This window comes from Schistosoma haematobium, chromosome 2 (genome assembly GCF_000699445.3).
Source record: "Schistosoma haematobium chromosome 2, whole genome shotgun sequence".
Classification (NCBI taxonomy): Eukaryota; Metazoa; Platyhelminthes; class Trematoda; order Strigeidida; family Schistosomatidae; genus Schistosoma; species Schistosoma haematobium.
Window position 1 is genome coordinate 19233119 of NC_067197.1, and position 72089 is coordinate 19305207.

Here is a 72089-nt window from a genome sequence, read left to right on the forward strand (position 1 = left end):
TCTAGCTTCAACTGACTCATGAATTCAACTATTAAATTACACAATTTAATTCATATGAACGAATTTCCACTATTTAATCACTGAGATTATGGAATACATAATAGATATTCTGTTTTAACTTGAAATAGTTCAGTTACACCAATTGAAAACACTACATAGTATCAAATATAGTAGAAATTTCAAGTTTAATGACTCACAACAGTTGTAATAGATCATTGAGTTTGAAGTCATCAAGAAGTGAGCAAATTATTATAATTAAACTCAATTAAACATATCATAGTTAATTATTCACACTTTATTAGCATTTCTATGTATTATTATGTGTTTGACAGTATTTGGTATCAAAAATACAGTAAAATTGTTTAAAACTCGCTAAACTATTTAACATTGAATTTAATTACGAAGTTTATTTGTTAATTGTACATCGAATGTTTATACAATTTGTCGGTCCTCTATTTACAGTTATTTTATTGTGGATTTATATTTGAATTCTACTTTGACTCTCTAATTACCATGATGTTTAATGTCATAAAAGATTTAATTGATTTGTTAATTCTGTTTGTTATAGTATTTTTATACTGATGATCATAGTTTACACTAGAGGGGATGTGAGGATGTGAAATTAAAGTATTCTTTGTTGATAAATATAATTGTTCAGATTGTATGAATTGAAGTAGTCTAGTAAAAGTAGTTTTTGAACAGTGTTTATTTGATAAATAAAAATTGAACGATAATATGAGAAATTTCCTGTAGTGTTTCTGTCAAATATAATGAATTGACTGGCATAGTTACAATGATACTATGAATATCTATTTTATGCATAAAAACAAGGTTTAATGTGTAAAAGTTCAAAGGCTATGTTTAATTCAGTAACTTGGCATGATAGTTGAAATTTGTCAGTTATATTAGCCTGATAAATTCATATATGGTAATCATAGTTAACATGAAAGATAATTATAATATTCATGAATTCGATTTATGATTTGTTTATCAAACTATTTGACCAAATTTCTTTTGGTTCACTTATCATGAAGCAATACTAGAAACTTTATATTGCGAGTATATACTTGAACCGAATAATTTGTTTTCATAAATCATAGATACTGAATAAGTCTGAATAATTTATTAAAATAACATCGCTACTTTACAAGCATTCTTTTAAATATCATTTTTAAATTTAAGTTAAACAGTTTGCCAGAAATATTTCTAGCTGCAATTTATCAAGTTTATTACTTAGTAAGTTTTATGTCAGTTCTGATTTTATTGCGTTAGATTGAGTCAGCATGCAACCTATTTATACGTCGGATTTGCTTTACTTTGATCTGTAAGTTAAGAAAAACAAATATTTTACCCTTGTATTTATTAGTGGGTTTTTTCAACGATTATTCATAATTTCTTGATCAATAATTCCGTTTACTGATTTGTTATTCGGAGAAAATTTCATGTTATTTGGACCTTCGTATGTAATTGTAGAACAGTAACAGAAACGAGATTCACTCATTCTTCCGTTGTCTGTCTCCTATTTCTGGTTTCGGTGTGCTCCTTGGTCTTCCTCTTCTCTTTCTGTCTTCGACATTGCAAACTTCGACTTATTTCGTAATGAGGTCTAGCGATTTCCATAATGCATGTCCTATCAACCTCCATCGTCTTTCCCTAATTTCTGCTTCAGCTGGAAGTTTGTTCGTGTTCTGTCATGGCGGATTGTTGCTGATGGTATCTAGTCAACAAACATTGAGTATCTTGTGTAAACAGTTGTTTATAAATACTTGTACATTTTCGATGGTGATTGTATTTGTTGCACAAGTTTGAACTTAGTATACGAGAACTGTCTTGACATTCATATTGAAGATTCTGACTGCCTACCAACATCAAAGTTAGAATCTTCAATACGAACGTAAAGACAATTCTATTATCCAGAGCTCAAACTTGCAGATCTACTCCAATCGTCGAAAATTTACAAGTATTTATAGACAGGATACTCAGTATCATAAAAATGAATAATAAGTTATTTTGTTAGAATCTAAAAGCTCACAATTTAAGCGTTATTTATGAACATTTTTCCACATTATCAATGTAACATTATTATCATGAAAAGAAGATATTAAAAATAAAGTGAGTTAAAACTCAGTGAGAAACAGAAACAAATGAATGAGTATGCATCATAGAGTAACGATTAAAAAACACGTTTATTATTTCATGCATATAAAACATTATTATATCCACAAACGGGGATTATTTTCGTAACGCTTCGCATCACATAACTATTTTTTTTCGTTCATCAGGCTTATTGTTTGTCACAATAATCCAACATTCTTTCAACAGTCGTCATTGACCATGCTTTTGATTCAAATTGAAAAGAAACTTAATATTGCTTATTCGATGCATAAATCCATGTTTAAAAAAAGAAATGTCGAACGAAAAGGCTTGAACAATCTCTTTGTTTTTTCATTCCGGAAGTTTCTATTAACTGTAGGTCTAACTCGATAAGCAACATCAATTCTTGTAATTATTCAACAGCAGTTTGGTTTTTTTCGACTTTTAGATTGCGTTCATCCAAGATTAAATAAAGCTGAAGGCGTAATGAAGGACACAGGTAAGGACAACCAAATTATATTTAGCACAAAATTACAGAGCGACTTGGTAAAATAGAAAAAACCATACTATAATACACAATTTGCAAAATGTTCAATAAATGTCTCAGAGTTCATTGTTCTTGCATTTTTATACTGATTGCTTTCTATTCCCATTCTTCCTTTGTTGATCTTCCCAATCTTCTGCCGCTAGACATTACATTCCTGTCGCGTTATATACTACTTATATCAATATAAGTAGCACGCACCACAGAAGCAATTTTAAATCATAAAACACTGGATAATTGTTCGGTCCTTATTTTAAAACCCCTTTGAAAGTAACAAATATAATTTTATGCATGAACCCTAGTTCCCAATGGATTTACATTACTACTAAACCACTGAATTGAGAAATATCCAAAAAGGCTGACCCTAATATTGTATTAAGTCGTAAAGGAAGATGAACAAAATAACCGAAATATGTTTATTGTAATAAGGTTTAATTTAAACTAGCAAAAAGAAATCCAGCTATAACAAGTGAATGAATTTAAAACGATCATTATTACGGATTTTAAAATTAATTTTTGATGAATATACTCGAAGCAAAGTAGAGAATGGATGTAAAAGAACATTAAGTTAAGAATAACTAAGGAATTCTAATAACTTGAAGGATAACTATCTGAAAAAAATATGATAATTGTAAAGTGTTGGAAAAACATAAGATTACATTATGGCATTGTATAGTTGGGAACTGAACAGATCAATCATCATGGACGTAAAAATATTAACATTATCCACATCTTTCCGAATAGTTAGTTACTGTTTTGTTTATGCTACAGATATCACTTAAAAAGCAATATTCGAATACTATATAGCTACTATAAGAAGTTGTCTACAGCACTTAAATTATGAGTGCTGAACACGTGGTTGAATCCATTCATATCAATTTACTGGATGTTTTTATCAAAATATCTGTGTAACAAAACTAGCTATCATATTTGTCGTATTTCTGATAATCATCTATCTAATGACAAATATTTTAAGATATATACACATTAAAAGTAAATTCCAGCGGCTGAACATTATGATACCGATTTGGACTTAACTATTCAAACTAAAGAGTATTATAAAATAAAAGGATTCCAATTAATGCAAAGCTAAGGATTTTGAAAGTATTGATAGTATTGGCTTACGGTATTAAAAAACAAGTCAGTATAAAAAGTTAATAGTTTTCAGTGTTAAGATATTCTAACAATTTAAATGATCATTTTTTCGAGAAATGAAGAATCTGAAAGTTATTATTTCTGTCCTTAATAAATAAAATTCATTGATTGTATTAGTCTAGTTTAATATATTTATGGTAAGTAGTTTGAAGTAATACTGTGATGCGTGCTACTTATATTGATATGAGTAATATATGACGCGAGTCAGGGATGTAATGTCTGGCAGCAGAAGATTGGGAAGATCAACAAAGGAGGAATGGAAATAGAAGGCAATTAGTATGAAAATACAAGAACAATGAACTCCGAGACAATTATTGAACATTTTGCAAATTAGGTATTATAGTATGGTTTCTTCTATTTCATCGAGTCTCTTTTGTAATTCGGTTGTCCTCACCTAAGTTCTCCTTCAGTACAATGCAAATAAAAAGTTGCATATATCATAGTTTAGACTTCATTAAAATTATGATATAGTCAACGAATGTTCTAGAATTGTAATACATGAACTTTCCTGGGTAGTAACATTGATATTTAGGAATGTTATGTCGCTATAAGACCATATTTAAAGAACCAGATAAGTAATTAAGTATAATCTACTATAAAAGTCAATCTAAGTATTTTTTTTCCAATTTAAATGTTGATTTTTAAAGGTGTTATGAAAATCATCAGCATTATGCAGCTAAACTTTTCAAAATAATCACTTTATTTAACATTTTCATTCATTCATTCGAGTTTGTTCAGTCTTGATATTAAAGCAAACTTTCTATCATAAATAGTACAAAAGAATTAGAAAAATGGAGACGACGATCACAACTTTAAAATATAACGATAAGTTAACAGCTGACCATTTTACGCTAGAACGCCAAGTATCCAAAACAGTCAATATATATATATATATATATATATATATATATATATATATATATATATATATATATATATATACCAATGAATACCTTCACACCACAAGGGAAAAACGGGATAAAATGGACAACTTGGATACATCTAGATGATTTTGACTTCACAGATGACTTAATACGTCCATCCTATACACAGTGACAAATGCAGGTAAAAAAAATAACAGGGTATTAGTAAAGGGCCTCAACATACACAACAGAAAAAGCAAGATCCTTGAATATAATACAGAGAGCAGCAATCAAATGTGAATGTATTGAAAAGATGTAGAAGAGGTGGAAACTTTCACGTACCTAGGCAGGACTATTGACAAACAGGGATTGGAAAACGAGCAGCATTTTTACGATTGAAGAACATATGAAACTCAAAACAGTTTTCAGCTAACATTAAAGTCAGAATCTTCAATATGAATGTCAAGACAGTTCTCGTATACTAAGTTCAAACTTGTGCAACAAATACAATCACCATCGAAAATGTACAAGTATTTATAAACAACTGTTTACACAAGATACTCAATGTTTGTTGACTAGATACCATCAGCAACAATCCGCCATGACAGAACACGAACAAACTTCCAGCTGAAGCAGAAATTAGGGAAAGACGATGGAGGTTGATAGGACATGCATTATGCAAATCGCTAGACCTCATTACGAAATAAGTCGAAGTTTGCAATGTCGAAGACAGAAAGAGAAGAGGAAGACCAGGGAACACAGTGAGACTAGGAATCGGAGGCGAACAACTGAACAATGAATTTCACTTGAAAACAATGTGGAAGGAGAATCGAGGACAGATTTAAATAGAGAATCGTGGTCGGTCACCTTTGCTCCATTAATGGTAACAGGAGTAAGTATGTAATATAATACGGTTGTATAATTTCTGTATTTGCTAAAATAAAAACAAAACTCCTTATATTTGATATTTTCAATAATCCTTTCAAGTCGTAATTAACGCGTAATGCACGTGATTTTCACGTCGCAAAAACTGAATTTAATCATCGCAAGTGCAAATTCATGTTGAAAATCAATTATTTACATCCACATAATTCAAATAACAGCAATTCCTAGAACTAAACAATTAAAGCTGTTTGAGCTACTCTGTTATCAAATTTCTATATGGTTCAGATACATTCTATCTAATCAAGAACATGATATTTAGCTTTGGAATAGTTTATATGTTTTTATAAATCATTAACAAGAAATAGAAAAGTACATTTGTAACGGAAAGAAAGTGGTGAAAATCTTTCCGCAGCCTTTTTGTTGGACAGTACTGTCATTTATCTGTTTCCTCTCCCTGTCGTGTATTTTAACCTTTGTTCAGATCCCGTTTAACCACACCTTTTGTTCTATGGTCTTTTTCGTCTGAGCCTTTATTATGTGATTTTGATTAAAGACTTATCTTTTGTTACCTAGTTTTCTATTGCATGTTACCGAACTATTGACAGTAAGGTCGTGTTTGACTAAGCTCAAGGTCACGGCGTGATTCAGTGTGTGACTGTTAACCTTTTGACTGTCTGCTTGGGAGGATTGCTGGAATCTTTGTAGACAGATATTTGATCCCATCTTGTTGGGAATATTTTATTGATTCTCAGGTATCAAACGCTTTAGTATTAACTGTTTCTTTTATTGCTTAGCGCGCTACTTTGCATCAGAGAAACTTCTGACTGTATAGCACAGGCTGTACCGTTTGAAGTATATTTTATTTCTGATATAATTTGTTCTATTTCCTAAATTAGAACCTTTTAAATTGAGCACGAAGTTTGTGTTTTCATATAACTTAAAAGTTTCTCAAAGACGCTTTGTAAGCTATGCAGAAGAACGTAGTCTGGCCTATTCGAATACATTTTGGTTCGTCAGTCCTGCGTTCAAACCGAATACTGGCAGTTCGGTCGTTGCAACATTGATCTTAAATTGTTTTATATAACAGGTAAAAACATAAAAATTACACCATTTCAGAATATTAAATAATTACCAAACGTTGAATCTAATTATTACATTCAATAGATAAGATTATCAAATTGAATTTTATTAAAACTTCTTTCAAAGATGATAATTCTACAATATAAAAATACTTTAGGGTATCATTCATAAGGTGAGTGGTCAAAAACGTATGTAGAGGGAAATGATTTCTATCACTTACGTACACTACTCATACTTTTAAACTTTGATAATTTAATGCGAATGAAAACTTTCTGTTAGGTATGTGAATTCTCACTTATTTGCTGAATAGGTTGAATAACATCTATTTTTTTTACAAGTTCATATTTATTTCTTTGAATAAATAAGGAACAGAAAGTATATTGGAAAGCTTTCAAATGATGACATAACAAATTCTGTAATACTAAAATTATGATTGATTGTTCAGTTGGCACAAATCAATAGTGTCATCGATCGTCAGAATGATTTCAATGATAACCTATTAGTATCAGCTTTGAAACTTATAAAATATGTCCAGTCTAGTTGGTTTAGCACCTGGCGCGAGACCGATAGGTCCTGGGTTCGAATCTCGCGGGAGGCGGGATCATGGATGCGCACTGCTGAGGAGTTTCATACTAGGACGAAACGGCCGTCCAGTGCCTACAGGTTTTTCATGGTGTTCTAGCTTCAACTGACTCATGATTTCAACCAGTGAAACTGGTGAATATTAATAAAACTAATATTATATTACTAGACTACGTAATACGAATAATAACAACAGAATTAGTAAGTTAGTAACGAATTATAACGTGAATGTAGTAAGATGACTAAAATGTTTTGTCACAATAATTAAAGGTCATTCAAGAATTATACAAGTGTGAGAGGACAGCAATTAGGTGTTCTATACTTGAACACCTAATCGACTGTTATCATTCTATGAATCGACAGTTTGATTTTAAAGTTGTATATACGGTTCGTTCAAATCTGCCTAGATTTCTTCGTATCCAACTCCTAAAAAGAGCCTAGGCTCTTACCATCCATGAGCTCAAGCGAGAACTATGCGTACAAAAGAAGTATGTCCTATCATTATCGTTACCGTGGCCTTAATTATTATTATTATTACTGCATCCCCCCTTTACTTATGTCTCATATTCTCATTATTTTATCCACCAGTATTCATCATATCACTTTATTTATTTTTTACACCTCTATGACCTTTAATTATTGTAACAAAACATTTTAGTCATCTTACTACATTCACGTTATAATTCGTTACTAACTTACTAAATAAAACTAATAGCCGAGTATAAGATCTTGAACAATTCATCAAAGTCAATATAATCCTGTGAATACCAATTACACGTACAATTAATTATATTTAGAATTTAAAAAACACCATCACCAAACAGAACTATATTCATCAAACATTTCAATAGTTAAAAATGAATTAAATTTTGTAAAACACAAAATGTCACTACCATATACGAATAACAGGAATGGAGCCAAAAATTTGTAAATACTTTAAAGCATACATTCTAAATATTATAAATCAATTTAATGTTTTAAAGAAAATCATATATAGAACGTACATTTGAAGAATTCAATATATAGAGGGAACTTTTAAGAAATCAGTGAGAAAATCAAAGTTATAAGATCATACCATTTGCTTAGAACATATTTTTTTTAAAAACAAACTCACCAAATAAAGCTACTGAATGACCTAATTTGACTATTGCACTTACAACCTTTCGTAGTCAAATGTAATTGCCTCTGTTATCCTTATTCACAAATGTTTGTATTATTTTTAGTAGTTGAATTCACGAGTCAAATTGAAGCTAGACCACCATGAGAAACCTGGAAGCACTGGATGACCATTTCGTACTAGTATGGAACTCTTCAGCAGTGGGCATTCACGATCCCGCCTCGCGAAATTCGAACACAGAGGCTTTCAGTCTCGCGCACGAACGACTAACCTGTAGACCACTGAGCTGGCCGGCATCCAACGTTGTTAATGATTAACCTCAACCTATTATTATTATTATTACTATTGGTTAAACATTATTATTAATCTCTCTTGTACATGGTTCATTCACTCCCCTTTCATCTCTCCTTATTACGTCTTACTAGTTTTTCACACAATATAGTCTTCAACTAAACATTTGATCGAATTGTAATTGCATTATTATTTCTCTCACTCTATCAGACCCATATTTATTCTGATCATGGATCTTAAAATTTCACTTAACATATAAACAGATCCTAGTTAACATTCTATATGAGTCATATAAACATTAATAATTTTATTCTATTTCGTTTGACAGTCCTAAATTCACATGCCTTAAACGATGTACTTTACCCTTAACGTGGCCGTTTTTTAGGATTATTAATTTAGATATATAATCGTAGATTCTGACGAGAACTTATCGAGAAGAATATTCGTTCAAATATTAGTCTTTTAAATAAGGCTGAGTTCATTCTACTTGTAATCATGATGCCAAGAATCCTTTTTAGAATTAGAATTTATTGGAATTTATCGAATAACTTGCTCATCATACTTCGTTAAAATCTTTAAGCAATTAGTTTAATCAGATTAAGCAATGAGTATGAATGAAATATCGTTTATTTTCTAATGGTTAAATTCATGAGTCAATTGAAGCTAGACACCATGGAAAATCTGGAAGCAATGGACAGGTCTGTTGTGAGATAGTAACTCACTAAAGACAATGGTGAACGTGTCACTTGATTTCGTTGATTAGTTGAAGTTAGACACTAACACTGTTGGAAGCCGGCTCAATGGTCTAGAGGTTAAGCATTCGTGCGTGTTATCGATAGGCCCTGGGTTCGAATCTCACCAGGCGGGATCGTGGATGCCCACTGTTGAAGAGTTCCATACTAATACGAAACGGCCATCCAGTGCTTTCAGGTTTCTTACGGTGGTCTAGCTTCAATTTGACTCATGAACTCAACCATTAAATTTCTATATTATTCACAAAATCCATCTCTGATTATTTTTTTTAGTTAATGATTTCATATTGAATATTTATTCACAGTTCAATTACTGGGAAATTAATTGTATTATTTACTAGTATAATCCTTTTTTGTTTTGTATGATTGATATAAGTAGCAATTTTAAATTTTATTTTTGATTCAATGATTCTTCTATATGTAAGCAAGTTTCTTTATAGTTGAAATAATTCTGATTTCTAGTGTTTATCCGAATAATTAAGAGTTTTAAGAAATAACACGTTCACTTTGAATAGGGTATATTATTTATTCATAGAATTTTGATTACTCTCTATCGACATTTGTTTCAATATAGTGAATACTAGAATTAATAAATTGTACTAGGAATGATCCATCATAAATAGTTATCTCTAAAATTATCACAATTTATCTTATCTGCTGAGGAGTCCCATACTAGGACGAAACGGCCGTCCAGTGCTTCGACGTTTTCCATGGTGGTTTAGCTTCAATTGACTCATGATTTCAACCAGTGAAATTATCTTATCTGTGTCTGGACTTCACTCAACGATTACATCACACTTTTCTAATGTTTTTTGATCCAAACACCAAATAACCTCTGACCTGTTCTTGCATTGATAACCTTTGTTATTCAAATTCTTCACATTCACATATGTCAATTGTCCCAAACTATATCTTACTTCAATGTAAAACTCCAATATATATTTTGTTGTAAGCGGCAATTGAGAAACCACAAAATATAATGAATTCATATTATTCTGCATCAATGTTCGTTCTGGCTTTATTTAAATTGTTTTAACTTGACAAGAAAGAAGATATTAACAGTCATCAGAACATTGTTTTAACATCTTTTTTTTCGAAGTAAATGTTTTTGAAACCGTTTTTAGACTTTTAGTTTATAGTAAAAGTACAAAATCTTGCGAGGTCCCATTTAAATTCACAATTATTAAGCTGAATAACTGTGTGTAAGGTTTACATAGGGTAATGCATTGGACAAAAACAGAAAGGAAGTAACTGTAGCTTGACTTTGCTAATTATCCGCTAGTCAACGCTGTTTTATATGAGCGTATGTGTGTGCGCTTCTTATCCTACTCATCACATGTCTGTAACATATTTTCGCTCGACTGTAGATATTGATTAACGCTTGATTAAACTGAGTTGGCTCATATACCTCTTTCATCGTGCGACCTTTTTGCTTCGCTACGTTTCTCCGATTGTCTGTTCTGATCAACGATTGTACAAAATATATGTACTCAAACTACTACATTCTCGTATTTGATTTATTTAATTCCGTTATTCACCAACGCGATTGTATTCGATAATTACATAGGAGGATAGCCAGAATATATATTTCGACAGCAACCATTTGATAACAATTGTGTCTGATCTAACTGAAATCAAATATAGGGTCACTAAAACCTAATACAAACCAAGTCCTTTACAACAAACTTCAAAAACAATCAATAAATGTTTCGTGCACTAATTTCAATTTCTTTTTGTTTAAAAAAACGTTTTTGAAGATTTATTGTGTAAAATAAAACAAAAATGAATAAGATTCATTTTATTGTAAAAATAAAAAGATGATTAAACACATTATGCGTATATATATACATATATTTGATAAACTCATTCTTATCCATGTTACACTGTATCTATCTTTTGAGGATTGAACATTGTACAATGTAGTTCAGTTTTACAACATACAAAATGATGGATGTATTGCCAACAATGAAAAATCTAAAAAAAAAGAAAACGTATGGTTGTCACTTATTGTCAAGAAATAAATAAGTAGGCTAAATAATTAAATTTTGAAAGAAAAATATTTTTGAATAATATAATTTATAAATTCTAAAATCGATTTTATACTTTCCAACGATGCTTTTATGGATTTTCATTCCATCAGATATGTATGTGTTTTTATTAAATCTGGTGGGGAAAGCTCGGAACCAATCAGACGATTCGGACTTTGCAGATGACCTAGCCATCCTATCCATACACACGAACAAATGCGGATGAAGACAACCAGTGTAGAAACATCCTCTGCATCAATAGACCCCAACATACACAAAGGAAATAGCAAGATCCTCAAATACAACAAGGATAACACCAATCCAATCACACTTGATGGAGAAACTCTGGAAGATGTGGAATCTTTCATGTATCTGAGAAGCATCATCGATGAAGAAGAAGGATCGGATGCAGACGTAAATATGAGGATTGACCAAGCAAGGGCCGCATTCCTACAGTTGAAGAACATATGGAACTCAAAACAATTTTCAACCAATGCCAGAGTCAGAATGTTCAAAACGAACTTCAAGACAGTTCTACTGTATATAGCTGAAACTTGGAGAACTACTACGACCATCGTGAATAACGTGGAAGTATTTATAAATAGTTGTCTACACAAGATATTCAATATCCGTTGACTGGATACCATCAGCAACAGCCTACTGTGAGAGAGGGCGAAGCAGGTCCGATCTGAAGAGGAAATTAGGAGAGGACGTTGGAAGTGAATAGAACATACATTATAGTAATCACCAAACTGCATCACGAGGCAAGCCGTTGCTTGGAATGATGAAGGGAAGCGGAGAAGTGGAAGGGCAAAGAACACATAACGTTGGGAAATAGAAGGAGAGATGAAAAGAATGAATAACAAGTGGAAAGAGCTGCAAAGGACATGGTTGGATGTAGAGTGCTGGTGAGTGGCCTATGCCCCTCCACAAGGAGTAACAGGCGTTAGTAAGTATGTATGTATATATACTTGGCAACTATGTGTTAAATTGTAGCACAGTCTTTTGAAAAGAATTCCCTATTTTCTATCTATGTTTTAAAGCTGTAACAAATACTTAACAGTAATCGATATAATTTTCAAAGTATGATCCAATAATTTAAAATAAATGAAATATGGAATAAACTTTTTAATAATAAAAAATATATTTCTTTTATTATTGTAACAAAAATTGAGTTTTTGACATTCAGTTAAAGTCACGTCCTAAGAGAATAACAAACTTTCCAATTTAACACAAGTTTACAATGTACAAAGAACAGATCGAATCAAATATTTAGTACATTCAAACAAATTTGATTATAATAATGCTATTATTCAGGTGAATTATGATTCTATGGAAGACATGTTTTTATTTATTAATGTGTATGTATAACTGGATACGAAACAAGTAATACTTGTGATCTGAACGAGTAGATTAATGTGTTGTTTTTTGTCATGTGATTCTGCTCATTTTGAATGTGATCATCTAAAGAGATTGTCATGTTCGGTTGGTTAATAAGAGCTCTATTGATCACGGAATAATTTCATATTTCATGAAGCGTTTCAGCTATTTAGGTTTCTTTAAATTTCTGAAATCATTTTTTGATATTCATATTATCAATTTGATGGTTGTTTAATTTTTTATGTACTGCAACTGCTGATATGAGTTTTAGATTTAAATGGCTCTTTCGTGAAGATTAGAAGTATTTTCTACCCAAAATGTCATACTAAGAGTTTTGTAAATGAAATGTGTCGGTTATTCAGTCTAAAGCGTTTTGAAGTGTGTTGATTGCTTTACTTTTATTTTTTAAATCAACTTGAGATGATGATGTGGAATACTTGTAGCTCAGGATAAGAATATTGAAGTTATTGTGAACTTAAAATCACTACCTTTTTGTTGAAGATAAAAGTTACAATAAGTCAAAAAGGTCAAAAATTTCATCTTAATGCCTACTGGAATATTAAAAATATTTTGTTTTTATTATTATAAGTCAACTAAGTTATTCATCGAATGGTTGTTTATAACATTTCACGACAATTTTTACAAGATGTTATGGAACGAATAATCAAGGAAATCAATCATTTACAAAGAAGGGCTTTTTACTGATCATTCCTGGCACTGAAACATTTGCCCCTTTTATAATAGTTTAACAGTTGTTACCTTGGATTTTTAGCAGTCTAGATTTCGCTTTATTTCAGAAAACAGGATAGATATATAGTCCTGCAGTTTTATTATCAGCGTAACTGTATCAAAGCACACAAATCATTCCACCAGTTTCAAGAACACTTTGATATTGATCAAAACCAGATCGATAAACTTTATTTTTGATGTTAAATACGAGGTTAAATATCGTTACCTAAGTATTTTTGTGATGGAAGATCTACAAGGCATTTTGGGAAGCATTTTGACTGTAGGATAAATTGAAAATTATCAATTCATTATGATCTAGAAACTGAATCTTTATCTTTCAATTTCAAAATAGATCCTAACCGGTAAGACATTTGATAATTTAAGTAAGTGGACTAAATTGCAAAATTTTAAACAACAGTATAATCCTTTGCAATTGTACACAGTAATTTCGTGGACATGTTCTACTGTAGTGAACAAGAACACGGGGGGAGACAATTGAATGTATTTAACACAGAACCACAGGACTTGTTAATAAAATCTAGCAATCATAAAGTAAATGCTCAATTTGCAAAATGTCCATCAATTGTCTCAAAATGACTCAGACTTCATTGTTCTTGCATTTTCATACAAATTACATCCTATTTCCATTCTTTACTGTTCTAACCTCTTGTCTCTCTGCTGCCAGACGTTCTGTTCACGACTAACATCATATACTACTTATGTCAATATAAGTAGCGCATACCACATTACTAGTCCTATTAGGCACACTTGTGTCTGCTATTCATAGATTGTTATGGTTACCGAAGTGTAATAACTGTCATAGAGAATTTAGGTTCTTTTACGATTTTCACTTCGGATTTTGATTCCATGCAGCTTTAATAACAGATGCGTGAATTGACTAAAAGTATAAAATGTTATACGCATTTTAATGATATTGTGGTAGATGCTACCCATAGGATTGTTTGTAAGTAGCATATAGCGGAATGTGTCATAGAGCTTGCAACAATTGTCAGATGGAGTAATGAGTTTCAATGAATTGGAAGCGTGGCGTTCGCAGAACACTTGGAGATTAGACGAGATGGCAGAACACACAGAAAGATGAAAATGAACTATTGAAGGCTATAATATATATATATATATATATAAAGTAAATAGTTTGAATTTTTATTCACGATAAAAACGCATTCCTCTTGCTTATTGTCATGTTTTATAATATTATCATAAAACAGTTTAATTAGTCATTAATTTGACATCTACTTATTCTACTTTGAATTAATTGGTTTAGGTTTGTCTGAAGACTAGATTGTTTGAATTTATAGTCATTTCATTAAATTCCAGTTTTTTTTTTCTTGTTTAGTAGTCGATAAGAACATACTTGTATATGTACATTTGATAGATCTCAGATACACTGTTCCAATTTTTCGTCTAGGCTGAGCTGCAAATTAAGATATTTGTAACTTCTATAGTTTCCATAATGACAAAGAAACATACAATTACATATTTTATTCTCATTGATATAAGGAATTATTACAAAATACTATCTTTTAGGGACATTTATCAGAAATTGGTTGAACAACACAGAGGTTAGGCTTTAGGTGTATCGAATATACTATAGGTAAAAATTATTTTTGCGGTAATCACAATGACAGTTAAATAATCCAACATTTCTCGCCGAAACCGACTTTTATCTACTTCAAAAAAACACTGACGAAATAATTTTAGATAAATATTTAAATTAGTAGAAATTTGTATAGTAAAAACGCTCAATGGAATAATTCTTATTAAAATCACAGAGGGGTTTCGTGGATATTGTTTTAACTTAATTGTTGGATTCATCAGTCAATTGAAGCTAGAACACCATGGAAAACCTGGAAGCACTGCACGGCCGTTTCCTGGAGTTCTAGTGAGAACCAGTGTCCAGTGGAGTTCAACCAGGTCTGTTGTGAGATAGTAACTCACTGAAGACAATGGTGGATTTGTCGCTCGATTTCGTGGATTAGTTGAAGTTAGACGTTAACACCGTTGGATGGCGGCCAGCTCAGTGGTCTAGTGGTTAAGAGCTCGCGCACGTGACTGATAGGTCTTGAGTGGGAATCCCAGGAGGCGAGGTCGTGGACGCGCACAGCTGAGGAGTCCCATAGTAGGACGACACGGCAATACAGTGCTTCCAGGTTTTCCATGGTGGTCTAGCTTGAATTCAACTATTAAACTTTTATTAAGAAAAATGCCACTGATCACAAAAACGTAGAATCAATAGATATCTGAATATAAATTCGAAAAAGGTGAATCGTTAGTTGTAATGGGCAGTAAAATATCACAGTAAGTTCTTAACAGAATATAATCGTGTAAAGTAACTAGGGACCTGAATTACTGGCAAACTCAGAATGTATTAACGTCATAATCTTTTTAAAAATAATGACAGAACATTATCCCGTTAATAGTGTAGTATGAGAAGTTTATTGTCTACACGTTGTTGTATTTTATTGTCTGTGTTCATCTTAGTTACATGTTATGCCTACGTAGCTTATTACTTATACTTGGAAAACGAGGGACCATTGCAATTTCCACGACGTGAAGTAATTACACCAAGATTGGTACAAATGAAGATTTATTCATCACAAAATACGATTACGAACCTAATCGAAAATACATTCGTTATACTTTGATTGTACATCCATTTTGAATATTAATTCGAATAAAATCACATATATGAGAAATGCCCAAAATTCTAAAAAATCATATGCTGAATATCATGCTGAACATATACTGAATAATCATTACACTAAAGTAAATCAATGTTATACTGGGCAAAATATCTTACTGAAATTAAAACAAATATTACACTGAATAACTATCATATTTCAAATCCACCATTGTCTTCAGTGAGTTACTATCTCACAACAGACCTGGTTGAACTCCACTGGTCATCTCTTCTCACTAGAACTCCAGGAAGTCAATCACTACTGAACGGATGATTATTACCAGAAGAGGTTTTGCGGAAATTGTAGTAATTTCAATAGTTGAAATCATGAGTCAATTGAAGCTCGACCACCATGTCATATTGAGTTATAAATGTAATTCATCCCGTAATATATTCTTTCACAAGAGTTAAATATTAATTTTAGTAAATTAATACAGATAAACAAACATTGAAAAAAAACGGTATGTAAACAATAATCACTTTGTTGACATTCAAGATGTGATCATGTCAGTCAACTATTGTTCAACTTTTAAAAAAGGAAAACAATACATGTATATCAAATAAAACAAAAGTGTTCAAAAACAAGATTATTATTATTATTATTACTATTCAGAACAAAACAAAGCCTTAAATAAACGTTTAATATAGATAAACAATTTCTTTTTGTTATTACAAATGTGAAAAAGTTTTTTTTGTTTGTTTCCAAAAACAAACAAATAAACAAACAAACGACAGATAGACATTGTTAAATAGTTACGTTTTTTAAACAAAAGAAAAATATGTTAGCTAAGTTGATAAAACCTATTCTATATTAATGTTTTGTATCATTCCTTCGGATTATATTTAAAAGCGCAACTTCGTGGGTTGTTTGGAGTTAGACATTAACAACGTTGGATGCCGGCTCAGGAGTCTAGTTGGTTAAGCGCCTGACACGAGACTGATAGGTCCTGGGTTCGAATCTCGCGGGGTGCGGAATCGTGGATGCGCACTGCTGAAGAGTCCTATGCTAGGAAGAAACGGCCGTCCAGTGCTTCCAGGTTTTCCATGGTGGTCTAGCTTTAATTGACTCATGATTTCAATAAGTGAAAAAAATTAGTTAACAACCCATCCTACAGGATATATTGATTATTGAATTAGAATTTCTGAAATACATCATTCGAAAAGAATAATATTGGTTATAAATGTTATTGAAAAAAGAATCATAGGGAAATGATAGTATCTAGAAAAGATTGTTATTTTTACAGATATTTAGTCACATTTAAACTTAATAATAAATTCAATAAATAGAATAGATATGTATATAATGTATATCAAATTGACTTTAGTCTATTTGAATGAAATGCACAGGTTGATTACAGATTATGTTCATTGAGTTTATTGAGATCAAAAACCTTTTTAATTAAGAATGAGTCAAATTGAATATTCCAGCTACTTTCTATTTTATGAATAATATATACCTGCACATATAAACAAACTAATCTGTTCTAGAAGAAACTGAAGGTAAGGAATAAAAATATATAGATGAATTATTTGCACTTGTTAACTTATGTAATGGATTACGTGTGTATTGATCGTGCACAGACCAAAGTGCGACACTATGGATCATCGTCGAACAATCAGTTGAGTGGAACTCGTCATTGTACATCAACTTCATTGACTATGAGAAGACGTTTGACAGTGTAGGTAGGAGAACATTATGGAAATTTCTTCGACACTATAGAGTTCGTGAGAAGATTGTTAACATTATCTGGAAATCATACTACGGACTACAGTGCAAAGGTAAATGGTTTGACTCTTTACTTTCTACTAAATCTCAAGTAACAGTATTCCTTTATACATAATTTATGTTACTATTTTTCAAAAACCTATTGACAATGTTCAATTTTTCTCATCGTCATTACTACAACATTGTTTAGATTTGTTTGCTATTCATCTTGTGTATGGAGAACAGCTGACAGATGCATTCCAAGTATAGACCGGAGTCAGATAAGGCTGTCTACTCTCTCCCTTACTCTTTCTCCCGGTGGTCGACTGGATTATGAAGACCTCGACATGGACAATGGACAGCTCAGAACCTATTAGACGATTTGGATATATGGGTATATGTTAAGATCAAGTCGTTTAAACATTTATTGCAAACAGAAATATTTTGCAGTATTTAATAAAGTTTAAATAGCCTTTTTAACAGATTTCTTATTAAAAAAACCCTGTATTGATCATATTTCCCAACTTGTAATCTAAGCTTATAAACAAACCATTGTTATTTATACGCGTGATTACCAAGATATGGGTTGATAATTTCAAATAAATTGAGCATTAGGTAGATTGTTATAAATAATAAGAATATTTTTGTAATATCCCATTGATATTACAAATAGTTTTATTCATTGTTAATTGTATACAAAATGAAATATCCGTGATAATTTCTACATTTTTTCTTCAGTTCTGTTATACTTAATTCGGTCTTGGAAAAAAAAAATGCACAAGGAATGTATGACTAACTAAGGCTATTAAATTGGCCATTAAGTCAATTAAGGTTTATTTATACTTACTTTAGATGAACCTAGATATATGACTAACAGATTAACAAGCTTTAAATTGAAATGTTAAGATCAAAATGTTTGAATTTTTAAGAATAACTAATAACAACTTGCATGTAATGACACTTGAGTATTAATTTAAGTAACTGTAATCTCTAATCAATATACAGAATCTTTACCATCAAAGTAAATATTGTCAATTAATTATGCAATATGTTGTCAGGTCAAGTCTATTTTTTTAAATTTTCATTAAAACAAAACTCGGTCAAATAATTAAATTATAAATTTCGATAGAACAATGAGATCAACTCCGTCTTCTTATTGTTCTATCGAAATTTATAAAAGGGACTAATTGCTTTAAATTAAATTATAACGTTGTGCATGCTGTCAAGCATACTAATACAAAGAATACTGTAGTACATGTAAAACTAGCCTATCAGTATTTACTTAACTTCTACACTAATCTTAGGTTAACATTATGAATAGGTGAAGTTGTGCATATATTATGAATAAGACTAAGTATAAACTTGTTGAGGTCAAATTTATTATTAAGGAATCCTAAAATCTATGTTAGCAAAATGTTTTCTGATATATAACTTGACTGTGGTAAATTAGAACATAATTAGCTGGATATGAATTAAAAGAAAGATGTAGCACTTTCTTTTTTCCTTGATACTTTACATCACAACAAGCCTTTTTACTTTGTTCTATTATAATATAGTTGGTGGAAAAAAGGCTGAATTCTATAGAACATTTTTTGTAAGTGAACAGTTAAAAGTGAAATGTAACAATCTACGGTAGATGTATAAAATTCACTTAGTGACAATAATTGATGCTTAAAAAGGAAATGGTTTTGTATGAATTTGTTCGTACCTTATTTCAAGTCAATACATTAATGTCTACATAATAGAATAATAATCAGTACATTATATAAAATAGTAGGTTATTGAAATTATCGATTGAACTAGTTAAAATACTGATTGGCATTTAAACTACTGTATGTCAAAATTAGGTTACAGAAGAAATATCTGTAATACATTCGATTGCAAATTTAACTAATGAACATAAAGTATACAAATAAATTACTACCATAATTGACTACTGTATTGTTAACAATTCCTTAACATTTTAGTGTAATAAAAGCGTAAACATAAATAATAAATGTTTTCTTCGTTATATTCCACTGAGTTGAAAAATTGTATTTCTAACGTTTCGTAACTTAATGTAAGCCATCTCTTCAAAGTAAGTGATAGGAATAAGTTAATAAAAGTTTAGATAGTCCTATCCAAACTTGTGTTAATTTAATTCAGTTATTTATTTACTCTGAAGTGGTATCTTACGTTAAGTCACGAAAAGTCAGAAGTACAATTTTTCTGCTCATTGAGATATAACAGAAAAAAACATTTGTTTATAACTATCTAACTAATACTCAATTGTGTTATAACTTGTGTATCTGTGCCCTTATCAATGTATAACGTAATGATACCGCCTATTAGAGAACAACGGCTTACCGACCGGACCAATGAAGCACAAACCTGTAAGCGCACTCTCCCTTCCTAGCCTTACCTTTTAAGTTCAGAACACCAATCTCAGCCTCTGGGATATGAATTATGTATTTGGAATACATTGGGTTTATATACAAACCAAACAGACCACATCGTACCATAAAATAGAAAATAACATATTTACAAGACAACCAAAAGTGGCTGTGAATATGGGAGATATTAATTAAATGACTGGGCAAAACTCATAAATGGTGAATCGTATAATAATAGTTTATAGATCAAACTAAAGCTTGTAATTAGAAGAATATAGATATACATAATCTAGCTACTAAATAGTTATGGATTAAGAATATACGTGTAATATTTGTCCATAAATAGTTCACAAAAGTTATCATTCATAATTCTTGCCAGAATATAACAAATTTACTGGAATTTATCAAGTTTCACCTTGACATGGATACCTATAAACATAAATATTTATTTATTATTTTAGTTTAAAATTATTCATTTAATTAGACAACATCATTAAATATTCACATGATTAATGAACTCTCTTGACAATAAACTTCTCAGATTCCATGATTTCAACATGATACCTTCACTATAGATTATATATAATATTCAAATATACAATTACGAAAACAAAATCAGATAGATATTGGATGGTTTAATTATTATTTTATATGACATGTATACTTTTTATATAAAGAAACTTATTATTCCGTTGAAACAAAAGATGCTTAAATGTATTCAGTTTGTTTAGACTATGATTAATATCAGTATTCAAATAAGAAATTACTGTGAGTGAATGTTATATATTCTGTAATAATAGTAATTAGACATTTATATATAAAAAAAGGTTTATATATGATTAAAATTGACATGGGAAACTTTTAATTAATTGAATGATTAAACTTACATGAAGAGTAGATTTATCCTATTGTGAATAGATGGGAAATATTACTTAAACGATATATGTATTCATTGAACTAGATAATTATACTAGAATACTTATATTTTACAATATAAATGTTTGACCTAGTTAACTGAATATCCTTTTAGGTAAAGAAAAGGTACTAACTACTCTATGTCTATTTTATAGAACAATCTTTTTTACGATTTTTTGTAATATAAGATTTAATTATGAACTAAATAGAAGTAGATTTTTGTCAATTATAGTCATCTATCATAAAGTAACGTGATTAACCATAAAGAATATAGAATAATATTTAATTTACATTTGCATAAATTACTAGTAAACAATCAATTCATGTTTTAAGCTTTTAGTTAAACTTTTGTTTATTGCAAAAAAACAAACAACGTATTGGTTTTGTCATTAATATACACATTTTAAATATATATCTAATATCTGTCAAGTAACTGTATGAGAGAGCTTAGAGCTTACACCTGTTACTCCCGATGGAGCATAGGCTGCTGATCAACATTCTTCAACCCCCTCTGTTCTGGGTCTCCTTTTCTAGTTCTGTTCAATTTTTGTTCGTTTTTCTCATGTCTATCTCCATTTCTTGACGTAACGTGTTTTTTGGTCTTTCTCCTTTTCTTTGACCTTGAGAATTCCATGTGAGGGCTTGTCATGTGACGCAGTTGTGTGCTTTCCTCAACATGTGTCCTATTAGTAACTGTATAGTATACAACATCTATTGGGTATATTAAGTATAAAATTAATAAATTGTAGTGTTATTTTGATGTTAATTAGTTCAGTAATCACTTAGATATAAGATTTAGACATTCAATGATTGGTAATAATGACCTATGGTATATAAAATATTATTAAACTTTATTGATTAGAAATAATAAAAGAAAATATTTTTCTCTTCTATGTAAGATCCAATAAAACTCATTAATTTATAATAATGATAGTTTATTGTCTGAGCTTAACAAAATCTAAATAACTAGACGGAATATAACTAGACACTTTTTTAGTTTACGTTTAATTTAATTTTTTCGTTGTTTTAATAGTTGGAGTGCTTACACAGATTTGTTGTATTTAGTTTTAGGTTACCTATACTTATCATATAAGTGCACTGTTTTTGCATTTGTGGTAAACAAGTGTTCAGTGAAACGAAAACAAGTTTAGAAAATAATAAAGTAAAATAAAGTATAATTTGAAGAGGTCATAAGCAATTCAAATATATATCGTATCTAATTTATTCTCCACTTTCATGAGATTATTCACAATCAGTATTTGAAGAAAAGAAGAATAGAAATGAGTAATGTGTATTTATTCGTTTGGAGGTAATCGTATTCCATCGATAAAGTTGCTATATGACCACTATTCTGAGTAACTGAACTTGTTCTATGTTGAGATGTTATGTGGTTTGAAGTAGTCAGCAAAAAGTCCTGAATCTAGGTTTCGTCCTAGTTGATACTTACCAATACTTTGAACCAGTTATATTTGAGACAATTGGTACTCCTTAATGGATTCAAACTCCCTCTATTCACCCCCATAATTTAAGATGTTGCCATTGAGCTAATCAGGTCTCTGTCGTTTGATCAACTCTTTGACACAAGGAGAAAGGGAAATATAAGAATTTTTTGATTGAGATCATGAATCAATTGATGTTAGACCACCGTTGGAAACCTGGAAGGACTAGACGGCCATTTCGTCCTAGTATGGGACTCTTCAGCAGTGCGCATCCACGATCCCCCTCCCTCCGGAGCTAATCCGTGTCGGGTAGAGACAGGTATCTACGTCAGTACAATGGAAGTTGGTCGCGCAATTTCGTGGATTGGTTGATGTTAGACACTAACACCATTGGATGCCGGCCCAGTGGTCTAGTTGGTTAAGCGCCTGGCGCGAGACCGATAGGTCCCGGGTTCGAATCTCGCAGGGAACGGGATCGTGGATGCGCACTGCTGAAGAGTCCCATACTAGGACGAAACGGCCGTCCAGTGCTTCCAGGTTTCCAACGGTGGTCTAACATCAATTGATTCATGATCTCAATCAAAAACTTAACATTCTCCACAATCCCTATACTGATAAATATAAGAATTGTCTATTTATCATAGATGACTAATATTCAGTTTTGTTCTTACTAATTAGCCAATCATAAATAAATAAAAAAGAAACTAATTCTTCTTCTACTTTTAAGAGTGAACAAATAAACACAAACCAAAGCAAATCATTATTGAAGAAATTAGACTTGACTATTATTTTGCGTTAGTTTTGTTTATAAAATGACAGTGAAACAATGTTCACATGTAATAGAACATAAACTTATATTTGTAGTTTTAACATCTTATTACTAATGTTTACAAAATGGGATCACGTGTATTAATTTTAACATATCATGATCATTATTTCCGTCAATTGTATCCAGCCTATTTTTCTTTTATTTACTTTTTGTTATTTGTCTTTCTTTTATGCTTATTAAAGTTTGTATTTATTAATGACAGAAAAAAGAGAAAAAAAACGTAGGAAACAAAAATAATCAATATTTCCAAGTTTTACAATTTAGTATTTATTCATATTGTGCGTGTATTTAAATTATATTATATTTTCCTTTAGATGAATACATACATAAGTGTTTCGTTATATTGTTGATAATATTAAGGTGCCATCGCTTTGAAAAAAGAAATATATATATGTATTATTGTTTAAAGAAGAAAAACTATTCAAGTATTTAATACTTAGATTGAGGTTTCGTGGATATTTTATGAATTTAATAGTTGAATTCATGAGTCCATTGAAACTAGACCACCATGGAAAACTTACTAAGAAGGAATGAAAAATTTGATTCATTAAACGGTTTAGGAACATTTTATTTTATAATTGAAACTTATTGTATTCCTTATTTGGAAAGAGAAAATGGATCATATTTAAAACTTTAATAAAATAGATGAAATCAGCTAATGCTAGAATAAATACAGTATAGTATAAGATTTGACAGTTCAGAAAAAAACTGTATATGCCTGAAATAAAGAGATTATAAGCATTATATTAGGTATTCAGTTCGGTTAGGACACCTTTAGATTTGAGTATTATTATACATATATATGTATTCTCCATAGTGTTGACATTGATTATTGTTCTGAATGTTATTCAGTGAAATGAAATAAAAAACATCATCAATTACTGCTGCTGATTCATTGTTCTACAAATAGAATTGTCTTAAAATGAATTTAGGTGTTACATATATATGGAAAAACGTTTCGTTCAAATATTGCACTGCTTAACAGCAGACAGTAAATAAGAATTCAAAAGTTCGTGAGCGATTTGGTTTTTCAAAAGGATGATTTTATTCAAACTTATCTAACTAAATTATCGCTTAAATAGAAAAGTGTAATTAATTTTAATCCCCGGTTTCTCCTAAATGAATTGTCAGTTAAATGTCAGTAAAATTTACGCTTGACGGTGAAGGAGTTAATGAAAAAATATTAACACCATAAACGCGTGTACATTAGAAAGTATCTCATACTTACTTCAAACAACTGTGAAAAAGGTTGTTAAACTTTAGAATAAACTCCATATCCTCAGTTAGTCATTACAAACAATGTAATACACCCTTAATATACGGTATAATTCCCTATACAATCCACATATTAGTTAACTTAAATAAGTTCGTAATGGAAAAGAATTGTTTTGGTGGAATGTTAATATGAGATTATGGGATATTTTTTTGAACAAAAACAATGCAGGTATAGAACAACACTTTCAGCACCTGGGTATATAGATATTTTGTCGCAGTATGAATATAAATAAAGGTGTTCTTACTGTCCAACAACTGTAAGTAGTTTTTGTATTGAAGCGCTATCACTTAGCGAACCAGCAAAAAGAAGGTTGTACTAGATCACAGTTTCATTCTAATTTGACAATACTAAACAGTAGTCGGATACTTAACAATTACTGTTAGCTGAAACTTTAAATCTCCAAACGTATGGAAAGAAAAATAGTTGCCATATATTAAAAAGTACAGTTGATCCTCCATTAAATGATCTTGCAATGATGAAGTTTGAAATACCTCATGATGCTTAAATGGGCAATTAATAACCAATTGAATAAGTTATGATTCTCAAATCAGGATTTGTGTTAGAAATTTTCATGGTACACTAAATACTGATAGTAAACAGAATATTATAAATTAAAGGTTTAAGTGATCTATTAAATGAAGACTTTTCAAAACTTATGTTTAAGGACCGTTTTATATCTTTACTCTCTATTTGTGGAAATGTTCTTGTTAACATTTTGCAGCACGTTAAAATACTTACTTAAAAGAGTGAAGGAATGAGTGTAATAATTTACTTGCTAGCTGTATAAAACAACTAGACAGGACTGTTTTTAATATAATCACATTGTGTGAAATATACGTACTTGAGCTAGGGACTTAGTTTGTGAAGTCTTAAATACATATAACTAGTTTTGAAGTTATATATATATATGTATATATGATGAGCACTAACCTTATGAATGAGTTTTATGTTGATTGCTTGCTTTCTTTTTCATCATTTAATTTTATAAGTATTGTAATGACTAATGAGGTTATCCTGATTAAAAGATGGAAAAATAAACCACCAGATCGTAGATCAATGGACTTGCAACACTGTGTTACAATGATACTTGAAAATTCTGAACTTGATTACACATGCTTTTATTTTGATAAGTTGAAGTCAAAAAGTTATTTACTTACGTTTCTCTCTTATTCATTAAGTTTAATAGTTTATTTCTTTTAATAAAGTTTTATGTGAAGAGTTAATACTTCCATTGTATAAATAGTTATACGTGTAAATTATTTTTTAACGGGTAATAAATTTAAATTATCCAAACCCTATTAAACCTTAGTTATTACAAATTGTTACCTACATGTTAGAAAGAGAATATATTTTAGATAAAAATGAACGTTTGTTACGAATGTTACAATTATATCTTACTACATGCATTCTACGGTGACTTTTATTCTACTCACTCACAAAACAGTTTTTGTTTTTCAATTTTTCATCATTATTCCCATAATAAAGCTTTCTAATAAAATTTAATGTATTTCATTATTTTAGTTCATGAAGAACAATTACCAATAATAGTAAATGTAGGTTTATGATCTAATACTTTCCATTTTTGAATAAATTAGATAGTCTAAAGTTGATTTCATTGTTCATCTTAAGTATATGAAATAACACTTTATAATTGACATTTCCTTACCTAGAAACATTTTAAATAATTATTTAATTTTAATCGTTAAGATCATGAGTCAATTGAAGCTAGACCATCATAGAAAACTTGGAAGCATTGGACGACTAATTCGTCCTATTGTGGGACCCCTCATCAGATTATTTAATTGTTATCAAAGCATTTATATAAGTTACAGTAACATATCATTATTCGTACTAAATATCTAAATCAGATAATGAAGTAAATAAATTAATGGGATTATTAACACACTTATACATTAAAAATTAAAAGTACCCTCAAACAAATGTTCCTCAGAATCATATCATTTATTTTTGTAATTTAAATAGTATGCACGTTTAGTACTGTAGTTAATTCAGTATTAATTCACAACATTCAGAGTAGAAATGACCAAGTTTATATGGCTATTTGTCTCAGAGAATTTTATCGTGTTTAAAGATTGATTTCATTGTAGAATAGTGGTACAGCTATTTCCGTTTTAGATTCAAAATCCTATATTTGAATCAAAGTTAAATATCTTATGAAGTTATACTTCAGATTTCAATCAGTTATTGTCATAAAAATCCATAGATAAGTTACTTTTAACCATCCGTAAATCAACCAAAGCCATGTTAAAGAGAACTGTAAACATTTAAGATTTGTTTGTTTGGTGATATCATTATTTTATGTCTTGACATTAGAGAAACATTTTCAAACTACAGTTGATCTTTGTAACGCGTAAGATTTACACTTTTCTAACTCACAGATTTTGTGTGGTTTCTACCAAACTGAAATTCACAGATTTCAGTAATTACTTTATCTGCTTACTACCTTTACCATATTCATATTAGTCTGTATATGATATGAAGCCTGAAGTTATATCTACTTATTACAATTAAATTATTCCATTACTTCAGAATCGGTAATAAATACATAAGTTTATTTTTTTTAATGTACATTGATCAATATCTCTAGGTATCATGTCTCTTTAATTAGATTCGTTTTAGCGATCAAAACAGAGCTCAACAAGTTTCAAAAAATGGTTAGTGGATTTCTCATAAATTCAATAATAAGGAAATGATTTTATTATAAATATACTCTATTCAATTATTCATATATTCTTTGCATTCAAAACTTTGAATAGATTAAATTTTAAAGAAAAAAAACGTTCATATCAAACTGAGTTGAAAAATACGGAAGTAATTTTACATGGAATACAAATGTATATTATGGGTAATTTTAAGTCTGAAATCACAACTTATATTTTAATGAGTGTGAGTGTATTTGTGAACATTGTTGCTAGTTCTAAGTGCTTTCATCCATTAGGATAGTTGTTCAGACTGTTTAAAAGCCCAAATTAGGTTTTCGTAAATATTATTTTACCTAATTTCAGTTGCTGTTAACATCATGTTTAATTTACATGGATCCTTAAATTGCATAATCTATGGTATAATAACTGTTCTGATTATTATGTGATAGCTTTTTCATCATTTTACGCAAATATATGGTGATCAATCATCTCGAAATTAATGACTCGATTCAAACAAATCCTTCATATGAATCATAAAAACATAAACAAGCGCTGACACATAAGTTTTATCTACAACGTGGAACTTATATTTCATCTCAATCAAACTTATCTATGTATTTTGATCAATAATTTAGATACAGGACTTCAGGAACTGATCAAATATCTATCGTTTGCTTACCCACGGATTTTAATTTTGTTAAAATTTTTAGACACTACAATATACCTACACAATTATAATGTTAAGTGACAAAGATTATTGATACAGGTGAATGATTTCTGTGGTGTTTCATTATCTGTGATGACTGATATTGGGAATTTTATGGTATCATTCTAGAAAACTCCAACATGTTATCTTTAACGAATGCAAAACCATTTATCTCAGGGAACGGGACGTCACATTATTTCATGTAAACCATGTTGTACACAGTCACCTAATAGAACAACATTTCATTGTTTCATTTATGTTCCATTCGTTTTAAGATAAATCTAAAAGAATAGGAAACTCAGTCAAAAAAATAATTTAATAATCTTTCTGATTTAACATTCTCTTTCGATCGATTAAAAGCCGAATATTGGTATTCAATATAATTTTATATCTTGAAATCATAGTAAATAATCAATATTTAAGCCAGTAACAATAATAATAAAATAATTATAGACAATTTATGGAACATTTTTTCTAATCCTCTGACAAATTGGATCACCTTAATAACCAAAAATGTTAATAATTGACGGATATATATATATATATATATATATATATATATATATATATATATAGAAAGATTTTGAATAATCGACATGTTGCTAAGTGATTAGAGAGAAATACAATTTGTTTGAACTATAATTTGGACACCCTCTTATCCAATAATGTTGAATATCCAAAAGAAAATTTACTGTTTAATCAAACTAGTGTTTCACATGTGGTAATAAAGCACAGTTTATAAGTTAAGTATACTCCACGCATAATAATGCGTGCATTTAACAGAAATAAGATCTAATGGATTCGCTACTACAAACAACTAAAATCCGGTATCCTATCATTAAATGCCATAGAGCACACGTATATGTAAAATTTAAATTAAACGGTTTAAAGATAACATCCCTGTAAATTAGTTAATCGACGACATGGACAAGTATGAGTCTATATCTCAATATAGTGTTGTATCATTTGCTCAAAAATGAGAATAGGTGGATTTTGTTTGCCAATGAAGTTGTCAAAATATCATGGCATTAATTTTTTGAAAAACATTTGTTAGTGTTAACTTTTTCAGGCTTTTTACCACCGAAAATAAGTACAGAAATAAAATCTTAAGAGCGTAATTTTTCCTTTGTCATGGGATGACATGAACTGAAAAAAGAAACAAATATGGAGATTGGTTTTCAAATCTATGAGCAGTCATATTTAAGCAAGTTCCAGGCCTCATAAGATCCACGCAGAGAAAAGGAAATCACTAAGAACAACAACTGGAATGGGGTTAAAGAAACAAATGGCAGGTGTTGGGCAACAAGAAGCACTAGCATAAAGACTGGATCTCTGTTGATAACCTGTACAAGATTTAAAAAGACATCAACGACTGACGACCCAAAAAGAGCAGAAAAAGCCAAAAAACAATCCGTATACACAGAAGGAAAACAGCAAGTGAAGAAGAGCATTACAGTTGATGAATGGCAGTACATGGAAGGTCTTATAGTGTCAGCGGAAAAAGCTGCAAGAGAAGGAAATATGAAACAGCCATAGTAAATTTGAGAGATTATTCAACAACAAAGAGGTCAAACCGACCTATGAGATTCATGAACGGCGGGGTAAATGAAAGGAATACTTTGAGGACGTCTCGAGTAGACCAACACAAAACAAACCATCTTACATCATGGCAGCACACACGGACATTCCTGTAGATGTTACTCCACCAACAATGCGCAAAATCAATATGACCTTCAGACAAATCAAAAGAGGCCTAACCAAAACAAAAAGCGGATATGTGAAACACAACAAAAAAGAGGAAGCAAATAAAAGTGAAGAGAGCAGTGACCATCAGCGTTCAAGCGGGGTGTGTATATCTTTTTTATTCCACGAGAAACCCACGAAAACCCATCCGTTGCAGGGATGCATGTAAGGTAAACTTGTTGGGAGCGAGGTGCGACGACCATGAACCAAGACCCATGGGTTGTCAAAACCCACACAAAATTGTGCACTGCTGATGAGTAAGCGTGTCTTGAGGAACAAACCTTTATACCAGGAAATCCAACTGGCGTCAATTTAATGAGGCTTAATGAATCTTAATAAGGCTGGTACATCACTAAAAGATGGGATGCAAAGATAATTTATCAAGATACCATGGAAAGGAGATCTTAGCAAGTGTGAAAAACTACGGAGGCATCAAACCATGATCAGTACTATGAATAGCTTTCAACAGAGTGTTAGCGAATCCAATGAAAGATTCAGTGAACGCTCAACTTCGAGATCAGCCAACCGGATTTCATAAGGATCGATTATATGCAAGCGATCATGAGCAATCGATTAAACGTAACTAACCATTAAACAACAAACCATATTAGCGTGGATAGAAGAGCCTCATGGAACCTTCCTTAAAACTATGATGTACCTGAGAAGATCGTCACAACCGTACGGAATTTTTACGACGGACTACTTTGTAAAGTCGTGCATTTTGGGCAGCTAACAGATGTATCCACGTGAAGACCGGTCTTAGACAAAGTTGCATACTCTCACCCTTTCCCTTTCTTCTGGTGGTTGACTAGAATATAAATATTACCACAACTTGTAGGAAGCATGGAATACAACTATCATTCGGGGTGCAGCTAGATGATTTGGACTTGGTACAAGACCTAGTCTTTTTATCCTATACACACCAACAAATGCAGGTTAAGAGAGCTAGTGTGGTTGTAACCTCTGCATTAGTAGGCCACAATATGCATCGGGGAAAACGTACAATCTTTAGATACAACACAAATCACACTTGGTCGAGAAGCTTTTAAAGAATTGGAAACTTTAATGCCTGGGCAACACCACTTGGGGATCTGATGAAGATACGAAGACAAGGATTGGCAAAGCAAAGGTCACATTCCTACAATTGAAGGAAATATGAAACTCAAAACGACCGTTAGTCAATATCAAAATGAGAACCTTCAATACAAATGTCAAGACAGTTGTACTGTGCGGAGCTGAAGCTTAGAGAACCAATACAACCATCACCAAAAACATATAGGTCTTTATACAGAGTTGTCCACGTAACATACTCTACATCTGTCCGCAGGAACCATCAGTAATAACCTGCAGCAAAAGACAAGAGAGCTCCCAACTGGGGATGAAATTGGGAAAAGATACTTTAGATGAATAGGCTACAGATTGAAGAAATCATTACACTCCATCACAAAGGGATCCCTAATTTGGAATCCTTAAGACAGTAATAAAAGAGACAGACCAAGAGATACACTGAGCTGGGAATAGAAAGTGCTTATCAAAGGAGTGAATAGCATATAAGAACAACTAGAAAAAATAGTCTACAACGAAGTATTTTGGTAATTGAGGGTAACAGGCATAAGTATGTACAAGAGCTAATAATGACATTTGAATATATCAAAATTAACAAACTTAAAACGAGAATAATCAACCAGACATAAATTTGGAAACTCGTTATGGTGGTTATCTTTGCCCATAAAAGCTAACAATTATCGACAAAATTTGGATAGGTTGAGGTCTTCCTAGCGTAATTAAATCAAGTTATTACTAGTTATGGTTGACATTTTGCCCACGGCAATTAAGATTCCCTACCACCCATTTCTAAAAAAATGTATGGTGTCAAAGAAAAATTTAGCGATCGGTGATTGGTGTACTTGTTTTGCAAGTGTGTGCTCAAGTGATAATGAACAAACATTTTGTCACCTTTAATAATTTTGTAATTGGTCGTAAACTGTTCATCTTTGCAATGTGATTAGTTGAAATTGAAATCGTATCTAGAGCTGTGATTGGATGTCAGAATTTTGATTTTTACATTTGAAATTTAACGATAATGAATAAATCTTTTTGTGTAATCGTAGTCTTGTAAGAAATTTAGACATTTATAGGAAAAAACACCAACTTAAGTGCAATCCTACTGTTAGTGAATGTGTATTGGGATAAATTTTTGATTTCCGATCAACAATTTTAATGTCACGAGTACTTATATATATCACATAAAAAGAAAGTTTTTGGAAAAAAGCAACTGAAAACCGGTTTGAATATTTGATAATAATGATTACTGAATGAGGTCGGCAGTCAAATCTTTAATACCAAATTAATAAACAAACTATCACTAAAGTGTATGCATAGGTTTTTTGGTAACACATGGTCTGTTAGTCCGAGAAACAAATCAACATAACAATAAATCATTATGATAACTTACTGGTTGCAATATTTATAATTCAGGTGAAGCAACCGTAGACCATCATTGAATGAACTGACTTTGACAGTATGTGAATGTAGTAATAAATTTAACCGAAATAGGCACTTAATATTTAGTGAACGTTTTTTTTTGTAAATGTTCATTCTTAATGAGAATTAGAAAACGTTAGATTTAAATGTGGTTAATTTTAATAGTCCATTGAAAGGGTTTATTGTGTTCACTTGTAAATTATTTGTAGTTCTGTATTTTAAAATTAATTTTTTGGTCGTAATAAAAACTAGTGTGTTTAATCAGTCATGTGTGAATATTGTTAACCGCCGTAATATGAAACCTGAACTATATCTAGACATAACGAATGTAACCATTTTTGACAAGCATTTGAAATATCAGTTTCATGAAGTGTAAATGAACAAGCCTACGTCGTCTGACTGACTCAACAAATATCTATCGACTTTAAACGTATAAATATGAATAAGGTCAACTGTATCAATGAACATTTACAATTCTATTATTATTTATTTTCCTTATTATTATTATTATTATTATTATTATTATTATGTCAATTGACAAGATTCAATTCTTGTACTATGTATTTCATTGACACAAAATTTTTTGCATTTTCAATTTTCCTATAATGCTCTTCCACTTATTGTGACTGAACACTGTACTGCAAATAATCCAGACCTTTATTGAATGACCTTTGTAATTTGCAAATGTTACAATTTGTAACTATATATATATATGTCGTAACAGATGTAAACGTTCACCATTGTTAATACATTACATTGTCAAATTCATTAATGCCATGACATATTTTTGGCCTTTATAAAATATGGAAATTATGGACTTATAACTGTATAGTGTGATTGTACCAGTAATTAATAGTTATATGGGTGTGCAAATGAATACGTTGATATAATCAGTGGTTATGAATAACAATGAAGGCTTAGTTGACGATTGGACTTAATTCATACGTACGCTTAGTTCTGGTTTCAGGTACTATTAATATAAAACTGGAATATGAAATTCTTGCATTTTGTATTCATGAAACGGATAATATTCTCATTTCTTTTAACACTTACTATATGACCTTTTAATCGGATTACTAATTTCAACTTGTTTTATAATGTCAGTATCTTATTCATAAGGAATATATTTTTCTCAATTTTGTTTACATCTCTATGAGCTTTAATCACATTCATGTTTGTAACTATCTTATTATATTCACTACTAAATTTATTCACCTAACGACAAAATAACGATTTTCACTATATTAAAATATTCCTATTAAAATGTACTAGTAATAGATAGTTTAAAAATATGTTACTAAGACATGAACGGTAATCACATTATTTTACATCTAAAATTATTAGATAAGTGTTCATAAAATGACAAAATCTTGTCTGCTTTCTTAACCTTTATATGTATTATACATTAGAAACAAGTTTACGAATACATGAGCGATAATCGCTTATCGATTATTAATATCTAAGGTATATCGAAATGCATTCGACATTAAAAAGTGCTTAATCACTTGACCTTTGCCAAAGACAAAAACAATATTGGGAAAAATGCCTTTAAATCAATTTGTGGGTGGCCCTGAAAAGGGCCTTTAATCGTTCTCGCGGTGGGACGTCCAAACTATTAGTTGGTAATGGCGCCACACATCGGACAGTGTACTGCTCGTACGTTCGGTGATGGGTCATAAGCACAGAATCTATGAAACATAGCTTCACAAGGACAGAAAACCCAACCCACTTCATCACCAGTTTCATAGGGCGGCTGTGCAAGATTACAGATGTCACACAAACGGTTCTCTTCATCTTCTTCATTTTGGATGTCCCGTTCTGTTAACTCTTCTGAGTTTATAGAAACTACGTCATCCTCGTCGTTACTTAACGTTTCATCCAAATCGACATTTCCTCGATGCATCAACGGCGTTGTAAAGTCAGCAGACATTACAAACTCCGTCAAAGGAGTGCGCAAGTGCCGCCTCAGTACCTGACATGCAGCTGGTGTCAGTCGTTCCTGAAGTCCACGCATTGCTGGCTCTTGGCCGATGTTGGCTTTTACCCGGCAATCTGATGTATATTTCTGTAATCTTGCTTCCATCCAATATCCAACGCGAAGTAGCACACTAAATATAGATCTCAGCACAGGTGTTTTTCGACTCAGTTGATGCATCTTCAAAATTCGGTGACTTGTCTCAACAAAGTTCGTATTATTGAGTTGAAGTAGCGTTGCTGATGGTCGAAAAGCTGTAGACCATTTGTGTTTTCTCGCTAATAAGTGGTCTCTGACATATCGGGCAAACGTTCCGTCCGATATTTCGATCAAGGATAATACATTGTTAAAACTACAAAATAATGTTATGTTGCTTTTGATTTACCTTTCAACCGTTTGAGTAAACACCAGGTGAAAAAATAGTTGTATCACTTCTGATCGTACCCTCTACAATTAAGGTTACTGGGTTAATGTTAATGAACGAAACACTTACCCTCTTTATAACATTGCGAACAAGGTGGACGCGACACAAGATATGGTGAGCATTGGGATACACCTGCATAATGGCAGCAGCTATTGCAGGTGAATCATCTGTCACAATGCCTACCACCTGTCGACTGTTGGTTAACCCTTGGAAGAACGACAGGAATCGAGAAATCAAAGTCGATGTTTCGCGACTTATAAATGCAATACAAACGGGTATCGCCTTCAAATTCATATCAAGGGCTACGACCTGATATAAATAGATATTCTCGTTATTCGTCTTGTATGTTCCGTCCAAACCAATAACATCACCGAAACGGTCTGCAAAAATCTTTTGATCACCAGTGCTGAAGAAAAAGTACGATAGACAGTTCTCATCGTCTAATTCGTATTCGCATCGCCCACCCAAAGATGTTATGTGCGCTTTCAATTTCCCGTAATCACCTATCGTTTACATTATAAATTGGCAAATGGCTTACCAGGAATGTTCGCCTGTGAGAACACTTTGTACCGCATATTATAGATATCTTGATCAGTTAGTAGTTTCCCATAAGAATGGTAAGCATAATTCTTAATGTGGAATGAAGCAGTACCAGATATTAGCAGCGGTCGCACATTTTCAAACTGGGCCTCTGTTAACCTGCGCACCCATGAATTTCCTTGGTACCTTAGGGAATTGCACTCGTGATTGTGATGCACATTCCCACGTACAACAGTCCAGTCCACAAATTTAATGTACGAGTTTTCATTTCTGCACAAATGCGAATCTCGAACTACATAATGACAGTAAGTTGATCTTTCATAATTTGTGATAGCGGACTTCAACGCTTCAATCGATGGGAACGCAACGAGAAACAACGTTGTCAAAAAGACTTCCTCTATTTCTGTTACGTGAGAAACAACAGCGCTTGTACTAGGCACGTTACTGTCCTCCATAATGATGATTAAAATGTACTTCGTCGACAAGTACTGATGTTTTATAGCAATCCGACAAAACATAACTAACAAATTAAAAACGAACTTCAAAACTAGCCATTTCATTGGACGAAACGGGATGAAAAATATTGCAATTTTGGGTTGAAAAAACATTTTTAAAAAGGGTGGGTGGGGGTTTTTTAAAAAAAATTGCCGTGGGGCAAATGAATTTCACTAGTTATTTAATTACGTAACATGTATGCTACACTTCTGTGCATATACTTTTCATGATAGTCATTACAATGTAGTTATTGTTTAATCAGACAAAAACCTGATCATGTATAACATTTACAGTTTTCTTTTACTATTAATTATGTATTCCATGTTTTTATAGAAGTAATGATTTATATATATATATAATTGATGACAAAACTAATAAGCCTATATAGTTTACAATAAACTTGGCTCGTAAATAATGCATGGTATTGGGCTAATTTAATGTAATACAGTAGTAAGTAATCATATATATATTTAAAAATTATTATCTAGGATTAGTTTGATATAGTTAAAATAATTAATGAAATCTAATGTCATCATGAAATAGAAAAAAATGTTATGTAATGACCATTTTTGATTATAAAATTTAAAGCAATTAGTCCTTTTGGTAAGTTTCGATTATGTAATCAGAAGACGAAGATTATCAGAACTATGTGATATATTAGCGCAATACATTTCGAACAATCTGACCACACATATCCATGGTAAGAACATTTATATATAAAAATAAAAGGTCAACTAGACTAGAAATGGAATATGTGACTAGACAAACAAAATTTATAAAATAAGTAAATATATATATTTGTAATATCCCAATGAGTAGAGAAATTAAATTTTCTGACATTTCGTGACTCAGTGTAAGTCACTTCTTCAGTGAATAAATAATCAAATCAACATTAATTCAAGTTGGATTAATCCGATTAATTTTAATTTGGTTATTTATTTACTGAGTCACGAAATGTCAGAAAATCTAATCTTTTTACTCATTGGGATATCCCAAAGATATTACTTTTATTTATAACAATCTAATCAATGCTCAGTTTATTCAAAATTATCAAGTCAAACCTTGGTAATGATACCAAGATTTATAAAAGTTCAGTTTCGCGCATTCCGATACAATTTAACATTTAAGGTTGATAAGTTCATTTATTCATTTCATAGTATGTTCAGGGAGTCTTCTTTTAAGAAATTTAGAGCGATTAGTTCCTTTGCTATATTTTGATTATGTAATAAGAAGACAAAGATTATCAGAACTGTGTGATATATTAGCGAAATACATTTCGAACAATAATCCCATGTATACTTATTAAGAACATATATATATATATATAGATATATGGAGTGTGTAGGTGACAGAGATAATAATGAAATAATGTGAAAACAAATTGAAACCGTATTACTGTGGATAATAAGCTAATTTTACCAGTGGAAGGTTTAAGATGAGAACAAACTGTTTTTGAATACACAAAGGGGGTTTGAATTTTCATACGACTAATGCTTCAATAAACTTTAGTATACGCCCTTTTACACTTTTGTATAACACTACAAAAGCCGAGTTATAATAAAATTGTTTACACTGAATAATGTGTTTCACATTATTTGTATCGATGAACAGAAATGAAAATTAACAACTTTAAAAGTACTCTAAACACTTAAAAGTTGTTCATATGTTAATATTGTTTTATAAATTAAATGTTTAGTTAACAGTACAGTGTTGTGAAAATAGACGAATTTCATTGAGATCACGAATTGATAAATTTATGACCAACAAGGAAAACTTGGATTTACTGGACGGCCCATGTTAAGTCCGAAAGGTCGTCCAGTGATTCCAGTTTTTTTATGGTTCATGGACTCAACAAATGTTCAGTGTTCCGGTTTATTTAAAACACTTGTCAAAACAAAATGGTCAATTTTCAATGACAAAAGTCATATGTTCTAACTTCTTTCTATTTGCTAAAGTTTTAGTAATTGAATAATATCATAATTTTGTAACAGTTGTTGTTTTAAGTCTGTAACAAGTCCTTTATAAGAATTTCTATTTTTTACCAAGGCTTAATCCTTTCGCTATAGTCAAAACTTATAGTATTAAATTGGGATTGATAATTTCATGTGTAGTCTTTTCAAAACCCATGTTAAAATACCATATATTATGGCGAATTAGTAAATTCATTAAAAAAAAAGAATACACTGTATACATACATTAACAACAGAGAAAGATTTATTCTTGGTAACATGTTATCCGATTGTTATTTTTCTGAGAGGATAGTTTTTGGAATACACAAGCTCCTGTTTTGTAAACTTTTACCAAAAAACAATAACTGAATACTTAGCTCATAATGTAAGTGTACGACATCCGTTTTTATTGATAACCACTACTTTAAAATTATTCATCTTAACATAGTTTAAATGTGTAAATAACTTAGTTTCATCAAAACAACCTAAATATTCATAAACATAAATTACTTATTATTTGTAAATGGAAAATTAATTTAATGTTAAGTGGAACTAATGAATAAAATAGTATTTCATTAAATTTTGATGATAAAAAATATTTCAATAAATAAGTATATGTGTATAGTTCAGATGGAAGCGAGGGTCTAAATTAGATTTAAAATCTTACTAAAATGGTACCTGGATATAAAGTTTACTGAAGCAGTTGCTATCAGGCGCCAAAAACCTGATTTATGTGTTCAATAGGAGATGATTGTTAATCTTTCCCTGCCTTGGTGACAAATATTCTTCCGCTGCAGCTTAAATTTTTTTAAATTTTTATCTTTTATGTTTATTACGTCATTGATTTTATTTTTCAACTACCTTTAAAAAAATTAATAATCTTTCGACTGAACTCTACTCACTAAATTCCTATCAATGTTTATTCATTATGTAATCAATTGTTTCTAACCCACTTTTCAACTGTTGTCACAATTAATGCTCTAGAATATTCTTTCACATTAGGTATATATTTACAATATTCAGCCTATTAATTTCATTTACACCCATGTCATACTTTACGAATATTTCTTCAATGTAAACCCTCTCATGTAAGCAATTTAAACCCATTATGTAATTGTCATCTTTTTAAATACTATAGGTTGTAAGCAGCTGACGAGAGCCTACGAAATAAAATGAATTCATGTTATTCTGCTAGAATCTTTGTTCTTGCTCTTTTCAAAATAATAAAGGGAACTATGCGTATGTAATATTGATTTATTGACAATGAAATTCTTTCAAAAAACACGACAGATCCATTTGTCTGCGTTGTGTTTACCTTCATCTATATAAAGTTCATTTAATGTCAATCAATAAAACTGTTATCCTATAATTAATATATAGTATCATTATGATACCAATATAAACTCAAATATGGTATATTTGACGATATTTAAAAGCACCTTAAATGATTTCATTATCTTTCAAAACCTATGCAGTGAAGGAGAACACAACCGAGTTATATTTAGCACTAATTTGTGTTACAAAGTATATTTATCTCTAAGTATTTGACAAAACTCATTTCATGGTAAACGAAATTAAATATCATGGAAACACACATAAACTTTTGATCATACCTTACAATATAATAATTAAGTTTTTTCAATGAAAATATGCTTGACTTGATTAGGAAATTAATCAACCTTTACTTTTCATTTATACAGAGAGAGAGAATAAATACATATAAATCTCTATTTGAATGAGTTTATAGTCCGTGTTATTGGATTAAAAAATGATGACTTTAATGGATAAATTTGTTTTCAGCAACAGAAATTTTCCAAGAGAGGAAAATTCTCATTTGTTTCATTGATCCATTTCAAACCCTAATTCTATCACCTAAAAATGTCTTTTGTTTATTTTGCCTTATATTACTCAAAATCTAATAACTGCTACTCACCTATAATTAATCATCGTTTAGATGTAATTCTATATCGCAAATTGTTGCTAGATAGGAAACGTATATAATTCAGAGTGAATTGAGATGTTAGTTATACTTAATTTAAGAATCATCAAGAATAAACATACAAAACCTTATACCAAAACACGTTCAAGATCTTTAAAGCCTGCAAATAAAACGATACATGGATTCAATAATTATAATTTAACTTTCTACATTTAGGGAAGCATTATACCATCCAAAAATTTTTCAGACACTTCAATTTTTTAACCGTTTGGGACTTTTCAAGTGATAAGGTAGTGATTTTTTGAGATAAATATGTTATCACTAACAGTAATGTAAATACCTACAAAATTTCACTTTTCAAAATCACAATTCACTTGAAATTATATCAGCTCTAAGACTAATAAGTCGAGGCAGTTCTATTGTACGGAGATGAAACTTGGAGAACTATTACAACCACCATCAAGAAGGTACAAGTATTTATAAATGGTTGTCTACACAAGATACTTAATATCCATTGGCCGGATACCATCAGCAACAGCCTTCTCTTGAAGAGAACAAACCAGCTTCCAGTTGAATAAAAAATTAGGAAAAGACGATGGAAATGGATAGAACATACATTACTCAAATCATCAACCTGCATCACGAGGCAAGACCTAACTTGGAATCGTGAAAGGAAGCGGAGAAGAGGAAGGCCAAATAACACATTACGTTGAGAAATAGAAGCAGATATGAAAAGGATGAATAACGACTGGAAGGAGCTGGAAAGAACTGCTTAGGATAGGGTTGGATGGCGAGTGCTGGTGGGTGGTCTATGCTTCTTCATGAAGAGTAACAGGCGTAAGTAATGGTAAAAGACTAATAAGGATCAATTTGACACTTGAAATAATCTAATATTAATATAGAATGAACCATCACTGTTATAATTATTTCTTTGTGAATTATATACATCAAAATTTTACGATTCATTTAAACACTTCAGTGTAGCGTGGTCAACAAGTTTGTCCTATTATAATTGTATTCAAATTAAATCTTGTGTTTCACCAAATCTAACTTAACTATACACGCGCCTTTAAGTAATCATTTTTTTATTCAACGGAAAAGGATTGACTAGCATCTTAAGTTAGCTAAAAAATATGTAAAGGAAATAGACCATACCCTTACTACATAAAATTATTTTCTTAAAAATAATTTCAGGTCACCTATTGTGCTATTGAGTCAATTGTTTTAACATTTAATCTATGAATTGGATCTGAACACATGGAATGTTATTGAAAGTGTTCGTACATACTTTGATTTAATTGACCTTATTTCATTTTCAACTAAAGAATTTCTTTTTTTAAAACTTATGAAAATAATAGCAAACTGATTTTACATAACAAAATAATGATCATTGTTTATCAAACAACAAATCAAATTGTAGTTTTGTTTGCATTTTATATCCCGAATTACTAAATAAATGACAGTCAGTAGTAAATAGAAATTTATTTAAAACTATAGTTTGTCTCTTAGATACTTCGTAAAAATAAAAAAATCAACTAAAAGACTTTAGGGCACTTTAAGAAACACTAGGAAGCATACAATATAACAGTATGTGGTATACTTTCACTCCTGTACCAATTCTTAGGAAAAAAACCATTTTTTTAATAATCCGACCAGTTTTTAAGTTATAACATTTGCGGTTATCGGTATAACCTTTGATACATGAACAACTTATAATTTCTTTTTTATGTGGTCAATCTGCATTAAGATAAAATAATAATAAATTGTTTTTTTCAATCAGTATGTAATTTAAAAAAAGGTTGTATATTTAAAATAATGAATGCTATATTAGGCGTTCACGCGCGAGACTGAAGGCCCTGATTTCGAATCGCATGAGCGGAATCATGGATACGCACGACGGAGGAGTCTCAAAATATGATGGAACTGCCATCCAGTGCTTCCAGGTTTTCGATAGTGGTCTAACATCAATCGGTTCATGATCCTAATCAAAAATCAATTGGATTATTCTCGCAAAAAGAAACAGTTATCATTGCAATTTTTTCTTAATACTCTATTTTATGAAAACTGTTACCCCGTCAGTACGACAAAAATGTCAGAGAACAAGTAAAAATGGACGTTTTTAAACAAAATAATTTTATTTGAATATAAAACAATGTTATTAATGTTATTATACAGTCAAGATATTATTATTTAGTAAGGAGGTTCAATGAAAATATTGCGTAATTTCAATGTGCTTTTTAGAGCTAATTAACGTCTGCTATAGGTTTTAAGACAAGACTATGGACGCGAAAAGATATTGGTTAACGGAAATAATCGAGTTTGAATGGCACATTCATACTGCTGTAAATCATCATCCTGAATGAAGATTGTTATTTATCATGTCATTTGTGAGAATTCTAGTTGCTATACTCTAAACTTTGTGGCATCAGAGATGTATAAAAGTGCGAGATTAGAAAATATGATAGAACAGATTTCTAGTAGTTTTTAGTTGTCAATTGTTCTTGACTAATTCGACTTTAGTGTAAACTTAGCTGCAAATAACTATGGATTTCTGAAACAAGTAAATGTTCGAGAATTTAAATTCACCCCATTGCACAAGCAAGTGGCTATCAAGACTCAGTAGCTCAGTGGATAAAGCGATGACGTTTGGAGCGAATGGTACTGGGTTCGAGCCTCGAAGTGAACATCAAATCTGAGATGCAGGTACATTCAGCTGACATCCCAAATAGGACGAAACGCGCGTCCTGGATTCCACTGATAGCCACTATCCATCTTTGCTTATAAAAGCTTGTGAATTAAGGCAATATCGAGGCATACGCACAGTATGCACATATGCCAATAACGGACTGATCAATTGCAGTCTTAAACCTCAATGAGAAGGTACAAGCAAAACAATACCAAGTATTCGAAAAAATGTTGATTTTTATCGGAATGAGCTTATTCTGTCGTAGTGGTTTAACAATAAAAAATATAGATTATAAATTCGGAATTGTTACCAAGTAAAGCAAGGGTTGTTTTTCTCTCTGCTACTTGCATTGAGCACAAGATTATTCCCTATATTTGAAAACAAAAGACATCTAGTTTTACAACAATATGCTAAACAATTTTATGAGTCATATAAACAACTCCAAGACAAATCAACATTTCATCCGTTCTTGGGAAGTGTCTGTTTCAAAGATTAATTTATATACACAACAAATAAATGGAAAAGTAAGCAAAGAACAATCCTAATTTAACAGCACTGATCATTTCTCATGAAGTTAACTATGATAACTTGATTTTTAATTGTAAAATACTAATAAGATACGATCTCCAGGATAAAATGATTGTAATATTTTCATAATAACTTATATCTATTAATATTGTTTTTTGATGAAACAATAGAAAGAATACGTTAGCCACTTGATTTTACAGCATAATTGGATATATATATATATATATATATATATATATATATATATATATATATATATATATAACTATTAAACTCGCCTGTAAGCAACTGTAATTGTCAAATACGTAGTAAAAAAAAAACGATAAATAGCAGCAAGTGACAGTCAATGTACATATATTCACATAAATTCATTCATTTTTAAACACAGAATGAATGTTAAAACGTGTTTCAAACGTGATATATTAACTTTATAAATGTTGTAGACAAATAGTATGAATGAGGACCAATGTAACTGGTTTCTTTTCAAATAGTTGGGATCTTGATAAATCAACATTGATTAGGTTCAATTGAAAGAGGTCAACGCCTTTTTTTATTGCTTTCTAGTTTGGTGAAGCTTGTGAATAATTCACTGCATGATTATCTACAACATTAACAGATGTATTAACAAGTCGAGTATTCATTGTATTTACCGATCTACAACATTTCAATGGATGATTTTTACATAAACGATTTAAATCTGACAAAAATACACTTGATGTACAAGAATAAATAAAAAAATGTGTCATATGATTAATCATTTGTAATATTACTGTTACTCTTTCGATTGTATCACAGACATTTATCCAATCTTTATTGTCAATACAAAATTTCGATTCAAATAAATAAAAGAATACTACTGGCATTGTTAATAAAAAATGACTTATAGTCATACAAACTACTGTTCGTAATACTCGTGCAGAACGTTGTTCACGAGCTGATGACGACTTGTCTTTATGTAAAGTACGCGATTTTAAAGATGTTTGTTCTGAACTATCACTTATAAGTGCTACTCTTGGTATTATTGAATTTTGTGTGTTTTTTGTTGATACATTTGTAGTTTTCATCCTCCATATAATACTTATATTTACTAGTAGTATGAAAGCTAATGGAATAAATGAATAAATTGCAAAATCAATATACGGCCAGTATAAATGAAACGCTTTATATTCTTGTTTCGGTGCACATGAATTATCTTTTACATATACAGTCCATACATAGTGAATATTCACACTGGCCAAACATAATACAACAAAAATTAAAGCTGTTATTCCATGTTCTAATTTACACCATTGTTTAAATTTGATTGGAGTCCAAACACATATAGCTCTTTCAATACATAATAAAATGATTATCCATGTTGATAAATCTGTTGAAAAAGTGAATAAGAATAATGGTATACCACAGCCAAATTTGATACGTATATCCACCTTTTCATCAGTGATACCAATTATCCATTGTCTTAAACAACCATGTGCTATAACATATGTATCAGTCATACACATAATACCAATTAATAAACTTGTTGAACCAACTGTTGTAGATAAACGTCTTAACCAAATAACCATTGATAATAAATTACCGGGTATTCCAATAATTAAAATAATGATTGGTGCAACACTATATAATGTACCTAATGAATGATGTACTTTTGGATGATATTCTGTAAAATTACTATCAATCGATAATATCATGATGATATGTTATTATTATTATTGATTACCTTGGTGTATTTTTAATTTTTCTTGGCAAAGACATTATCAATTAAAATGTAAAATGAATTTAAATAATGAAAAAAAATTATTTTCAAGTGGTGTTGTATTTTAATATTTTTTTTTTTAAATTGTAGCTGAATGTTTATAGTGGAAAAATATTTCCGATTTATTATTTTATCCAAAAATATTGACCAATGAAAAATAAATATTATCAACCAATAGAATTGTAAGTATTGTTGACAGATAATTTACCTAATTGTACAAATTATCTAGTTTTTTCTCCTTCTTCTTCTTCGAAAAATTAGTTATTTTTCCATTAAACTGAAAGGTTTTTTTTGTGATAGGGCTTTATCAGATTAGAAATAAGAACATCATTGCTAGTTATTGTCTGAATTGTTTTATTATTTTTGAAACAAATAATTTCAGATCTGAAAGTGAATTTCAACTTACTATAATATCTACAAAACCCTCTTTTGATATTATTCAACAGATGTTGACTAGTGACTGGCTTCAAGAGGTATATCCTGGAGTTCTAATGAGAAGCTGTGACCAGTGGAGTTCAACCAGGTCTGTTGTGAGATAGTAACTCACTGATCACAATGGTGGATGTGTGGTTCACTCTCGTGGGTTAGTTGGAGTTGAACATCAACACCGTTAGATGCCGGCTCAGTGGTCTAGTGGTTTAGCGATCGCGCGCGAGACTGATAAGTCATGGGTTCAAGTTTCTCTAGGCAGGATGCGTGGGTGCGCACTGTTGAGAAGTCCCATAGTAGGGACGAAACGACAGTACAATGCTTCCAGGTTTTCCATAATAGTCTAGCTTCGATTGACTCGTGATCTCAACTATTTAAATTACTACAATATCCACGAAACCCCCTCTGATATTAACTCCAAGTTTGTCGTTTTTTAAAAGAAAAAGTTAATTATTTCAGCTTATTAATTTACTATTGCTAGAAATGTGATCGCTGTACTAACACTGCCATAATCAGTCACTTTAGTAGTCTATATGTAATAAAACGTTTGTGAATTCTGTTGATAATCAATAAGAAATAAAATTAGGAATCTATATTCAATAAAAATTATTTTAAAATGTTTCTGATACTTGTTATTATTATCAAATGATTAAACTATGGTTTGATAAAATCCCTCTTTTCATTTCAATCTAAATATCAGCAGTTAGTTTGTGATGCATAAATGGCTTCAATGTACACTTTATCAAATTAATAATCTGGTTCAATTTGCATGAAAGCGGCTAATTAATGATATGAAATTAAAATTTCGACAACTTTTAAGTGAGAAAATCAAAGTACACCTCCCAAATAAATATGGATTTACGATATTTTTCCATACGGATATAACACTTAGTCTAAATTAGTTCTGTATGATCGCTGAAGAAAGTACGTTTGTTGAATTGAGCAATTTATTTCAGGAAATTTGTTGGTTTATAAATACAGGAAACAAAAGTATGTTTTGAGTAGTTTATGCTTAAAAACATACTTTTGGAAATATTTTTCACGTCCATGATCCAATTATTGATACATATTTAAGCTTACTATGCAAGTACACACTATTTAGGAGTTTTCGAATGATAGTGAGAAGGACATCTATATCAAAGTTAATCATTATTTTCAGTGCTATTATACCAAATTTTAAATTTTGATTCACCATATCACTTTTTATAGCCCCTAGAATAAATTATATTTAGCTAGTCATTAACTAACGTACCTAAAGCGATTGTTGGTGATTTTTAGAGTTTCGGGTTAAATAATCTGATTTCAGTATCGACTTCCTACAATTAAATCCCTTTTATTCCACTGGTTAACAGTAATTTTATGTCTTTATAATTTATCTTCATTAGTAGTAGCTACCAACACCTACATATGGGAAACAGTAAATATTTGAAACTAAAGATGATGGTATAGTCATTTACATATTACATAATTCTTACGATTTTAAATTGAAGTGAAGGAGTATAAAGAATAACTTGTTATCATTGACATTCTAATAACTATTAAAGATAAACACTAGATATTTTATGAAATCGTCCAAACAATATATGAACAATGAAAATATTTACAGGAAGTGAGTTATATACATTTCGATATATTCATCGACAAATAACCACTGATAATACTATTTACCTTATTTGAAAATGATTGAGTAATACATAAGATTAAAAACGTGACGAATACTAAGTACAATCTTTTTCTCTCTCTGTAAATACCTGTTCAGTTTAATAATAATGAGAACGTGACAAAGTTTACAGTTATATCTATTTTTATTTATAATCAAATATGGTGCCATTTCACTTTTTTAATATATAGTTTAATGCAGAAATTTAACTTCATTATAAAAAAAGAGATATGAATGATAATCGTATTCAGCATTCTTTAAAAGCTAACTAGATAGTAATTTAATACATTTAAACACTATTTTCTTTATTGGGTCTGTTAAACTTCATTTGAACCTACCTAACAAGTAAGCAAGAATATATTATAAGTAATTTAAGTATGCGTTTCTACATCAACCATAATTTGTCATTATTATTTAGAGATGGAATGATTCTGAAAAAAAGACCTTGATGTTAATCAGATTGAAAACATCAATACGCTTGATAATAACTAAAAATAAAGAATCCAAAAGATTTTTTGATTGACATCATGAACCGATAGATGTTAGACAACCACTGAAAACCTGGGAGCACTGGACGGCCGTTTCATTCTATTGTGGGACTCCTCAGCAGTGAGCATCCATAATAGGACGAAACGGCCGTCCAGTGCTTCCAGGTTTTCAATGGTGGTCTAACATCAATCAGTTCATGATCTCAATCAAAAACTTAACAATCTCCACAACCCCTAAAGTTATAACTTAAAAGACGTTAGAGAATCATAAATAAACAAAAAAGATTGATTGAATTTTCATTTAAGTTCGTATGATCCAAAGTTTGATATCAATTCTCTTCTCTGAAACGAGGCTCTCGTATTGAAAGCTGATATGTTTGGAAATAATCTAAGATACACATATCATATAGCTTTTTTAATACACTAAAAAAATTGTTCAAATATATTATGTTTTAAAATTCATAGACTGTAAATGTCATTACTCGTACTGTGAAGAAACTATTTGAAAACTATTATTATTAACACTGTTCTGGTCTGTGATAAGCGAAAAATATCCATGAGTATGTGAGGAGAAAAAACAGGTTTTATAGTTTATATATCATGTCAGTACATTGTAGCTGTTCAGCTATGGCACAGCAACAAGTGCACCTAGTTATTCTTCATTTATTTGTGAGTGTTAAACTCCAAGAATCACAACTAAGCTGATTCCCGGAATAGCAAAGCTCCTGTATGATGCTTGACTGGCTAAACCAAACCTGTTTCGATTGTCCTATAAAAGAACCAGAGGCAGTTTGGTCATAGTTTCTAAGTTACTTAGTGATTAATTTGCACCTCACTTTGAACGAAAACATTATAAAAATATACACAAGCTAAGAACAAATTACTTGTCAGCTGGCTATCAACTCTCCCATCGAATCATCAAAGAATGGAATTCATTCTCTCAAAATGTAATGAACGTTCCGTCTATCAATGTTTTCAAAAAATAGTTGAATTCACTAAGAGATCATCATTGACATGACTAACACAAAGCCATCTAGACTCCTGTCCTTTCCAAACTAAAACTGAATCATTTCATGTAGACAAATATTATCACAATCTATTTACATATATATAAATTATTAACTTAACACTAATTCTAATAATCTGCACTTGATTATTTTAATAGAATTATTTAGTTGACATTTATTCGAATCAATTCAATGAAATCAAAATACAATGATATTTTCAAACAATTGACTTAGTCATTGAAGTAAATCCAAAACAAAAAAAAATAAACAAATCATTCTTCTACATAACATGATCATTGATTCAATTTATTTACTATCTAAAGAAAAAAAAAGAATTTCTTGTCAATAAAATGAACGGAATTAGTTGTTTTCTCTCTTTTAATTACAACTTCATTTGACTTTATTGATTGTTTTTCTTTTCTTTTTTTCTTTTTTCTCATCTTTTTTTTAAAAAAAGTTTAGTTACAATCTTATTTTATTTATTTTTCTCTGTTTTTTTTTCGTTGAAGACGAACGAACAATTAACCAATTAAAAAAATTGTTTTGACAAAATAAGAAATTATTCATATAGATTTATTATATCAGCATACACAATAAGAATTGAGTATCAACATGGATAATGAACGAACTAGTTAAATAACTAGTTGAAAATTATTTAGTTACCTGTTAAAGGATAATTATTTTTCTTTTTTCTTTTTCTTCTTCTCTGTTATAATGTTTAAACGAATCCATATCTTAGATTAACACTATATATCATCTTTTGTATGAACGAAAACCTTTTAAACATATGATACATTATTCAGAAGAGAAGTGAATAAAGTAATAACACAACAACAAATAACAACAGGTTGTTGATTTGAAAAAAACAAATTTTTTCCCCTATTTTTTTCTGTAAACTTTTAATTACGTTTTTAATTCTTCAAATGATTGTCAGTTTGTTATAAGTTAAAGAAAATTGTTTGTTAGTTTAAATGGTAAATTCAATAAGTGTTTACAATCTTACGTGTTTAATCGTTTAAAGATCTTCATTATATTTAAAGACTAATATTTGAACAAAGAATATTCATTTTTGATAAATTCTCTTCAGATTTTACAGTTATTAGATTCAAAATAATAATCCTAAAAAAATGGTCAGGTTTTAGGGTAAAGTATATTGTTTATAGCATGTGTATTTAGGATTGTCAAAGAAAATAGGGTAAAATTGTTAATATTCATATGACATTTTCGTGTTCGTGAACACCTTCCAACGTAACTAAACAATGGTTTGATAAAGAAAGTGAACAGCTCGATATTGCCCCATTTAATACAAACTGGTCATAGTGTCAGTATAAACCAATTCTTCTCAATTACTTATAGGGTCAGTAACTTTTTGTCAAACTTGTCAGACTTGAAGTCTTGCAAACGGCTGAAGCTGTAGTCATCCGGATGAAGAAACCGGAACTATGCATATAGAAGAAATATCTTCAACCACTTCTCTTCCTCCTCTGGCCAACTTCAAGGCCAACTAATCAATAGTAATGTTGGCCATTGAATGACCTAATTTGATTATTGTACTTACGACCTTTCATAGTTAAGCGTATTCTTCTCTGTTATCTTATTACTATTCGTTAAACATCATTATTAATCTCATCTATAAATGGTTTATTCACTTTGCATTACGTCTGACTAGTGTTTCACGCAATACAGTCTTCCACTAGACATTTCATCGAATTGTAGTTGCACTATTATTTCTCTCACTCTATCTGACCCATGTTTATTCTGATCATGGATCTTAAAATTTCACTTAACATATATGCAGATCCTAGTTAACATTTTATATGAGTCACATCAACATTAAAAATTTTATTCTATTTCGTTTGACAGTCCTGAATTCACATGCCTTAAACGATGTACTTTACCCTTAACGTGGCCATTTTTCGGATTATTAATTTGAATATAATAATCGTAGAATCTGATGAGAATTTATCGAAAAGAATTTTCTTCATTCAATATACTGGTTTAGTAATATATCGATTAGCTTTCATTATGAATTAAGGTAAACTGAAAAATAAAAAAATACTTAGCAGCTGCGTTATTTTTGTCTGGTGCCTATCAGTAGTATGCATACACATGATGAAATAGCGAACCAATCCTAAAATCATTCTACATTTCTTGACCATCATAAATTTAAGAGACTTAATATGAATTCAACAATTCACATTTCTATCTACGTTTAGTCAGAACTCGCACATAAATTGTATTTCCAACTATAGCTACTACCTAGATACGGTGATTAGGTTAGCAAATTGTGATTACCTATATCTTTGTGAGCTATACTAGCTGAGAAAATTTATCCTCTAGGTCCTAATATGCCAGACTGGTCGGTGGAAAACGGTAAGACCACGTAACGACCAAAGAAAAGGTAATACTTCTGACTGTCATGCATTCTGTGAGAGCTGAAATGTTCCTCTCAAAATAATGGTATTGGCAGCGATGCTGCTTTCTCACAACGATAGGAAGTTGGGTCGTTAAACATGAGTTCCGAAAATTATACATCCTACCTGATTCTACAGCTTTTCGTCATTGTATTGTAAAGTTTTTAATGTACGGAACTACTACGTTGATAGCTACTATAGAAAGAATGTTCGAGACCAGCCTCAAGCAATCGTATGAGGTCAACGGCCACTGCCTCAAGTTTCAAAGAACATTACTAATCCATATTTTTGAGGTACCTCAAGAGCTATCCTTGCAAGATGTTGACGAATGAGAGATCAAAACTATCGACATGCCTCTAACATCACTCGAGATCACTATATTTAGCAACCGAAGACTTGATATTTTCAATCGATTTTAATAAAAATAAATTACACATATGCCTAACACCACATAGAGGATTTTAGGTACATGTGTTATCATATCGTTACCATGATCAAGTTCAATAGCTAAACATGATTGGGTAAGGGTTTATTAAGGAATAGTTTGTGGATTTATTTATAAAAAGTAATTTGGAAATTGAGTGTTGCCGTAAAACTACGCTGATCAATCTCCAAGATGAAACGCTGAACCTATCTTTATTTTAAATGTTAAAGGAGAGATTTTATTCAGAATCATATCAGTTACACCATGATAAAATCTTTATTTATAATTAAATAGTTGTCGTTCTCAATAATTTTCAAAGTGGTCAGTGTTTGATTGTAGCAGGATAATTTTAAATTCATGAATTTTTAATTTGGTAGTTTCCAATTTTTCTATTCAAAAGGAAATATTTTTAACATAGTTAACCGTAGAAATCTTCACATTGTTCTCATTATGTACTTTTGGTTATGACATCGTAGTGTTTTAGTGTTTATTTGAGCACTGTCTTTAAAACAAAAACCTTTTAAAAGCAAAACTGTTGACAAATTTTTGAACTTGTATTTATAAACAGAAAGAGATGGAACGTAAAATGTTTGATTTGATTTAAACTAGTGAAGTTTGCTGTTGACGTTGAGTTAACTGTTGAATTTTACGATGCATTTTAATTACAATAGGATCAAAACTATAGATTTATGGATTTTTAATCAAATAGTTAATTAACTGAAACTGATAAATTAGTGATATTTACGTTATTGATTTTCATTGAAATCATGAACAAATCGATTTTATTGAATTATCTAAGGAATCTGGTTATCAAACAGAATGTATAACCAGAGTTAATAAAAAAGCAAAATGCATATAGCCTATCGTTTGTTTTTGTCAACACCCTAATTGCTATGAGATGAAAAAAACTATAGGTACTGTTTTGCTTTTCTATTTCACATTGGTGAAAAATGCATTATGATATAGTCGATAAGAACTGTTTACTTAGAACCTTTTATCATATTGTTATGGAAACATGTGGACAATTTGATAAAACTGATAACTAAACATATTAAGTTAGAATGAACGTATGTACAACATATTTACCAGTTTTCCGCTAACTATTCATGTCATTTCACATGGTTAAACATTTTATAATTTGTTTATTAACATGATATTTCAATAGAGAAATAATGATAATAACTTTCATGTAGTAACCCGCGTCGAAATGATGCAATTTATGATTAACTGTTTACTTTTTTATACACTAAGAGTTATCAAAAAACAATCTTTGGGACTTATTGAAAAATGAATACATGTATATTTCTGTCCAGATGCCGATCAAGATAGATTTGTAATAATGAACCAGTATACTAAAAATGAAATCATTTCATGTGGAAAACTGATATAGTGAATGTATGAATAGTAACAATGACAATTGTTACTAGTAGTAGTTTAGTGAACGAAAACTCAAGCATATTTTCTTTGAATTTTCCTTTACGTACTATATCATTCTTCTAGTTGTGTTGTTATTCTCATAGCTCTGTCTTCCTTCCTTTTCTCTTCATTTAACTTTTTTTAGCTAAGCATTTTACTCCCAATTCCTACCATATATATCGCCCATATCTGTCCACATAATTAGTGCACACCATAATGGTAGTAATGTAATTTAGAGATAGTATTTTCGCCTAAACAGAAAAACAAGAAACTGATATTCAATAGTTTTAGTTGATTCAGAAAGGAAAAGTGTAATAAATTGTCAACATTCATCTTAACACAATTATAATTTACGTAAAAAAAAAAGATTTTTCTAATACTTAAATATGACGACCGGTAATATTAATAGTAGTAATAGTGGTTGTAGCGATAGTAGGTAGTGGGTGGTACATAGCAGTAGCAGGTAGTATGTAATGGGTAGTAGGTGGTAGGTAGTAGTAGTAGTAGAACTGGTAGTGGTGGTAGTAGTAGTAACAGTGTTAGTACAGAAACAGTGTATATGTATTTCATATAAATGAGTGGAAAACCAATGAAGGATTGGGAAAAAAATTTATAGGAAATTTACTTGATATATAAAGGATTGGTAAAAACAGATTACTGACTTTGTAGTTGCTAGACAAAAGTTACATATGTATATCAAATCAAATCGTGATCCTAATAAATCAGTGATGATCAATTAAAATGGATTAACTTACTACTTTGTCATATTTAATCTAACATATGGCAAGCAGAAATAAGGCCTAAAAGCTCAATTTATCAGTCTAATTTTTGTCAAATAATTATTATTGGAATAATACATCAATCAGATGGCTGGCGTTTTTAAGGCTATTTATTTCATCAAATGTTGATGTTTGGTTCAGGGATAAAACTGTCAGTCCACTCGCTTCAATTGTCAGCATTTTATGAACCCAACCATTCGAAATTAGTTACTTGCACCTGTTACACTTATTGTAGGAGAACAGGCCCTGGGTAATCCTATTCATCATTTTGATGTCTGCTTCCAATTCCCAACTCAGTGTGTGCTTTGACCGTCCACTATTCTGTTTCGTCTAAGGATTCCAAGTTAGAGCTTGCTTCGTAATGCAGTTTGATGATTTCTGTAATGTATGTCCGATCCACTTCCAACGTATTTTCCTATTGCCTCCTCAGCTATAAGTTTGTTTTGTTCTCTACCATAGTAGGCTGTTGCTGATGGTTGTAGTAGTTCTGCAAGTTTCAGCTTCGAACAGTAGAATTTTTTTGGCGTTTTTTTAAAGATCCTAACTTTGATGTTGACTCTAAGTTGTTTTGAGTTCCATATGTCCTTCAACTGTAGAAATACTGCTCTTAATTTTTCAATCCCTGCATTCAGATCTGCATCAGATCCTCCCTGTTTATCTATGGTTATGCGCATGCACGTTAAACAACCATTCGAAATGCAGTCTTTAAACGTTACATTAAACGATAACATGAATTTTGATTTATTCAGTTTAATTACAAGATACATCGTACTAGTAGCAAATATCCTATCACAAATATAATTGATAAATCATCGAATTAAGTGAGAGTATAGTTGCTTAAACTTAAGTGAAGAATTCTAGATGTTAGTATCCAGTAGCTATTATTATTTCATTCTATCAAAACTTTATTATCAAATTCAAATATTTCTTAGTTTTAAGGAGAAGCATCATTATTATGAGTTGACTATACTTTATTTTCCGACTTTTCTGTTATTCCAACAGATAAGGTAATTTGTGTTGGTAAATTTATGTTTTTCTTGCGATTCCATAATTCTAAGATAAACAACACACGACTTATCAAGCGACTTTCCATTTGGACCTCACCAGAGCTGTGTAAACTGCGGTGAACATATCTGCATCTAACGTGAGTAAGTTCATCTCAAGGTCCATACTGTTCTGAGCCACATAACCGCAACCACACGTGAGAAGGCCATTGTCTTATGGGCATGACTTACTATAAACATGAGATCATTGTGGGCTGGGAATTAATACACGAATATTTTTCTAGTGTTTTGATCATTAGCATGTGGAAGCACACCTAGCCACATAAATAGGGATTAACCACAATTTACATCAGCTTACCAGGATGTTGAAGTAGGCCTGTAGTGCACATGCATGATAATCCTCTGCTATCTTTCGTCGTATCTTGACGACGTCAGAGTTGAAGATTGTCGTTTGCTAGTGTATTGAATGGACAATAATAAACTCGACACTAAGTGATGGAGTAGTTGTTTCCTGCTGCAGAAATTGATCGAATGATCAAATTTGCACTTGCTGTCAGTGACCAACTAGAAGACCTATATTTCACCTGCGCAAATGTATAGATATGGCTGAGCTTCCTACCTTCATTAAGATCCTATTAAGTAGAACCGTGTCAAAGGCTTTATTAAAGTTTATGTAGACTACATTTACCAATTTTTGTTTTCTAGTTGTTTTATTCTTTTGAGTTGGTCGAAAGTTTATCATGCCAGACAAACAATTTTTTAAAGTCATACTGTGGGCTTTTTCACTAGTTTTGGATTTCCAGATAGATCACAATCATTTCTGCAGTATTTTGACTGCAGCAGTTGTGGGGCTAATCGGTTCTAAACGTCAGAGATGTGGCCCGAATTCTGTTGCTTATATAGAAGTAGTGGTCTCATCTTTCCAGTCCACTAGTAATACATACTATCTGAGTGACATTCTGAACGTCTTTGTAAACGGGATACCTACATATATTGTAAGCCGTTTCGTCAGCCAAATCTGAGGATCACCTAATTTTGTTGGTCTTCTCTTATCTAAAGAGTTTGATCCCTTTAGTGTGTCTTTGGTTGTTATCTTCAGCGAGTGGCCGATACTGTAACATTCATTCTGGGGTTATTTTTGTGTTCAAATAAGGCTTAGAAGTGAACACATCCCCGAAGTAATTGGCCAGGTCTTATGTTTTGTCCTGATCTTTCTAGATCGTCTGAGATGTTCTCCTGTAGGTAAAGCCGGAATCCATCAGTGGAATTTTCTCTTGTAATAGCTAAGAAAATAGTTGCTTTGGAAAAATTGAATTAAACATCTATTTACAACTTGACCGTGGGGCAAAATAAATGTAGATAATTAAATTGCTTTCCTTCTCAAAAAAGAAGTACTGATAAGGTGTTAGGAAATTAAAACATGTTTCGATACTTTAAATGAAACTAAAATAAAATAAAAGCTCGCGACTTAAGTCTAAATCGAGGCCTTATAAGTAAATATGGATTGTGGCTAACAGTGGAATCCAAGAGACAATATCGAGGCAGTCCGCACAGGATGCACAGATGCCAACATGAGATTGATTATTGCAGTCCTAAATAACAATGGAAAGATACAAGTAAAACAACGAGTGAAAATATTCTCAGAATACTTTGTATGAAAAGAATGGTTGAAATTGAAATAAACCTTAAATTATTTTCAAGACTTAAAGTAGTTATGTCCTTATATATATCTCTTCAGCAGAAAGCAGTATAATGCATGGATATATCATATGAGGGAATTATTATTGTTTAGTTTTCAAGAGGTTTGGAAATACACCACTGTTAATCTAAGTGTTTTGTTCACAAATCTTACCTTAATTATAATATATAACTGAATATTTTCAAGCCACAAAATTTACCTCTTGAATATGTTCAGTGTGTTTTATAATATTTGCAAATATTCCAAGAACTGGTAAAGAATGATTTTGTGAAGTAAGTTGATGCCAGTTAACTGTAGTTGTAAATACAGACTCGTTAAGTCATCTAGCGTCTTCACTATCCACGCTTCACTTCAGAAGACAATGATTTTTGATTGTCATTGATTTAACATGTCATTAATTTCATTATCAGAAGGGGTTTTGTGGAGATTTTAATAATTCCTTATTCTAATTTGAAATTCTGTAACATGATTTAAATTAGATAGTTGAGTTTTCAAGACGGGGAAGATAGTATTAGGGCCACTTAAGCAAAATGTTAGTTACCTGTTATTGAAAACATTGGAATAATCATCATATTTCTGTTTTCATCAGGTAGTCTCATTTTTAAACATTCATTTCAGTTTATCTTATTTTTACAATTTAGAAAATTATGAACAGTTGTTAAGCAAAACAATTTGATTCAATATTTAAAACGTAATTGAGGTTAAACTCTCTCACGTAAACGTAATTAACATCTAATAAATTTCAATGGTTGAGATCATGAGTCAGTTAAAGCTAGACCACCATGAAAAACCTGAAAGCACTGAACGGCCGTCTCGTCCTGTTGTGGGACGCTTAAGTAGTGCGTATCCACGATCCAATAAATTGTTTGAAGTATTTTTTTTCCAGCATCATTCAAAAGCTTTAAATAGAAGAGAGGAAATTCATTCATGCAGTAAATCTGAAAACTTCGTTTATGTTTACATAAAATCGTTATGATAAGATTATAACAATGTGGAACATAATTAAAATGATTACAATGAATAATAAGATTACGAGCAACTGCAATTGTACAACTTCAATAAAAAATATTTAAATAGCATATCTTTAATAGGAATATTCTATAAATCTTAGTATTATATACTTTGAATTACTTTTGTCCAACTAGAAAAATAGATACACTGTAATTTCGTTGTAAATTTACTGACAGTATAATACAATTAATGCAAGAAAGCTATTTGAGATGTGACATTTTTTATTAAATTTTAACTAAAATTGAAGTTACTGTCATATTGGTATATCAATGCACAATTGACAAGTTCGAATACACTGTTCAATTGGTATTAACTGTCATATGATCAGTTTGAATCTCGGACTCACGGTATTTCACGAGTAATTAAAATATATTTAAGTATTATATTCCAGTGAATATTGACCATAGGCAATAAGCGTTTCATGTCAATGTTGATTAGTGCTTTTGAATTATTCAGTTTAGTTTAAAATAGAAAGAACTAATTTAAATGTATATAAACCTTGCCATCTTCTTTAAATTAAGAAAAAATATCCTGTTTATTTCTACAAATAAATGTACATATAAACTCTTATTTATTCATTGTTTATTATAGATTAAGCCATCACTTTATGATGATACACTATTATAGTCTTACTAATCTTAAACTAGTGAAATACTTCAGATTACATTAAGTAATTATTACTACAATATTTAAAGAAATTATGTGAATAATAATTTGTACTACATGAACTAGATTGATTCTTCAGTGTAATTTATCTTGTTAAATTTGATAAATTAATTTCAACTAACTATTGTATATTATAGTTAAATATATATTTCCCTAGTCTTAAGATAATCTATGTTTATTTCACATAAGTAAATATAAAATTTGTAGAAATTGTTCATTGGAAAATGAACTTTTTCATTTACTCAGATAACTCAGACTGTAGCACTTCCTGGAGTATTGCCGGTCCCAAATCCGAGTAAAGGAAGGGGGTCGGGTGTGGATTCAGCAACCCCATGCAGTAGAAAACAACGTTGCTTAAAAAAAGTTAACCCGTAAGAACAGGTGTTAGTCAACTATATGAGTGATGTGGAGAAAAATTTTTCGCATACATACAGATGAAAGATGAAGGCTTTATTTGTTGACCCTGCTTCAATTGCTTCATTAAAAATATATTTGTTGTTAATTAATTGCTTTGACTTTATGACCTAATGTTTTTTATAGATTCTCTTCTTTTTGTCTCAGTTGTTCCTAGCATAAAGTTTTATTATCTTTTCTCTATCTGATTATATCATGAAAATATAGGATTAATTGTTGAGATAATGAGATAAAAATTAGAGCCCCAGCAATCTAGTCGATATATGCGAACACATATAATGGTAAGCAGTTTGATTATTTCACTAGGTTAGATCTGATAAGTGTTACACTTGAATTATATCTCTTAACTGACAGTAAAAATATGGTGCACCCCACTAAAATAAGTCAATAAGTAAATATCTTCATTATTAAAACGATTAACAAGGAACCAAGCTAACATTTCCTCAGACTTACAGAATCTGTAACCATCAAACGTTTAAAACTTATTTTATAAGCTCAAATTGAAGCACTTAACAGTCCGATTTTCTTCAAATCATTGAGAACTTATACAGTCAAATCATCCATTTAAACTATTGTATAGCTCATCATTATATTTACACTAAATTTTAGTAATAAGACATAGACAAACCAAGACATTTGAGAAATTATTTCATTTTGACTATATGATATCTTCACAGTACTTTGAATTAATATGTGTTCATGTCAGAAATCCATGACATATTAATGGTATATTTAAACATAACCGATTTTAAACTCTTTCATTTATAATATAAAATAAATTAACTAAAGATATTGTTTATCAATGGAAGATGTAGACATTAACACAAACATAAGTATAGGGGTTGTGAAGATTATTAAGTTTTTAATTGAGATAATGAACCAACTAATGTTGGAGCACTGTTGAAAACCTAGTAGCACTGGACGGCCATTTCGTCCAATTATGGGACTTCTCAGTGATGCGCATCCACGAAACTGATAGGTCCTGGTTTCGAATCCCGCGAGCGGGATCGTGGATGCGCACTGCTGAAGAGTCCTGCAATAGGACGAAACGGCCCAGGTTTTCAATATTGCTCCAACATCGATCGATCCACAATCTCAACTACAAACATAAGTGTAATTCGACGCCTCATCAATAAAACAAATCACTTAGTACTTTCTGTTATAAAATGCCCACTTACTGAATAAAATTGGGAAAAAAAACTAAGCTTTGGTGCAATAATACTAAATTTAGTTTTTATTGAAATCATTACAAATAAAGAATACAAGCTTTTTGTTTTTTTATTTTAATTAAATTTTAGTAAATCAAGAAATAAAGTAAATCACTCCTGGAATAATTTTTGGCGTGAAATTTCAGAAAATGAAAAGAAAAAAATTTAGAAATTACACTGTAACTGAAGTTTTACCCATTTCATAACGGATACAGGTTTTTTAAACAAAACAACATTCAAATGATAAAGATTTCAGATAGGTTTACGTTGAAAAATACATTAGTGATGGAAGTGAATTGTATCAGCCAGGAAAAAAATATGTATATATATACTACTGATATAATCCGTATAATCTAATTTACTTATTTCTATTTCATTTTATATACCATACTGAATATGGATTATACAAACAATCATATTAAAATTAAAACTAGACTTTTCCTTTCTATGGTACTTTTTAAAAAACTATTTCATTTGGATACAATTTCCATTGTAATTAAATTTTTCTGATAAAAATATAAAAATTTTTTTGTTTTTTAAGTTTTTTTAGTTGTTATGTAGATCTCTAGTTATTTGGATTTTGAACTCACATTGTTCTTAAATTATATTAGGACGAAATAACTGTCCAGTGCTTCCAGGTTTTCCATGGTGGTCTACCTTCAACTGATTCATGAATTTAACCATTGAAATTACTATATTATTCAAAAAACCTCTCTCTGATTATATTTTATAATTATTATCATGATCACAGATACAAATAGAGCTATGTTTAATATAAATACAGTGATAACTTTATCAATATTTCATTAAGGTTCATTTATGTGATTTTTAATTATAATAATAAAAGTTTACATATACACAAATGATTATTAAAAGATTCTATTCACAAATTGTTGGTGAGTGCTTTAGAATAGTTAGACTTTTGGAAATTAAAAAGTTAAAAATATTCATCCAACAAACATCACACGTAAGTGTGGGGTTATGGAGATTGTTGTGTTTTTGATTGAGATCATGAATCGATCAATGTTAGACCACCATTGAAAACTTGGCAACATTGGACGACCATTTCGTCATAGTAAGGGAGTTCTCAGCAATTCACATTCACGTTTTAAGCATGCAGGTTTTGAACCCAGGATCTTGGGTCTCGCGAGCGAACGCTTAACTTCCAGACCACTGAGGCGGCATACAACACTGTCATTTTTCGCGCAGTTGAATCGGTTGGCTGAAGTTAGACATTAACATCATACTATTGAGCAGTGCCATATCAGGAATAAAAACGGCCATCCAGTGCTTCCAAGTTTTTAATGTTTGTCTAACATTGATCGATACATGATCTCAATCAAAAAGTACTATGTACTTGTATTGAATCTAATTATTCAAAACGTTTGTATAATCAAATCTCTTAATAAATTTACCTGAATTTCTATCATACAGACGAATAGATTCAATACAAAAACTTTTTTTTCTCCCAAAAATAAATTTTCAAAAAGACACTCGTACCTCTGGAACAAAGCGTTTATTTACAAAATATCTAATGATTGATTCTTATTCAAATAAACTACTACTGATTAATGTTTAAAGTAGCTTTTCAACTAGCACTTGTCAATCAATTAATGATGATTCAAATATTGAACAAATTTTTTACAATTATTTGATTGTTTCTAAAATCTAAATTTTGTAAAGCTGTTATAACTTGTGACTGCAGATTAGAGGACAGTGACTTATCGATTGAACCAGTGACTCATAAACACGTGCGAGCGACCTACAGTACTGATTGGCCCTGCTTCTTTGTCTAGCGCAGCCAGTTTAGTCCAGAACGCAAGTCTCAGCGTCTGAGATATGAGTCGTTATATTTCAAGGATACTCTGTTTATATACCAATCAAGCAGACCACATCGTACCATAAAATATAAAATAACATTTGACACGTGAAATAAGTATTGACCATGTTAGGTCTTGTCGACTGGACGCTATATTCGATCCTAAGCTATTCTGATAACCCGCACGCTAGAACTATACAGCGACCTGAACACTAGAAAAAAGACGCAAAGTATGAGAGAGACACTTTACTCCAAGGTTCGTTTTTGTACAGAAAACATGGGTATTTATAGATGTTAACGTTTGTTAAATCAACATCATATTTCGACCAATCCGTTAACGACATATTATGCTACTGACCAATGGTAGTACGCCACGTTGGAATTCTAGAATGCTCCATTATGCTCTGATTGTCTAGGACTCTTCGGCTCCTTTTGGGCCTCTGGAGACTCCGTTGAAGTTCTCCGAAGGCCGACTCAACAGACCAGTAAAAGAATGACACGTGAAATAAATATTGACCAATAGGAAAACGATACCATCTCAAGTCCAAGAATAGCATTAGACTTAATAGAATAATTTTTGGGATATTCAGGAAAATATCCCAACGAAAATAGATTAAAAGAACTTTCAATGAAAATTCATTAAATCCATATGAAAATGTAAAATTGATAGAAATTTTTTTTCAATCAATAACATCATTTTATCCATCTTTAATATCGATTGAATCAATGAATTATGTAATAAATCAAATCCATTTTGAAGAGTTAAGTTAGATGACAGATTTGGAAAATTGCATCAACCAAAGTTTCTGAGATGCAGTCACCCCTATTTTTTGTTGCTGTTGTTGTTATTATTATTGATAAAATCTAGATTTGAAATACTTTACTTTTCAATACATATAAACAGAGAAGTAAGAATAGAAATGTTTAATCGTTGAATTCATGATTCAATAAAAGATAAACCATCATGCAAAGCCTGGAAGCACTGGACAATCGTTTCATCCTAGTACGGGACTCCTCAGAAGTGCTCATTCACTATCCCGCCTAGTGAGATTCGAACACAGAAACTATTAGTCTCACGCGCGAACGCTTAACCACTAGACCACCGACTCAGTATCTAACGGTGTTAATGTTTAACTTCAACCAGTTCACAAAACGGCCGTCCAGTACTTCCAGGTTTTCCATAGTGGTCTAGTTTCAGTTGACATATGAATTCAACTATCAAAATTCCCATAATATCCACAAAACCACTCTCTGATAAGAATAGAAATATTGAATAACCAAAAGTTTTCATAAACTATTACTGTTATTTCGTACCTTGCATTTTGTTAATATTTACATCTTTTTTGACACTACAACTCCTTTTGCCTAGGATTTTCTACTGAGGAAATCAGTTAACTAATTTATAGAACTTTATTATTATTATTACGATTACATAATGTAAAATAATCTTTGCATATTACTGTATTAGCCTATAATAATAAAACAACTGATTACAATATAAAAGAAGTGACCAGTTATTTAATTTGATCAAATGAGTAAGTAAAAATATAGAACTAATCATTTTTATTTAATTTCAAAGTACTTTTCATCGACATTATCATAATCATTATTATTATTATTATTATATTTGGGTCATATGAGTTCAGCTTTCCTTAGATAAAATATTTCCATTATTTGCGTGTGTAAGATAGTCGTGTTTCTCCTTTGAATAAAGATTGTTATAAAATAGATAGGAATTTTAATTTATTTTATAAATTCTCCTCAAGTGCTTAAAATCTAAAAATAATGATAAGAATAAGTGAGTTCATATTATTCACATACAACTATTGTTGTAGTTCGTATAAATTTATAAATCAGATAAGTGAATATTTACAAAATGATACTGAATGTTTTGGTAAAATGAACACTTCCGTGTCTGTTTTCTTGACTTTGAAAACTATATATATATATATATATATATATATATATATATGTATATATATATATATATATATATATATTATGGATGGATGAATGATGTCGAAAAGACGTGTTTGGTCTATATCTTGTGTTGACTTACGCTCATCTACAAAGCTGTTCTGCATTATTGAATGTGACAATCCGAATATATAACATTTAGAAGTACTCAATATATTACCCTTGTGATTACGTTTTGTAGGACTGAAATGTTTTCACTTGATACTTAGTTTATAAAATTAAGTTTCATGTTATCGATTTCTTATTGCTAATTAAACTATATCAATAAAGTTGCCATCTGTCACCTAACAATACAACTTGACATTTTCTCGTTTATTTTGTTTAATTATAAAAGGCGGTCTGCTTGAGCATCTGGGCTACCTGTTCCTGCCATCTAGATATTTCAACAAGTTAACTATTTTTGTTTGTTTTAATATTATTATTCGCATAACCTATTCTGCTGCGTTTCTGAAAAGTGTACAACCTTTCGTTGTCAAAGTTACAAAAAACTCAATAAGAGACAATGTGGTTGCTGCAAATATACAACGAAAAGAATGCACATTATTGAGATGTTCATTTAGTGAACTGCTAACATCTAACTAGCGATCACTCAATATTTATCGCCAGGACCGACCAAGAAGAAAGAAACGGAAACTTGTTGAAATACTTTGCACTGAGAATTCTATATTGTACCAAAAATATAATATTGAATAAAGCTGATAATAATAATAATAAAACGGCAGAATTAAACTGTAATTTTGTCCATAATCAAAATCATTTAAAGTAGATGATAAAAATGATAATTATTTAAGTAAGTAAAGCATCATTCCTTTATAGTTACCTCTTTTTTCTTAGATTATAAAGTTTTGAAGAATAAACCTTGTAAGAAATATTCAGTTGTTGTTCATCAAATTAAACAAATCTAAAAGTGACAAAAACAATATGAAAATGTTTATCATCTAAATTTTTAATAAGATTTTATCCATTTTTATTTAGATAATCACTTATTCATATAATATTAAACAAATATTTATTCCAACTGTTGAGATCATGAGTCAATTGGAGCTAGACCACCATGGAAAACCTGGAAGCACTGGACGGCTGTTTCATCCTGTTGTGGGACTCCTCAGCAGTGAGCATCCACGATACCGTTTCTCGGGATTTGAACACAGGATCTACTGGTCTCGCGAGCGTGCACTAAACCACTAGACCACGAGGCAAGATCGTGGATGCACACTGCTGAGTAGTCCCATACTAGGACAAAATGGCTGTCTAGTTTTTTCATGGTGGTCTAGCTCCAATTGAGTCATGATCTCAACAACTGGAATTACTAAAATCCCCCCAAAACCCCCCTTTTGATATATTTGTAAAATCTCAGCGAATAAATCCAACATTTCGTTTGGCAATCTGATTTAAGCTTATTCAAGGAAATATTTATTCAATTCTTTTTGTTTATTTAAACTTATTCTTTTAATATTCAATTTTAATTCTTATCGTTTCATCTAAACTTGTAAAAACCAGCTGTTCTAAAAAAAACCATTTTGTTTTCGTGAAATTTCACAAAAAGTTAAGATGAATTAATTATTCACTATGATGTCAATATTAAAAAAAAAGACTTTTTAAGTTCTATCCTTCTCTAGAGCATAATGATTGAATTATATAGTGATTTAGAAAATCTAAAGTATTAAACAGGTTAACCACTAAATCTATTGTTATTATTAGTATTATGTAATCTGGTTTTATAATCTTTCTAGTATGTCATCTTGGTTATTCATGTTTACATTTCCTCATGGAATTAGTACTTTAATAAAACATTTTCATATATATATATAGATATGATTGCACAGCTTGATAATAAATTTGTTGAAAAGAGATCCCTTCACTAAACTTCGTGTTTTTAATCTTTAAACAGTTTAACTCAATAATCTTTCACTTGGTATTGTTTTACATGTATCATCTTATTGTTCTTTAGGACTGCAATTGATCAATCTCTTAGTGGCATATGAGTATACTGTGCTGATTGCTTTGATATTGCCTAAATTCACAAACAATATCAGCAAAGATAGATAGTGGCTAGCAGTAGAAACCAGTACGCACGTTTCGTTCTATTTGAGGCTCATCGACTGGATGTACCTGAATCTTAAAGTTGATGTTCACTCTCGGACTCGAATAAAGTACCGTTCGCTTCAAACGCCATCGCGTTATTCACTTAGCTACTGGAAAAAGAGGTAACTGTAAGGTAAGGATGCTTTACTTATTTAAATAATTGTTATTTTTATCATCTGCTTAGCTAAGTGGATAACGCGATGGCATTTGAAGCGAACAGTACTGGGTTCGAGCCCCAGAGTGAACATCAAATCTGAGATGCAGGTAAATCCAACTGACGAGTCCCAAATACGACGAGACATGCGTCCTGGATTTTACTGCTAGCCACTTTCCATTACTGTATATAATCCTTGTGAATAATCTTTCATTATAATTTTGATTGGTTGAATGCTTATGAATGATGAATTCATAGGATAGATTGTGAAAAACGATAAATATTCATATTTTATGACTGTTTATTAGTTGGAATTTTTCAGTTCATAAGTTGTTCTCTGTATTTGTTTGTCATGATAAGAATTGATTAGTTACACAATGAGTGATGAAACTGATAATCAGTAATTGTATATAACTTCTACAAAAAAAGCGACCGAATTCAACCATAGCATACAAAGTTAAGATCCGTCTAGTAACTAGAGAAAAAATGTAATCTTTTAACGATCTTGAACGACCTTCACGTGACCCTGAGGATTTGAAACTTATGAGCTACATAATGAGATGATATCGGTTATAAAAATTCACCCATCTGTGTTGTTTCATTTCATTTATATGATGATCAAGAGTCTCATATTTTATAGTCTTCACGCTGTTTATGCTCAAAACTCGCAAATAGACGAATTTATGGCTCGGTGAAATAACGATCTGAAGATCAGACAATATTCCCAATGTTTAAGTACTCTCTGAAGTACCAGAAGGAAATGTTATTGGTATATCCAACCTAGAGAAACTTGAAACAAAGAATTTTAAGCCTTCGTAGTTTTATCCGATGAATAATAAATACACCTTGATGAAACCGCTTAACTATTAGGATAGCAATTTGTTCTCAATAGTAGAACTTGAGCATAACTAGTAAACTAATAAAATCCAATGCATTAGTGCGATAATAGAATTAGCTTTGCTTTTATAACACATGAACTGATAACAAATGAGATTGATAAAATGGGTGTAGTATTTCCCATTGTTCCGTAACAATGTCATCAAACAACAAGTTTATTGATAACAAAACACTTTTGTTAAAGAAAATTTATGACTATTTCTATAAATTATATACCAACTAAGGTGTACAAACGAGAGTAGTTGAGTAGTTCTGCTTATTGGTGTTTTATTCACATCGCTTATTACTTATGCCTGGAAAACGAAGGACCACTGTAATTTCCACGACGTGAAGTAAGTACATCAAGATTGGTACAGGGGAAGATTTATTCACCACAAATTGATGACAAACCTAGTTGAAAATACATTCGTTATAAGTTGATTATACACCCATTTTGAATATTAATTAGAATCAAATCACATATATGAGAAACTCCCACAATTATAACAAATCATATTTTGGATATCATATTGACCATGGTTCATGTTAATTTAATTCGAAGAACATTGTATTTTAGTGGCCCTATATCCGACTCCACGCCTTCTCCACTACGCCTCATTTTGCTTCGCTCTCTTCTCTTTGTTTCGTCCCTCTGATTGTCTGTCCAAACCAATGATTGTACAAAATGTATATATTCAAAATCCATTTCCATATTGGACTTATTTGACTCCATTATTCACTAATGTGATTTAAGTCAATGATTATATACAAGAACAGTCAGGATGTATATTTCAACAGCAATTATTTAGTAACAATCAGAAACGATCCAAATGGAGCCACATCTAGGGCCATAAAATAAATGAGCCCGCCGCCAACGACGACGACGAACCTAACGTAGCAAACTACGTCGATGTATAAACTTTTGCACTCCATACTTTCGACGAACAAACTCAGTGAAGCCAGCTCGACCGATAAACGAGGCAGTTTCGATCATACAACCAAATTATATAGAGATCAATGCACCACTAAAGTATCTTGAATAATCATTACACCGAAGTAAATCAATGTCAAACTAGGCAAAATATTTCACTAATATTAAAACAAATATTACACTGAACAATCATCATATTGAGTTAAAAACGTGAGTTATGTTGGACAAAAATCAGAATGAAATAAAATGTGATTTCACCTTTTTATTCTGTCATATTAATTGGTTCACTGGTATAATAAATTATTCTATGAAGTTAATCAGAACATTTAATGGCAATAATCAAAATCTAGAGTATACAGCTTTATTATCGAGGTCGCCAGCTACGTACAAGATCAGTTTCTAATTTAACCAAGTCTTATATGAAATACATGGGAATTATCTCAAATAAAGATTTTTCTTGGATGTTTATAGCAAAATATGATAATAGCTACTGTCCAAAGGCTGTTACATAATCATTGAAAGAACGCTTGACGGCTGAAATATATCGCTTTAATATTTATTGTTCTATCACAAAAACTGTCATGATGCACAAGAACTAGTTTGCTTTATTTCTGCTTCCTTTTATCATAATATCTGAGATAGATATTTTACTTACCTATATCTTTATTCTGTACATATAACTTTCTTTTCTATATAATCCCCGGTAATTATTCTCAGAATACAATTATTTATTGAATTTTTATATCCTTTTATCTTCCCTTTGATGTTAAAGATTACAATTGATCAGTCACTTTTGCATATGTGCATCCGGAGTATTTTATCCTGAAATTCCCAGATATTTTAAAGTATTTTTAGCGTTATTGGATAGTGTCTAGCAACTGTTTAGGTTTAGATCCTTGACATGAATAACAAGACTAGAATTCAGGTACATCTAGATGACAAAGATCAAACAGTACAAAACACTCATTCTGAACATCATTACTGGTCACTATTCAACTTTACCAATACAATGACTTATTTATTGATATTAAGGAAACAAACAGTTAGATAATTAATTTTTTTCCACTGAATAAAATTTCAACTAAGTCATAATCGCATTTAAGCTTTATCATAATATCAATAGAAATTAGTATAAATAAATGTAGGCTATTATAATGATAATTTTACTTGTGAAAGCTTTATAACATTTAAAAATCTGTTTAACCTCAGCAACCATTAATTTTAAACAGTATAACATTAAGTGTAAAGGAACTTTCTACCAAGGTGCATCATTTTATATTAGTATATTAACAAAAAAATATCAAATCGAAAGCTATGATATTAAGTAATAAAACAAATTCTTCTTCTTACGCCTGTTACTCCTCGTGAAGGAACATAGGCCGCTCACCAAATAAAACAAATTAGTGAATAAAATTATATGATTATGTATAATATTTGAAACTATTTGAATTATCGTATGAACTAGGAATCCCAGAATTAACGCAATTGAATCAAGAACTACGACACAAGCACAAACGAATGAATTGTATTTGGAATTCGAAATCGAGCATTCAACAAGTACAATGGAGTTATTAGTTTATTCAAACACCACATTATGTTAGGTTGAAATTTTAAAAGAAGACTAAGAAATTCATCTATATCACAGTATTTTATCTGGTATACTACAGACTGATGGGCAATGTCATATGACTTTTTGATTTGTGAAATTCAATCCTGTCATATAACGAAAGATATATGTTAATAGATAGATGTTAATACAAAGTTTGAATATTTTTGTTATGTAACTTTTCCTTACATTTTTTCAGTAGACACACCTAAATGAACAACCACATTGTTTAAAACTTTAAATAAAAGTCAGAATATTCTCTTCATAGCCAAACCCGAAATAATTAAATTGTTCAATCACGTTGTTTTCCTTACGAACTGACATTAATTAACGTGACTTTTTAAATCAGAATCACTAAACCGAAATTAGAGTTCATTCAGCAATGTTAAATATGTTCAAGTATTTGTTATCTACCATGGTATAATAATGCACATCTAACGCTTAATCAAGCAGATATGAAGATGATAAGATATAAATCGTTTAAGACATTTTACTGCTACGGGTCTAATAAATATGTACATAAATCATGAGGACACACATAAATCTGGATAGTAACTTTGGCTAGATGAATAATTCATTAACACATAATGAGTCTATCCATGATTACACTTATCACTTACTGTGTGTCCTTGTGGCAATGTGTGACCTGGCTGAACTCATCTGCCATATCGTTTACTCCTATTAAAATGTCTCTCTATGGAGGCACATCAGTATTATACCCATAAATTTGAATACTCAGGCCTACAAAATAAAAGCTGAACCAACGAATGTGTAGAGGTTTTATACCTGAGGTTTGTGCTGATGACGTCGTTCAGAAGAACGATGAAAGCTCCACAATCAAACCATCCAGCTCAGAGAACAAAATTCCATCAATGAATATGTTGCTTTATTGTCTATCAATGACCAGGTAAATAAAACTTAAGTGTGTTGTTGTCTACTATATTATTTAACATCAATTTACGATTTACTTAGTTATTCCGTCATATGACTTAAACAAAATGATCACTCAGATGTCACACGATTATGACCATGAAATAACTGAATACAACAATAATTAGAACTATATCAGTACATAAAAGAAAACATTTGTTCTTGAGTAAAATTTACCCTTCAGTTATATTCCGCAGTTTTTAAAAAATTTAATACTCATATAAAACATTGTTTAAAACGTTTATATTTTGTTAAAAGAGATGTATTTCGCTGTCCACCGTTAACAAGTAACACTTACTTAATCCTGTTACCCCTCGTCGAGTAGCATAGGCTGCCCATTAGCATTGTTCATCTAACCCTGTCCTGGGCTATCCTTTCCAGTTCTTTCCACTTCCTATTCATCCTTTTGATGTTTGCTTCCAATTCCATTCGTAGTGTGTTCTTCAACCTCTCGCTTTTCCATTTCCACTCAGGATTCCATGTTGGCGCTTACCTCATGATACAGTTCGATGATTTCCGTAATGTAGCTCCTATCCAGTTCTAACATTTTTCCCTCATTTCCTCTTCAGCTGGTAGCTGGTTTTTCCCACAATAAACTGTAACAAATAACATATCATACAAAATTAATATTATTTCAAAACTGTGATATTGTACATACGTAAAACTGGCGTTTATTTAACAGTCAAATGACTATTTAAATGTTATATAAATTACTCAGATAATTTATCAATACAGGTCTTTTTTACATTCTACGTAAATATTCGATAAAAGTGTTTTCTTTCGTTTTTGTCTATCCAAATATTAGTTGTGAATATGATCTGTCTAGGAGAACATATCGAAGAAAAAGAAGGTGAATAAGAGAATCGTCATAGAATCTACTTTTTACATTGATATATAATGAATGAAATGATATTCTCATAATCGAAATTCTATTAAAATATCGATAGGTTTAAGTTTGATTAGTTATTTTTGTAAGCTGAATGATCTAACAGATTTACTTTAGAATCGTTAATTATACTCATCAAATTGGTAATATACAACTGTTGACTTCTTTCCTATCGTTTAAATGTGTGAATTAATGATGAAAAGTGTTAATCATAACATATTAGTTAACTGATAATTAGTGTGCATCTGTGTGTACACGATTCATATTATTGTTTCGGTCATATCAACTGATGCAAATACTAGTTTGAGGAGAAAATACTTCGAAAAGTAGTAAGCTACAAAAATTACACCACAATCGACCAATTCATATGTTCTGTCGGTTTAAAATCTGATTTGGTTAGTGGTCATCAATGCTTTGAAATTTTCAGGATATTTATTTCGGTTGTCTTAGACTCTGTCATGTTCTCGAAAATCATAAATGTTTATCATCCTTCTTGTTAGATATATTGGAGTGATTTCATTATATTTAATTTTTTGTTTTTGATTTCTCTGTCTAATATTTACAAATTTTCCTTATCGGATTCCTATGCACAATTGTCCACATGAACAAATCATACGATCACGTTGAACAACTAACGAGTGTTTACGAAGACCAAGACACAGAGGGTAGCCAGTTCGCTAGATTTTGGTGTTCCATACGGCTTCCATAATCTTTCTTAAAGATGATCCTTCTTCGTTGTCCTTCATGTTTGTACTCAGTGGATAGTGTTTAATTTAAAAAATATATCGTTTGAATAGTGTACACACTTGGTGATCACTTTGAATATTTGTAAATCATATAATATGGTCAAAGGTTCTATTTTAGGCAGGTAATAAACTTTCTAAAAATATTCTCAACATTGTTAATTACTGTTGTAACTTGTGGGTTTGTGCCCCCATCAATGTATAATGTGATGATACCGCCAATTAGAGAATAGTAAATTATCGATCGCACCAATGACGCATAAAACCCATACGAGCAGTCTAGAGTTCTTATCGGTCTCTCTTCCGCCTAGCCCTGCCTGTTAAGTCCAGAACACCAATCTGAGCCTCTGCGATATGAATCACTTATTTCAAACATATGGGGTTTATATACAAACCAAACAGACCACATCTTACCATAAAATAGAAAATAACATCTGTACAAGATTTAACCAAAAGTGGCTGTGAATGTGAGAGATAGTAATTGATAGACAGGGCATAACTCAAGAATGGTAAATCTTATAGTAACAGTTCATAGTTCAAAATAAAGCTTATGATAAGAACACGAATAGGAATAGTTTAGTTATTTAACAACTATACGATAAAAATATACGTATAGTATTGGTCCATAAATGTGTTCCAAAAGTTACCATTCATTATTCTTATCGGGATATAACAATTGCATTCATGTTTTTACCGATCTTTATTTATACTAGAGTACTTTATTTAAATTGAGTCAATATTCATATTCTTGCAAACATTAATTTGATAATGAGTAGTTATATTTGTTCGTAGACTTAAATTTAAAAATCTATATACTGACACGAAGTTTAATATGAATA

At 30.7% G+C, this 72089-nt stretch overlaps 1 protein-coding gene across 1 annotated transcript; it reads right to left on the reverse strand.

Moving 5' to 3' along the window:
• Positions 1-10976: 10976 nt before the first annotated feature.
• MS3_00006392 (uncharacterized protein) lies at positions 10977-44720 on the reverse strand. Its single transcript, XM_012936578.2, has 2 exons — positions 43147-44720; positions 10977-11337 (listed from the first exon to the last, which is right to left on the reverse strand). Exon 1 carries the CDS (start codon positions 44557-44559, stop codon positions 43429-43431), a length of 1131 nt encoding a protein of 376 aa, XP_012792032.1. The 5' UTR covers positions 44560-44720; the 3' UTR covers positions 10977-11337; positions 43147-43428.
• Positions 44721-72089: the final 27369 nt, after the last annotated feature.

Bases quoted from the DNA above. Each gene is read 5' to 3' on its own strand.
- MS3_00006392 (XM_012936578.2), bottom strand. From the start codon at position 44,559: ATGATATTATCGATTGATAGTAATTTTACAGAATATCATCCAAAAGTA.